Below are 72089 nucleotides of genomic sequence, written 5' to 3' on the forward strand. Positions count from 1 at the left end.
GTGGGGATGGTGATGGAGATGATCATGGTGGTGACAAAGCTTCGACATTAATGGATATCTAACATGTGGCGGCAGGGGATTTGCCCTCTCCCAAAGTAGGAGAAGACTTTCGCCCCGCCTTACTAAATCTCGAGAAAATTATGGCGTGTTTTTCACAATACAGATCTCTCCATAAAAAGACAGAGCTGAGGCAACGCACGAGGGCCAGATGGGCCCCCATGGCGCAGCACGTGTATCAAGCCGCGCCATGGGGCTAATCCCGGACCTCATGAGGCTTCCCCGTTGACTTCTTGTGCCCATTATCTTCTCTCTGATGATAAACTTATGTGGTATTTTTTCTTGATTTATTTGGATCCCTAAAGGTTCTTGAAGCATAAAAATACAAAATAGGAGGTTTTTTTAATGCTAAAAATTGTATATCAAAAGGAAGGATTTTGTAAGAAAGTATCACAAATCATCTAAATAAATTGAAATAATGTAATACCAATGCAAATAAAATATAAACTATCACTATACATGGAAATGTGATGATATAAATTGTATGTATCAAGCGTCCTTCAACGTTATCAAGCTAAACTTTAAGGGAAGATATCGAAAATAAATGTCAAAAGTAGCCAGAAATCACATGTAAAAAAATAATGAAGAAATCATACGTTTCTATAATGAGGATAACATCGGAGACCATCAGGCTATAGCGTCCCTCGACGTTATCAAGAGAAAATTTGACTGAAGGGATCAAAAATAAAATGCAAGTATCCCTCAATGACGGATAAAAAGTAATCAAAGAAAGCAAACATTTCTCATACATAGATGCTTACATGAGGGAGCCATCAGTCTGCAGCATCCAGCATCCATCAATGTTAACAATGTAAAATTTAACAGAAGGGATCGGAAATAAAAGTCAAGTTACGGCATACATGGGTAAAAATAATCAGAGATGCCACACATTTCTTGTACAAGATAGATGGCATGGAGATCCATCACACTGTAGAAGCGCGCCTCAACGTTAACAAAGTAAAATTTAAAGGAAGTGATGAAAAAAGCCCATTAACCCACAATCACGAGTCAAAAGTAATTCGAGATAACAAACGTTTCTTGTACATGGTACATATCAGCCTGCCATGTTAACAAGGTAAAGTATAACTTCCGATTTAAAACAAAAGGAAAATAACTTGCGATCATTGGTAAAAAAGAATCAAATATAGCAAACATTTCTCGTACGCAGAGGTTGACATCATGGACCCATTGGCTAGAACCATAAACGACTAGATCGAGCAACATCCAGAAATGAAAACAGAAGGCACGACTGAAAAATTTCCTCCGGATACACTGTCATCACGGTCAAACAAGATTCTAAACACGGACGCCTCAAAGATATGACATCCACCACACCCTGGCCACGAAACCAACCCAAAATGTGGCAGAGGGGTCAGCATGTACTATCGTCCTCGGGCAAGTACATGGCAAATGACTTTTCCTCTAGTGGTGTTGCGGCAAACGGCTTGTTTCCCCCCACTAGGATAACTTAGGGATTAATGTCGAACAGAAGGAGATAATGGTCTCTCGTGTATCCCACTCAAGTAACTACATGAGACATGCATAAATTGGCTTGTTGTCGCCCACTCCACCATTGTAGTTCATACGCACAATAGTGTAAACTAGAGTGAAAGAATAACAAAAAAGAATGTAGTAAACATTTTTTGATTTTTTGAATAATTAGTACGTAATTTACATGTAAAGCGAAGGTTGTTTCTTATGTGGATCAAGTGTTCGAGTTTATGGGTTCACTTGATCTCTCTTGCAACGGTTGTAGCGTATCCCATTCTTGCTTAGCCAAAATCACCCTAGCCGCCTCCAAAACTTCCCCTCACTAGCAGGAGTCGCATCCTCTCCAAATATCTTCTATACATGTGCTATTTTCAAGTTGAACCATATTCAAAAACTTTTGAATTGTGATACCAAGTACTATAGTTCTCATGTTCCCAAAACTACAAGCGAGATATCATCACAATTCCAATAAGAACTCATATTGAAATAGACACAAACCCTTCTCCTCTTCAATCTGCCCCAGACATCTCGCACTCATCAATTGTCCATTAGCCCAAATGGTATCTTTAGAACTCTAATCCAACATGGGGTGCCGATGAAATCGAATTCCTCAAGGGTCTATGTCCGATGGAAATTCACGAGAACCAGTTGAACATCCATAGTCCCTTTTCCAAGGCTTGGAAATTGTAATCACATAACCACCATTTAAAACGAAGTAGGCCAAAAGGGGACTGGCGATCCGGAAGATTACTGCTGATAGCAACAACTCCGTGTGTACCAACTCGTTGGGACTCCAAGTGCAGAGTGTTGTAGAAAGCGTCTTTTCCCCACAAAGGTGAATCGAGGGTTTATATCGAACTCTCAGGGAATTGGAAAAATGTTATTTCTTCTTGTCCTCTTCTAGCAACCTGCGAATAAAAGTTTTTATCTTGTGTCCTCAACTCCACCATGTGGTTGTCAAGCATAGGTTTCATACTAATAATATGAAATATAAATGTAAATAAAGTAAAGTAAAGTAACTAAACTAGGCAAGCAAGTAAAGTTGTTTTTGGGTTGTGTGTGTTTGCAAGTGAAGATTTTTTTTTGCATTTTCGAAATAATTAATAATAGAAAATATAAAGTGTGATACTTGTGCTTGGAAAGGTGTTTCTTATGGTTTAAAAATGGACCAGGGTTCATGGTTCACTTGTCTACTCTCTTTTTAAGGTGTAGTGGACACTAAGAATTCATCAATGACATAATATTGGTGGGACTTCAACATGTGTTTGATAAGAATTCATATGGGCATTACGTCCTACCATAGAGATGATGCAACACATCTCTCTTATACTCGAGAAAGGGAAAACTTTAAGCAATCTTGAATTAAAAATCAACATAGTATAGCCTTAAGAAATTTGACATAATGTTTGAATATCAAATATACTACCTTGATAAGATTATCACACTCGTCGCATGATAATTATAACACATGTATTCACTTTATCCCTAGTGAGGCAACAAAAGGAAGGTAAATACCAAAGTAGATCTTGAATTCGTTGTCATTATTCTATCACTAACATGCTACTCCATGTAATACACACTTCTCCACACGAGATGTTCTTGCCTACAAGTTGGATCAGAACACATACTTAAGAACGGGGTACATGGTATGAATCTATCAATACATATTACACATAATATGTTCCAATCTCATATATGAATATCATAGAATAAAGATCCATCACACATGAATAACATATATAACCATAATCATGTTGGGTAGCTCATATGGTACTACATCTATGAACAAAAAGAGAGAAATATATCAAGATACTGCCACAAACCCATAGTACATAGGTTGACTACTCCTTATTCATCATGGTGATGATGGTGGAGATGTTGAAGAAGGTGGAGATCCCTCTGGTGGCGGCTCCAGCGGAGTTTTCCCCTCCAATCTTCGTTGGTTCTGCTCTGTTTTTGTGTTTCGGTATTTATGCCGCGCCCTCCTCAAGGAAGCCTCGGGAAGTCCTCTACATACGGGGTTTTACATCAGAATAAGTAAGTGGGTGAAAGAATCAACCGAATCGGAGGGTCTAGGGGGGAAAGGGACCAAGTGATGGCGCGCCACCTGGGGCCTTTTGGACCTCCTAGCCCATATGGTGAGATCCAAGCACTCCATATACTTCTCTTGATGGAATACTAACATCCCTAGAATTCTAGCTCCATTTGACTTCGTTTAGGTCCTTGAAAGAAAAAAAAACACAAAACAAGGTTTTCATGTCCTGCATGGTTATAACCAAAACTAGACCATGATAGCATGCGTTGCTACGCCCGTCCATTTTAGTGAGATTTGTCTAACAATATAACAACATGAAACATGAATGTTAAGATGTTGCGTGTTATTTAGTGCCTTTTAGGGTTATCAAGATCTCAATCTTTCAATCTCGAGTATATATAGAGAGAACTGAAGTGTCAATATGAAGATGCAATCCCGTTGAAATAAATTTGTTGTTGGTGTGTCAATACGCCCATAACAAAGATGAAAAGTATAAAGAAGAGTACTCACGAAAACATTATCTCCTTTTATCACTTAGCATATAAATTCACCTAAAAATGGTTCTACAATTTAGTATTGTTAACTTATTTCTTCAAACGGATCTTGATTATGTCTAACACATAGTCTGGGGGATGGAGCATTGAAACCCAAGTTAGAACTTTTCACTTCAACAAATGATGGTTTTTTAGAATGGAAACACAAGATGTATTTAAACCTTCTTGCATGCTATTGGTCAATGCATAAATACATGGTCTATTTGTATTATCGAAGCAAATAATTCAATTCCTAAAAAATCCATGTTAGCATGCACAATTTTTAAGTCTGATCACAATCATTGGTCTTAAGGGGTGTGAAGACTTAGGAAGAAGGGTAGGGAGGCTAACAATTGACGCTCACGACCTCAATCCACTTACAGTATGTGTTCTTCGTCATTTTTACAACATGAGCTCATAGACATTGGTTTTGCATGTGTCCTGACTCTGTGTGTGATGCCACCAATGTGCTCCTCTTCAGAAGCTGCCCCTGCTTTGTTGCTCTGGTGGATAGTCCATTTTGTCAATATCACAGCGAAAAAATGTCCATTCAATACCTCAAGATACAACTTGTGCAACACAAATCATTATAGTTACTTTCTAGAGATTTCCTTACAAACAAAAAGAGTATAAGAGCTGATCAAGGCGACAATTGAGTTGTCTACTACTATGAACAAGTCAACAATCTTCTCAATAGGACACACTCTAGTGCTCTCTGTTGCATTGACAATGACAAACTGGATTATTTTGTCACCAACAAAACAAAACAAAACATTAAAAAATATGCACGTCTGATAAAAGTCATTGATGTACCATAAGTGAGAAGAGCAGAAATGTAGAAATATTTTTTCACTGACGAAGGAATTCAAAGATACATGGATCTTCGGAACTGTCCACCAAGCATTGTTAATATAGCAGGTAGACAATTCAACTCAAAAAACCTAATTATGCATGTATAGATAAATTCTTAGACCCAAGATCCATAATTTCTTCTGTTAATACACCTACAAACTATGAGTGTATTAAAGTATCATCTGCAACCAACATGTATTATAATGTCCCTACGAATACTTGCATGGAAGTGTGTCGTGTTCTTGTATGTTACACAATTATTAGGTACATCAAATAATTGTAATATCACCATCCATAACATTTAACTTATCAAAGTAAGATCCAACTATCTATATTTACATTGGCATGGCATCTGATCAAACATTCTTATATTTCCTAATCACTTCACCACACCTTGCAAAAAAAAATCCAGCTTTTTCCCGTAATAAAAGGCTGTCACATGGTGTAATGGTGAAGATAACTTATTTGTTCCTAAAAATAGAGAATTTTTTGCTCAAATGCAAAACTTATTAATACATTCAACAATTATTACGGAAGATATATGGATCATATATGTGTGTTGTTTGTTCAAAAAAGGATATTATGTGATCCATAGGCTTCTCTCTCGGTCGATAGCTCCTGTCTCTGTCTCTGACTCTCTTTGTCACCTTGTAAGGCAAGAATACTTATAGATCCAGGTTGATAAAGATTATTTATTGTTGTGCAAGGTAGGAATACTTATAAGGAGATGTAATTCATAGATTGTATCTAAAAAAAATAGAGAAGATAAATAAGACTGAAGTTTAACATGGACTCCTTTGAATTTGAGGCCAATTGATCATTCCCTTCAATATGTTTCCAACATACTTGGTAAGTCACATTACTGCATCAATATATATTTAACAAACAAAGCAAAACTTACTAACCACTTCTCATATACCATTTAACTATAAAAATTAATAACCAAAGCATTATGTTGTCTACACATTATGAGTAGTGTAGTGACTTGTGTTTCCTAGTTCGTACCTGGAAAATTAGCCACAAAATCTGGTGCAAAAAATTACCTATGGTGATGCATAATTCAGCAAGGAAATGAAGGGGCAACATAGTTGGCAATTTTGGATCATCCTTGAAACCTGTATCTAGTCATTCAGGATGCCCAGGATGAGGAGACGAGGCATCCGACGAAGTCCTTGGGTGATGAGATGGCAAAGAGAAGGAGTGACAGGGCTAGAAGCTTTGTAGCATGTATCTGGTGGCCGAGGACACATAGGATCACAAGCATGACAATGGACGTAGCATTGGGGTGTGTATTCGAAGCACTCAGGGGAAGATGGGAGCACGTGGTTGTGGGTTGTCGGCGGTGCATATAGGGTTTTGCAGGAAGCTCAACAAAAAAGACAGTGCAAGTATCCATCATAAAAGAAAAACAATGTGTTCCGGCCCAAGCCTACCGTTGACGGGCCTTGCTCCGCTCGTCAGAAGTTAGCCACCCTTTAGTATATGAATTTGGATCACAATATAACAGTTCGTGTATGCATTTTATATGCATGACTAGCCCACATAGCATCGGAGTGGGACTGGATTTGTAACGAGATGGAACGAGGAAAGAAGAGACAAAAAGAAATCATTCCACATAAATAGCATAGAACACGAAGAAGGTGAGTATAGTGGACCGAAGTGGGAGCGAGAGACAAACCGACTCAGAATATGGACGAAATAAGAATATCTGGGCGAGTAACAACCATATAGACGAGACTCATGGCAAGATGTCGATAACGAGTCGGATCGGAGAGAGGATCACCATTAGAGGTATGAAGAGAAATATTGAGATCCATAGGAGTCTTAATAGTATGCTCATCGATAAGAGCAGCATGATCAAGAAGGTTCGAATATAACATTCGGGGATATAAAGAAACCATGAGAGGTGGACGAACCTCAATCCCAAGAAAATAGCGAAGTGGACTAAGATCCGACATAAGGAACCGATCATTGAGACGTGCCTTGACAAAGGCAATATACTCGGGATTGTCACCGAGTGATGATCATGTCATCAACATACAGAAGAAGAAGAGTGCGATCACAAGGAGAACAGTGAACAAAACGTGCTAGATCATGTGCAGTGGGCTAAACCAGCCGTTGTGACAAAATAAGTAAAGTGCTCAAACCATGCGCCAGGTGCTTTATTAAGAGAGAGCGACGAAGACGATATACCAGGCCATCTGTGACAGGATACCTAGGTGGTGGTTGCATATAAACCTCCTCACGCAACTCACCATTAAGAAAGGCATTCTTAACATCAAGCTGAGAGATAGACCGATGACGAGCAGAAGCCATGGTAAGAAGAGTCCGAACAATGATCATGTGGGCGACTGTTTGACACGAGAAATAATAAAAAAGTGGACTAAATATTATCTCTCTACGTGTCAGGGGAAAATGAATATGCGGGCATGCCATGCCAGTGTACATAAGTAAACAAATAAAACATAGGGAAACATGTATTTTTATTAATCTCTCAATGGAGAAACGAAATTATAAGATCCCTTTACATATGCGCTCTGTGGCCTGCTAGCGCGGCCGATATGACTTGGGCGATTGTGTGTTCTGTTCACGGGGCCTCGGAAGGCTCCCGATTAATTACGTCCGTGAGTCAATGCCGCAGACCACCTCCGATTAAGCTGCTGCAATGGTCGTTGATACGTCCATTTTGCATCACTATTTTATATCATAAATTACTGTTATTCATTGATATATTTCATATTTAGAGATGATACTTATGTTATTTCACCTATTTTGCATGTTTCATGATTATTGGAGAATTATTCACCGGAGTCGGATTCTGTCTGGAAAAAGCACCGTCAGGACACCATATTTCGGAAGATCAACAATTGACGGAAATTATATGAAAAATCCTATTTTTCCAGAAGACGAAGAGAGCCAGAAGGAGGAGCCGAGGAGGGCCGCCATGGGCCCCCCTCATAGGCCGGCGCGGGCCCTGCCCTGGCCGCGCCGCCATGTGGGGAGGGCGCCCACAGCCCCCTCTTGCCTCCTCTCCTTCGCGTACATCTTCGTCCCGAAAACCTAAGGAACGGGGAGTTACGGAGAATGAGACGAGCCGCCTCGCGGGGCGGAGAGACACCAGAGAGAAAAGAGCTCCCCGGCGGGCAGGAATCCGCCGGGGAAATTCCCTCCCGGAGGGGGAAATTGACGCCATCGCCACCGTCATCCAGCTGGACATCATTGGGATCATCATCATCATCTTCTTCACCATCTACACCGCCATCTCCACCACTGCATCTCGTCACCTCTGTAACATCTAGGGTCGAATCTTGATTGTTTGATAGGGGAAACTTTCCCGGTGTCGATTACTACTTGTTATTGATGCTATTGAGTGAAACCATTGAACCAAGGTTTATGTTCAGATTGTTATTCATCATCATATCACCTCTGATTATGTTCCATATGATGTCTCGTGAGTAGTTCGTTTAGTTCTTGAGGACATGGGTGAAGTCTAAATGTTAGTAGTGAACTATGTTGAGTAATACTTAATGGTTTGATATTTAAGTTGTGGTGTTATTCTTCTAGTGGTGTCATGTGAACGTCGACTACATGATACTTCACCTTTATGGGCCTAGGGGAGTGCATCTTGTATTCGTTTGCTAATTGTGGGGTTGCCGGAGTGACGAGCAACCTAAACCCCGTTAGTATATCGGTGCGGGAGGGATAGCGAGGATCTTAGAGTTTAAGAGCTCGTGGTTAGATTTATCTTAATTACTTTCTTGTATTTGCGGATGCTTGCAAGGGGTATAATCACAAGTATGTATTAGTCCTAGGAAGGGCGGTGCATTAGCATAGGTTCACCCACACAACACTTATTAGAACAATGAAGATTAATCAACTATATGAAGCGAAAGCACTAGACTAAAATCCCCGTGTGTCCTCAAGAACGTTTGGTCATTATAAGTAAACAAACCGGCTTGTCCTTTGTGCTAAAAAGGATTGGGCCACTGATACGTCTCCAACGTATCTATAATTTCTTATGTTCCATGCTACTTTATTGATGATATCTACATGTTTTATGCATACTTTATGTCATATTTATGCGTTTTCCGGAACTAACCTATTGACGAGATGCCGAAGTGCCGGTTCCTGTTTTCTGCTGTTTTTGGTTTCAGAAATCCTAGTAAGGAAATATTCTCGGAATCGGACGAAATCAACGCCCAAGATCTTATATTTACACGAAGCTTCCAGAACACCCGAGAGGAGCCAGAGGGGGGCCACAGGGGCCCCACACACCATGGCGGCGCGGCCGAGAGGGGGGCGCCGGGCTAGTGTGTGGGCCCCCCCGTAACCCTTCCGACTCCGCCTCTTCGCCTATTTAAAGGTCCCTGACCTAAAACCTCGAGAGGAATAAGCCACGGTACGAGAAAAGTTCCAGAGCCGCCGCCATCGCGAAGCCAAGATCTGGGGGACAGGAGTCTCTGTTCCGGCACGCCGCCGGGACGGGGAAGTGCCCCGGAAGGATCCTCCATCGACACCACCGCCATCTTCATCACCGCTGTTGTCTCCCATGAGGAGGGAGTAGTTCTCCATCGAGGCTCGGGGCTGTACCGGTAGCTATGTGGTTCATCTCTCTCCTATGTACTTCAATACAATAATCTCATGAGCTGCCTTACATGATTGAGATTCATATGATGATACTTGTAATCTAGATGTCATTATGCTAGTCAAGTGGGTTTTACTTATATGATCTCCGGAGACTCCTTGTCCCACGTGTGTAAAGGTGACAGAGTGTGTGCACCGTGTGGGTCTCTTAGGCTATATTTCACGGAATACTTATTCACTGTTATGAATGGCATAGTGAAGTGCTTATTTATATCCCTTTATGATTGCAATGTGTTTTGTATCACTATTTATCTATGTGCTACTCATGTGATGTTATTAAAGTAGTCTATTCCTCCCGCATGGTGTAATGGTGACGAGTGTGTGCATTGTGTAGTTCTTGTCGTAGATTATGATCATAATCTCTTGTAGGTTATGGAGTTGATTATCGCTATGATAGTATTGATGTGATTTATGCCTCCTTCATAGTGTGATGGTGACAAGTGTGCATGCTATGTTAGTACTTGGTCTATTTTGCAAAGATCTATTATACTCTAAGGTTACTTAAACATGAATATCGAATGTTGTGGCGCTTGTTAACTCCGGCATTGAGGGTTCGTGTAATCCTACACAATTAGTGGTGTTCATCATCCAACAAGAGTATATGTAGCACAAAGGAAAGAGAACTTATTTATTATGTGATCAATGTTGAGAGTGTCCACTAGTGAAAGTATGATCCCTAGGCCTTGTTTCCATCACAAAGAATTGCTTTCCACGCCAGGCAAGCTATTTTCACGGCGCCGCTTGTTCTATTGTTTTACTGCATCTTTACTTTACTGCAATATTACCACCATCTATACCACCTGTGTTTTACTATCTCTTCGCCGAACTAGTGCACCTATATATCTGACAAGTGTATTAGGTGTGTTGGGGACACAAGAGACTTCTTGTATCTTAATTGCAGGGTTGCTTGAGAGGGATATCTTTGACCTCTTCCTCCCTGAGTTCGATAAACCTTGGGTGATCCACTTAAGGGAAAACTTGCTGCTGTTCTACAAACCTCTGCTCTTGGAGGCCCAACACTGTCTACAAGAATAGAAGCACCCGTAGACATCAGCCACTCGCTGCAATTATTTCTCTCGCATTTTACTTACTCGTACTTTATTTATCTGCTATATCAAAACCCCCTGAATACTTGTCTGTGAGCATTTACAGTGAATCCTTCATCGAAACTGCTTGTCAACACCTTCTGCTCCTTGTTGGGTTCGACACTCTTATTTATCGAAAGTACTATGATACACCCCCTATACTTGTGGGTCATCAAGACTATTTTCTGGCGCCGTTGCCGGGGAGTGAAGCGCTATTGGTAAGTGGAATTGGTAAGGAAACTTTTACTGTACGTGCTGATTTTGTTTCTGCCTGCTGCTATAAGTCATTATGGAGAGATCCTCCCTTGAATTTCTATTTGGTAAATCTACTACTACTGCAACGGTAGTGGATGAGGCGCCAGGTGAGGAAGTAATACCATATAAAATACCTATGAAAATTATTGAACGTGTTGTGGATAACCGCTATGAAGGGGATGGAACTGTTCATCCTGGAGATCATTTACTGTTTTTACATGAATTATGCGGGTTATTCAAGTGTGCAGGTATTTCAATGGATGAAGTTAAGAAGAAATTATTTGTTATGTCGCTATCTGGTAAAGCGGCGCATTGGTATAAACTGCTGAAGGATGGGCGTTCTCTTGATTGGAAGGATATTGTGCCTCTATTTTACTCCAAATTCTATCCTCCAAGTGAAATTCACAAAGACCGAAACCGTATATATAATTTCTGGCCTCAGGATGGAGAGATTATTGCCCAAGCATGGGGGAGATTGAAGTCTTTAATGCTCAAATGCCCCATTCATGAGCTTCCTGGTAATATTATCATTGATAATTTCTATGCAAGACTTTCTTTTCAAGATAAAACCTTGCTGGATACTGCTTGCTCTAGATCATTCACACGCAATAAAGAAGAGTTTAAATGGGACCTTCTTAATCGAATCCAAGAAAATACTGAAGGATAGGAGAATGACAAAGGTAGAGTGTCAGGTATAAATTATGATTATGAATGCATTGAAACTTTTATGGATACTCGATGAATATCGTAATATAAGTGCTACATATGGTCTTGACTCTCAAGTTGTTGCAAATATTTATAAAGCCTTTGCTTCTCATTTTGAATTGCCTAGGAAGAATTTTGATAAGTATCATGAACCTTATAAAGATAAAACTGATTCACCTAAAGGTAAATGTATTGAAATTAAAACTGTTGATCATGTTCTTCCCGAAGCTTATATTGAAAAAACTTCTTTCCCTGCTAAAATGAAGGAGTATTCTGTTATAACTAGTGTAGTTAATAAAAGTGCAAAGAAACCTATAGAACCTGAAGAACAAATAAAGGTTGAACCTGTTGTTGCAATAGTTAAAGATCTTGTGACTGAAAATGTGGAAGATGGTCATATTATTTTCTGTGAAGATGCTTCTAATATTGTTTCGCATCCTAATAAGTATAGGAAAGCCAGTGTTCCTGTGCTCTCTGTTCGAATTGGTGATCATTGCTATTATGGTTTATGCGACATTGGTGCAAGTATTAGTGCCATTCCTTATGAGCTCTACACGGAAATCATGCATGAAATTGGTTCTTGTGAACTTGAAGATATTGATGTGGTTATTCGGCTAGCTAATAGAGAATCTATCTCTCCCATTGGTATTGTTCGAGATGTGGAAGTTCTATGTGGTAAGATTAAATATCCTGCTGACTTTTTGGTACTTGGTTCTGCTTGCTAGTAAGTCTTGTCCTATTATTTTTGGTAGACCTTTTCTAAATACTTGTGGAGCTATTATAGATTGCAAGAAAGAGAAAATTATTACTAAATTTGCTGGTGAATCTTATGAGTTTAACTTCTCTAAATTTGCCAAAACTCCTTATAAAGCTGATTTGCCTAATGATGATTTTAGAGTTGAACAGTGTGCATATATTGCTCTTGCCCCTAATAATCCTTTGCGAGCAACATTTGGAGAATAGTGAGAGTGAAGTTTTTAGGGAAGAAAGGGATGAGCTTGATGAAATTTTCCTTCGACAACCTATTCTTAAACATGACTTACCTGTTGAAGACCTAGGTGTAACACCACCACCAAAGGAAGATCCTGTATTTGATTTGAAACCATTACCTGATAATCTGATAAGAAAACATATCCTGTTATTATTAGTGCTAAGCTTTCAGATATCGAGGAAGAAAGGTTATTGGAAATATATAAGAAACACCGAGGAGCTATTGGCTACACTCTTGATGACTTGAAGGGGATTTCTCCCGCTATTTGCCAACATGCCATCAATATAGAAGATGGTGCAAAACCTATTGTTGAACATCAGCGTCGTCTAATTCCCATGATGAAGGATATGGTAAGAAATGAGGTATTAAAACTTCTTGAAGCAGGTATTATATATCCTATTGCTGATAGTAGATGGGTTAGTCCTGTGCATTGTGTTCCTAAGAAGGGAGGAATAACTGTTGTGCCTAATGATAATGATGAGCTTATTCCTCAAAGAGTAGTTGTAGGGTATAGAATGTGCATTGATTTTCGAAAAGTTAATAAAGTTACTAAGAAAGATCATTACCCTTTACCTTTTATTGATCAAATGTTAGAAAGGTTGTCTAAAAATACTCATTTATGCTTTATTGATGGTTATTCCGGGTTTTCACAAATTGTCGTTAAGAGCTAAAGATCAAGAGAAAACCACTTTCACTTGTCCCTATGGAACTTATGCTTATAGGCGTATGCATTTTGGTTTATGGAATGCTCCAGCTACTTTCCAAAGATGCATGTCTGCTATTTTTCATGGCTTTTGTGAAAACATTGTTGAGGTATTCATGGATGATTTTTCCGTCTATGGGAATTCTTTCGATAATTGCTTGCAAAACCTTGATAAAGTTTTGCAGAGATGTGAAGAAACTAACCTTGTTCTTAATTGGGAGAAATGCCACTTTATGGTTAATGAAGGAATTGTATTGGGACATAAAATTTCCGAGAGAGGTATTGAAGTTGATAGAGCTAAAGTTGAAGCAATTGAGAAGATGCCCTATCCTAGGGATGTTAAAGGTATTCGTAGTATTCTTGGTCATGCTGGTTTTTATAGGAGATTTATTAAAGATTTCTCTAAAATTTCAAAGCCTCTTACTAATCTTCTTCAAAAAGATGTACCTTTCGTTTTTGATGATCATTGTAAGGAAGAATTTGAAACTCTAAAGAAAGCCTTAACAACTGCTCCTGTAGTTGAACCTCCTGATTGGAATTTGACTTTTGAAATTATGTGTGATGCTAGTGATTTTGCTGTAGGTGCTGTCCTTGGATAGCGAGTAGATAAAAAATTAAATGTTATTCATTATGCTAGTAAAACTCTAGACGCTGCTCAAAAAAATTATGCTACAACTGAGAAAGAATTATTAGCCGTAGTTTTTGCATGTGACAAGTTTAGATCCTATATTGTTGATTCAAAGGTTACAGTTCATACTGATCATGCGGCGATTAGGTACCTTATGGAAAAGAAAGATGCTAAGCCAAGGCTTATTAGGTGGGTACTTCTTTTGCAAGAATTTGATTTACATATTGTAGATAGGAAAGGTGCTGATAATCTTGTTGCTGATAATTTATCTAGATTGGAAAATATTGCTTATGATCCTGTTCCTGTTAATGATAGTTTTCCAAATGAACAATTGGCTGTAATAAAGGTGAGCTCGCGAGATAGTCCTTGGTATGTTGATTATGCTAACTTTATTGTTTCGAAGTACTTGCCTCCAACCTTTTCAGCTCAGCAAAGGAAGAAATTCTTTTACGATTTGAGGCATTATTTTTGGGATGACCCACACTTATATAAAGAAGGAGTGGATGGTATTATGCGAAGATGTGTCTCAGAATATGAATAACAAGAGATATTGAGTAAGTGTCATGGTAGTGTTTATGGAGGACATCACGCCGGAGATAGAACCGCGCAAACGGTTCTACAATCAGGTTTTTATTGGCCAACGCTTTTAAAAGATGCAAGGAAGTTTATCTTATCTTGTGATGAATGTCAAAGGGTTGGTAATATCTCTAGACGCAATGAAATGCCTATGAATTATACTCTTGTTATTGAACCATTTGATTGTTGGGGATTTGACTTCATGGGTCCTTTCCCTTCTTCAGAAGGTAACACTCATATACTTGTCGCTGTTGATTATGTTACTAAATGGGTAGAAGCTATACCTACAAAAAGTGCCGATGGTGAGACCTCTTTAAAAATGCTTTTAGATGTTATTTTTCCTAGATTTGGAGTACCTAGATATATTATGACTGATGGAGGTTCTCACTTTATTCATGGTGGTTTTAGAAAAACTCTTGCCAAATATGGTATTAATAGAATTGCTTCAGCTTATCATCCTCAAACTAGCTAGTGGGCAAGTAGAATTATCAAATAGAGAAATTAAATCTATCTTGGGAAAAACTGTTAATAAATCTAGAAAGAATTGGGCTAGTAAGTTAAAGGAAGCACTGTGGGCTTATAGAACTGCTTATAAAAATCCTATGGGAATGTCTCCTTATAAAATGGTTTATGGAAAAGCTTGTCATTTACCTTTAGAACTAGAGCACAAAGCTTATTGGGCTGTAAGAGAACTTAATAAGGATTTTAAACTTGCCGGTAAGAAGAGGTTGCTACAATTGAGTTCTTTAGATGAATGGAGAAGCGAAGCTTATGAAAATGCTAAACTTTTTAAGGAGAAGGTTAAGAAGTGGCATGATAGAAGAATTATTAAAAGAGAATTTAATGTTGGAGATAAAGTCCTATTGTATCGGCCTCGTATCAGATTTTTTGGAGGGAAATTACTCTCAAAATGGGAAGGACCATATGTCATTGAGGAGGTGTATCGTTTAGGGGCAATTAAAATTAGCTCTTTGCAAGGTAATACCACACAAGTAGTGAATGGACAAAGACTCAAGCATTATATTTCTGGAGATTCTTATAATGAAGATATTGATGTTATTCAAGTGATGACTCCGGAAGCTTTCATCAAAGACCAAATTGACAGTTCTGCAGAGTTCGACTTTGAATAGGTAACAGTTTTAGTAATAAAAAGTCCGCGTTTAACTTTCCGAATAATATTTCTGTTGTTTATGGAAAATATGAAAAATTATGAGATCAAAACGGAGTGGAGGCGACGCACGAGGGCCTGTCACCATAGGCCGGTGATACGTCTCCAACGTATCGATAATTTCTTATGTTCCATGCTACATTATTGATGATATCTACATGTTTTACACACATTATATGTCGTATTTACGCATTTTCTGGAACTAACCTATTAACAAGATGCCGAAGAGCCGATTCTGTCGTTTTCTGCTGTTTTTGGTTTCAGAAATCCTAGTAAGGAAATATTCTCGGAATTGGACGAAATCAACGCCCGGGTTCCTATTTTGTCCGGAAGCATCCAGAACACCGAGAGTCGCCGAGGAGGGGCTACGTGGGGCCCACACATGGTGGCGGCGCGGCCCGAGGCCACGGCCGCGCCGCCCTAGTGTCCGGCCCCACCGGACCCCCTGCGACCTTGCCCTTTCGCCTACTTAAAGCCTCCGTCGCGAAACCCCCAGTACCGAGAGCCACGATACGGAAAACCTTCCAGAGACGCCGCCGCCGCGAATCCCATCTCGGGGGATTCAGGAGATCGCCTCCGGCACCCTTCCGGAGAGGGGATTCATCTCCCGGAGGACTCTTCATCGCCATGATCGCCTCCGGAGTGATAAGTGAGTAGTTCATCCCTGGACTATGGGTCCATAGCAGTAGCTAGATGGTCGTCTTCTCCTCATGTGCTTCATTGTCGGATCTTGTGAGCTGCCTAGCTAACATGATCAAGATCATCTATCTGTAATTCTATATGTTGTGTTTGTCGGGATCCGATGGATAGAGAATACTATGTTATGGTGATTATCAATCTATTACTTATGTGTTGTTTATGATCTTACATGCTCTCCGTTACTAGTAGGGGCTCTGGCCAAGTTTTTACTCTTAACTCCAAGAGGGAGTATTTATGCTCGATAGTGGGTTCATGCCTTCATTGACACCTGGGACAGTGACAGAAAGTTCTAAGGTTGTGATGTGCCTAAGGATGTAGTTGTCGATTACATTATGCACCATACTTAATGCAATTGTCTGTTGCTTTGCAACTTAATACTGAATGGGGTTCGGATGATAACCTGAAGGTGGACTTTTTAGGCATAGATGCAGTTGGATGGCGGTCTATGTACTTTGTCGTAATGCCCGATTAAATCTCACTATATTTACCATATCATGTATATGCATTGTTATGCCCTTTTCTATTTGTCAATTGCCCGATTGTAATTTGTTCACCCAACATGCTTTAATCTTATGGGAGAGACACCTCTAGTGAACTGTGGACCCCGGTCCTATTCTTTACATCGCATACAATCTACTGCAATACTTGTTTTACTGTTTACTTCGCAAACAATCATCTTCCACACAATACGGTTAATCCTTTGTTACAGCAAGCCGGTGAGATTGACAACCTCACTGTTTCGTTGGGGAAAAGTACTTTGGTTGTGTTGTGCAAGTTCCACGTTGGCGCCGGAATCCCTGGTGTTGCGCCGCACTACATTTCGCCACCATCAACCTTCAACGTGCTTCTTGGCTCCTCCTGGTTCGATTAAACCTTGGTTTCTTTCTGAGGGAAAACTTGCTACGGTGCGCATCATACCTTCCTCTTGGGGTTCCCAACGAACGTGTGAGTTACACGCCATCAAGCTCTTTTTCTGGCGCCGTTGCCGGGGAGATCAAGACGCGCTGCAAGGGGAGTCTCCACTTCTCAATCTCTTTACTTTGTTTTTGTCTTGCTTTATTTTATTTACTACTTTGTTTGCTGCACCTAAACAAAACACAAAAAAATTAGTTGCTAGTTTTACTTTATTTATTGTCTTGCTCTCTATATCAAAAACACAAAAAAATTAGTTACTTGCATTTACTTTACTTAATTCATCATGTTTCCTTTTAATTTTACCACAAAAGACATACCAGTAGGACGTGGGTCTATAGTTGGGAGAAATAATATAGAAGAATTTTTCAATCATGTTAGTATTACTTGAAGATTTTGAAGATAGACATTTGGTAGAACTTGCACCTACCTATGAAATTGCTGCTGCTGCTTTAGTTCGCATGTTAGAAACTAAATTTGTTAATCTCAATCCTATAATCCAACACATGTTTCTTACACTTGGTGATATGGAAGAAGGGGAAAAGAAAGATTTTGTTTTAGAAACTCTTCTTAGAGAATTTGGTGGTCTAGCAAGAGAGGCTAGAAAGGTCTTTGCTAGATTTAATATGCTAGGTTCTCATACTAATTTTGTTGGTCTCCTTGAAAAAATGGATATGGATAGAATAAGGTACACTAATAATATTGATGATGGTGGGGAGATCAAAGCACCAATACCATGTAAACTCCTAGCTATGAACGATGCACTAGAAAATAACTATGCTTGGCTTGTTCCTGAAAATTTGTTCGATGAGAATAGCAAGCCCAAGACTAATGAAAAGGGAGACGCTGAAACTTATGTATCCAATATACTATGCTTGGTTGAGAAAACTCCAAACCCCGCTGAAGATGTTTCATCTCTTGATGTTACTTGATTTGCACTTTCTGCGCCTAGCTGAAAGGCGTTAAAGAAAAGCGCTTATGGGAGACAACCCATGTTTTTACTACAGCAATTTTTGTTTTATTTGAGTCTTGGAAGTTGTTTACTACTGTAGCAACCTCTCCTTATCATGTTTTTGTGCCAAGTAAAGTTTCTATGTTAAAGTTGATGTTATATTTGGGATCGCTGCGCAGAAACAGCATTGCTGTCTGTCACGAATTCTGGCCCAAGTCTCTGTAGAAAATTTAAAAACATCTGCCAATTTATGAGCGTGATCCTCAGATATGTACGCAACTTTCATTAGTTTTGAGTTTTTCCATTTGAGCAAGTCTGGTGCCATTTTAAAATTCGTCTTTACGAACTGTTCTGTTTTTGACAGATTCTACCTTTTATTTCGCATTGCCATATTTGCTATATTGAATGAATTTCTTTGATCCACTAATGTCCAGTAGCTTTGTGCAATGTCCGAAGTGTAAAGAATGATTGTGTCACCTCTGAATATGTGAATTATTAATTGTGCACTAACCCTCTAATGAGTTTGCTTGAAGTTTGGTGTGAAGGAAGTTTTCAAGGGTCAAGAGAGGAGTATGATATACTATGATCAAGAGGAGTGAAAGCTCTAAGCTTGGGGATGCCCCCGTGGTTCACCCCTGCATATTTTAAGAAGACTCAAGCGTCTAAGCTTGGGGATGCCCAATGCATCCCCTTCTTCATCGACAACATCATCAGGTTCCTCCCCTGAAACTATATTTTTATTTAGTCACATCTTGTTTTCTTTGCTTGGAGCGTCGGTTTGTTTTTGTTTTTGTTTTTGTTTGAATAAAATGGATCCTAGCATTCACTTTGTGGGAGAGAGACACGCTCCGCTGTTGCATATGGACAAATATGTCCTTAGGCTTTACTCATAATGTTCATGGCGAAGTTTCTTCTTCGTTAAATTGTTATATGGTTGGAATTGGAAAATGCTACATGTAGTAATTCTAAAATGTTTTGGATAATGTGATACTTTGCAATTGTTGTGCTCATGTTTAAGCTCTTGCATCATATACTTTGCACCCATTAATGAAGAAATACATAGAGCATGCTAAAATCTGGTTTGCATATTTGGTCTCTCTAAGGTCTAGATAATTCTAGTATTGAGTTTTCAACAACAAGGAAGACAGTGTAGAGTCTTATAATGTTTACAATATGTCTTTTATGTGAGTTTTTCTGCACCGGTTCATCCTTGAGTTTGCTTCAAATAACCTTGCTAGCCTAAACCTTGTATTGAGAGGGAATACTTCTCATGCATCCAAAATCCTTGAGCCAACCACTATGCCATTTGTGTCCACCATACCTACCTACTACATGGTATTTCTCCGCCATTCCAAAGTAAATTGCTTGAGTGCTACCTTTAAAATTCCATCATTCACCTTTGCAATATATAGCTCATGGGACAAAATAGCCTTAAAAACTATTGTAGTATTGAATATGTACTTATGCACTTTATCTCTTATTAAGTTGCTTGTTGTGCGATAACCATGCTTCTGGGGACTCCATCAACTTTATCTTTGTTGAATATCATGTGAGATGCTATGCATGTTCGTCTTGTCTGAAGTAGTGGATTTCATGATCAAATGGTTTGAGTATGCATATGTTAGAGAAGAACATTGGGCCGCTAACTAAAGCCATGAATCATGGTGGAAGTTTCAGTTTGGACATATATCCTCAATCTCATATGAGAATAATACTTGTTGTTACATGCTTATGCATAAAAGAGGAGTCCATTATCTGTTGTCCATGTTGTCCCGGTATGGATGTCTAAGTTGAGAATAATCAAAAGCGAGAAATCCAAAATGCGAGCTTTCTCCTTAGACCTTTGTACAGGGCGGCATGGAGGTACCCCTTTGTGACACTTGGTTGAAACATATGTTATGCGATGAGAATCCGTGTTTTCCGAGATAGTAGGACAAGGTGCGGGCACTATTGGTACTCTATGCATGAGACATGCAACTTGTAAGATATAATTTACATAACTCATATGCTTTATTACTACCGTTGACAAAATTGTTTCATGTTTTCAAAATAAAAGCTCTAGCACAAATATAGCAATCGATGCTTTCCTCTTTGAAGGACCTATCTTTTACTTTTATTGTTGAGTCAGTTTACCTATCTCTCTCCACCTTAAGAAGCAAACACTTGTGTGAACTGTGCATTGATTCCTACATACTTGCATATTGCACTTGTTATATTACTCTATGTTGACACTATCCATGAGATATACATGTTATAAGTTGAAAGCAACCGCTGAAACTTAATCTTACTTTGTGTTGCTTCAATACCTTTACTTTGATTTATTGCTTTATGAGTTAACTCTTATGCAAGACTTATTGATGCTTGTCTTGAAGTACTATTCATGAAAAGTCTTCGCTTTATGATTCAGTTGTTTACTCATGTCATTACCATTGTTTTGATCGCTGCATTCATTACATATGTTTACAAATAGTATGATCAAAATTATGATGGCATGTCACTTCAGAAATTATCTTTGTTATCGTTTTACCTGCTCGCGACGAGCAGAACTAAGCTTGGGGATGCTGATACGTCTCCAACGTATCAATAATTTCTTATGTTCCATGCTACATTATTGATGATATCTACATGTTTTACACACATTATATGTCGTATTTACGCATTTTCTGGAACTAACCTATTTACAAGATGACGAAGAGCCGCTTCGTTGTTTTCTGCTGTTTTTGGTTTCGAAATCCTAGTAAGGAAATATTCTCGGAATTGGACGAAATCAACGCCCGGGTTCCTATTTTGCCCGGAAGCATCCAGAACACCCGAGAGTCGCCGGAGAGGGGCTACGTGGGGCCCACACATGGTGGCGGCGCGGCCCGAGGCCCCGGCCGCGCCGCCCTAGTGTCCGGCCCCACCGGACCCTCCTCGACCTTGCCCTTTCGCCTACTTAAAGCCTCCGTCGCGAAACCCCCGAGTACCGAGAGCCACGATACGGAAAACCTTCCGCAGACGCGCCGCCGCGAATCCCATCTCGGGGGATTCGGGAGATCGCCTCCGGCACCTCGCCGGAGAGGGGATTCATCTCCCGGAGGAATCTTCATCGCCATGATCGCCTCCGGAGTGATGAGTGAGTAGTTCACCCTCGGACTATGGGTCCATAACGGTAGCTAGATGGTCGTCTTCTCCTCATGTGCTTCATTGTCGGATCTTGTGAGCTGCCTAACATGATCAAGATCATCTATCTGTAATTCTATATGTTGTGTTTGTCGGGATCCGATGGATAGAGAATACTATGTTATGGTGATTATCAATCTATTACTTATGTGTTGTTTATGATCTTGCATGCTCTACGTTACTAGTAGGGGCTCTGGCCAAGTTTTTACTCTTAACTCCAAGAGGGAGTATTTATGCTCGATAGTGGGTTCATGCCTTCATTGACACCTCGGACAGTGACAGAAAGTTCTAAGGTTGTGATGTGCTGTTGCCACTAGGGATTAAACATTGATTCTATGTCTAAGGATGTAGTTGTCGATTACATTACGCACCATACTTAATGCAATTGTCTGTTGCTTTGCAACTTAATACTGAATGGGGTTCGGATGATAACCTGAAGGTGGACTTTTTAGGCATAGATGCGGTTGGATGGCGGTCTATGTACTTTGTCGTAATGCCCAATTAAATCTCACTATATTTATCATATCATGTATATGCATTGTTATGCCCTTTTCTATTTGTCAATTGCCCGACTGTAATTTGTTCACCCAACATGCTTTAATCTTATGGGAGAGACACCTCTAGTGAACTGTGGACCCCGGTCCTATTCTTTACATCGCATACAATCTATCGCAATACTTGTTTTACTGTTTACTTCGCAAACAATCATCTTCCACACAATACGGTTAATCCTTTGTTACAACAAGCCGGTGAGATTGACAACCTCACTGTTTCGTTGGGGCAAAGTACTTTGGTTGGGTTGTGCAGGTTCCATGTTGGCGCCGGAATCCCTGGTGTTGCGCCGCACTACATTTCGCCACCATCAACCTTCAACGTGCTTCTTGGCTCCTCCTGGTTCGATTAAACCTTGGTTTCTTTCTGAGGGAAAACTTGCTACTGTGCGCATCATACCTTCCTCTTGGGGTTCCCAACGAACGTGTGAGTTACACGCCATCAGCCGGCGCGGGCCCCACCCTGGCCGCGCCGCCCTATGGGGACAGCCCCTCGGCGTCCCGTTTCCACTCGTTTTCGGCCTGGAACCTTCCTTTTGTCGTAAAAATATTTGCTATATAATCCCCCGGACCCCTGGAGGTCCGCATATCGTTTTCTCGTCGTGTTTTGTTTCGAGCTGTTTTCTGCCAGGATCTGTTTTTGATCTAGAAGCACCATGGTCTCCAACAACAAAGACAAGGGGCCTTGGGAGGAAGAGATGGATGAAGGTGTCAATAAGGAAGTGAAGAAGATAGCATCAGCAAAAAGAGAGCGGGAAGCTATGGAGAGTAAGCCAATCTTGGTGGGATCGGTTAACACTGGACGTTCTTTTTCTCATAACTTGCAGGGACTTCTTCCGCCTGCTCTGAGCCTCAACTCTTTCCCTTGTGTGGAGGAAGCAATACGGGTTACCGATGAGTTTTGTGATCAATACCGTGCTCTAAGAAGGGAAGGGGAGATACTTCAGGAGGAGAACAAGCGACTTCGCAGAATCGTCGGAATATTACTCGATTCCCATCACAAGGCCGCCACCGCCACATTTGGATAACAACGAATCTCTTCGAGTTTTAGTGCAGAACTGCCAAACTGAGAAGTTGAAGCTGAAGGAGATCTTTAAGAAGCGCGGGAACGGGCCATCACCGCCGAAGGAGTAATTCATCATCGTTATTGGCATCCCCTTGGTTTGTTCCAAGCTTGGGGGAGTGCCGCAGTATCACATCATCACTATCTTTATCTTTTACTATCAAGTAGTGTCATATCATGAGTAGGGAAGTTATCATATAGAATAGTTTGCAGTGTGGAAGTATCTCTCTCTTAGTTGGTTATCTATGTATCCGTTGGTGTGAGTTATCGTTATGGAATATTAATGAGAAGTCTTATCATTTACTTTTTGCACACCTTATTTTAGTTTGAAATTTCTGTTATATGATCACTCTTGACATCAGTATTGATATCACTTTGGGAGCATCAAGTAAATCTATTTGGTTTTGGCAAACTTAGCATTGGTCAACAGTAACAATACTTTGATGTTTAAATAGAAAAGGGAAATACATGTAGATATATTGCTTTATTATCTTTCTACTAATGAGTTTAGTATTCTGAAGTTAAATTGCTTGTGCTTATGAGAAAGATGCATGATTGTTTCTATCACATGTATATTTCTTTGTTTCCCTCAACCTTTATGCTTGCTACCCAACCTTGCTAGCCAAAGACCTGTATTGAGAGGGAATGCTTCTCATACATCCATAACCTTAGACCAAACCCATGCCATTTGTGTCTGCCATAACTACCTACTATGTGGTATTTTACGCCACTCCAAGTAAATACTTCATGTGCTACCTTTAAATAATTCAAACTTTATTACTCCTTATTTGTGTCAATGTTTTATAGCTCATGAGGAAGTATGTGGTGTTTTATCTTTCAATCTTGTTGGGCGGACTTTCACCGATGGACTAGCGGCACATCCGCTTATCCAATAATTTTGCAAAAGAGTCGGCAACGGGGTTCCCGACCCCAATTAATAACTTTCATTAATAATTCTCTTCACATGTTTTGCCCTGATTTATCAGTAAGCAACTTAATTTTGCAATAGACACTCCTCCATGGTATGAGAAATGTTGGAAGGCACCCGAGGATTCGGTTAGCCATGGCTTGTGAAAGCAAAGGTTGGGGGGAGTTCCATCCATAATAAAACTAAAATACATGTGTAAACAAAAGAGAAGGGGGATGATCTACCTTGCTGGTAGAGATGACGTCCTCCATGGGAGCCGCTCTTGGAAGGTCTGTTTGGCAAGGGGGTTAGAGTGCCCACTACCATTCGTTGACAACAACAAACACCACTCAAAATATTACTTTTATGCTCCTTATATGATTTCAAAACTTGAAAAGCTCTAGCACATGATTTAATCCCTGCTTCCCTCTGCGAAGGGCCTATCTTTTACTTTTATGTTGAGTCAGTAAACCTATTTCCCTTTATCTTAGGCAAGCAATCGAGTTGTTGTGAACCAACCATTTATGCTATGATTTAGTTAGTCATGCCTTTTATGCTTTCTTGTTTAGTACAAATTTTATCTGAATGAATATAACTTTGAAAGCTATCAATGATTATGAGGAGATTGTTATGATTAAGGATGAAAGCCCTGCCATATAAATTCTGATATGAAAGCTTTGTTTAGAAAATAAGAACAATCCGTTAATAGTTCTCTGACCAAGAACAAAGTTTGCCATAACCGTTTATGATTTCCTATGCACCTCTATTTGTGATTTCTCTTTACTTATTTCAAGTTGAGTTATATGAGGAGGATGTTTACTAGAATATCTTGTGTGAATCAATATGATGCTTCTTGTCCGTATTTTATTTATCGAATCTTCACTCCATAAACATGTGGTGTTGTTTATTGAGCTCAGTTTCGCTTGGGGACAAGCGAGGTCTAAGCTTGGGGGGAGTTGATATGTCCATTTTGCATCACTATTTTATATCATAAATTGCTGTTATTCATTGATATATTTCATATTTAGAGATGATACTTATGTTATTTCACATATTTTGCATGTTTCATGATTATTGGAGAATTATTCACCGGAGTCAGGATTCTGCTGGAAAAAGCACCGTCAGGACACCATATTTCGGAAGATCAACAATTGACGGAAATTATATGAAAAATCCTATTTTTCCAGAAGACGAAGAGAGCCAGAAGGAGGAGCCGAGGAGGGCCGCCATGGGCCCCCTCATAGGCCGGCGCGGGCCCTGCCCTGGCCGCGCCGCCATGTGGGGAGGGGGCCCACAGCCCCCTCTGGCCTCCTCTCCTTCGCGTACATCTTCGTCCAGAAAACCTAAGGCACGTGGAGTTACGGAGAATAGACAGAGCCGCCTCTGCGGGGCGGAGAGACGCCAGAGAGAAAAGAGCTCTCCGGCGGGCAGGAATCCGCCGGGGAAATTCCCTCCCGGAGGGGGAAATCGACGCCATCGCCATCGTCATCGAGCTGGACATCATTGGGATCATCATCTTCTTCTTCTTCACCATCTACACCGCCATCTCCACCGCTGCATCTCGTCACCGCTGTAACATCTAGGGTTGAATCTTGATTGTTTGATAGGGGAAACTTTCCCGGTGTCGATTACTACTTGTTATTGATGCTATTGAGTGAAACCATTGAACCAAAGTTTATGTTCAGATTGTTATTCATCATCGTATCACCTCTGATTATGTTCCATATGATGTCTCGTGAGTAGTCCGTTTAGTTCTTGAGGACATGGGTGAAGTCTAAATGTTAGTAGTGAACTATGTTGAGTAATATTTAATGGTTTGATATTTAAGTTGTGGTGTTATTCTTCTAGTGGTGTCATGTGAATGTCGACTACATGATACTTCACCTTTATGGGCCTAGGGGAGTGCATCTTGTATTCGTTTGCTAATTGTGGGGTTCCCGGAGTGACAGCAACCTAAACCCCCGTTAGTATATCGGTGCAGGAGGGATAGCAGGATCTCAGAGTTTAAGGCTGTGGTTAGATTTATCTTAATTACTTTCTTGTATTTGCGGATGCTTGCAAGGGGTATAATCACAAGTATGTATTAGTCCTAGGAAGGGCGGTGCATTAGCATAGGTTCACCCACACAACACTTATCAAAACAATGAAGATTAATCAACTATATGAAGCGAAAGCACTAGATTAAAATCCCCGTGTGTCCTCAAGAACGTTTGGTCATTATAAGTAAACAAACCGGCTTGTCCTTTGTGCTAAAAAGGATTGGGCCACTCGCTGCAATTATTTCTCTCGCATTTTACTTACTCGTACTTTATTTATTTGCTATATCAAAACCCCCTGAATACTTGTCTGTGAGCATTTACAGTGAATCCTTCATCGAAACTGCTTGTCAACACCTTCTGCTCCTCGTTGGGTTCGACACTCTTATTTATCGAAAGTACTACGATACACCCCCTATGCTTGTGGGTCATCAGTCGTCGTCTTCAAGTCTCGTCTTCTCCATGCACTTGGCGTACACGATGACGATGTGATGGTGAAGTGGAAAGCGGGACGGTACGTCCGTCGCCCCGGCGATGCTTAACCATACTCTCCGGCTTGTCGATGTCCGATGCTGAAGATGTATGGCCTCTTCAGCTCAGACAGATGGGTGGCCATCGCCTCATCGGTGCCAGGCCTAGTGGTGTCCGCCTCGTAGATGTCGGACTTGATGTCTTGCCTTTGCCTCGTCGGTGCCCGACAAGAAATGGTTCGCTTCATCGGATAAAAGACATGTCGGTGGAGTGGCTTCGCCTCATCGGTGCTAGGCCGATATTGGGGAAGAGGGTTTATTTAGTTGTCGAAGTAGACTTGAATGTCGTCGCGTGGCAGCATGACGATGGTATATGAACTAGGTGATGTAGATCTTGCGATGTCGGCGGAGGTGTGCATGGCCCCATGGAGGCTTGATATGTCGTGGTCATGTGATTCGACTAGAAGAAGGGCGGCGTGCCAATGTAGTTGGCGCCCTTGCCGCCTTGTCGGTGAGTCGATGAAGAAGATCTCGTGTCGATGTAGTTGGTACCCGTGTCGTGGAGGGGTTGATGAAGATGTGCCGACGTGATGATGTGGTCTACGACAAAAGCTCCGTTGAAGGCGGTCGCGGAGCGTTGATGTGGAGCTTGCAGCAGGCGTGATGGAGCCGGCTCCTCGACGTCCATGACGAGATGACCTCCGGACATTGGCGTGGTGACTTCGTCTGATCATGTCCGCTTGCATGGATCCATTCATACCTGATACGAGAACACACATACATGTAACAAAATGATGGTTAATTAGTCTAAACATTGATGGTGTGATTAGAGGGCCATGGCGCATATGCATTGGCTCCTTCTGTACATGTGTACGTGGGCATTTCTATCCAAATTGCATGCCCCGATTCTCTTCATCTAGAAGTTGGCGGGATTTCCCGTCGAGCCACCGATGAGCATGGACGCGTGGGTTTTGGACAGACATTGAGATGGCATGGTTGCAGGAAGGGACGATCGTTGATCCCTCAACTGGAGTCCTCTTCACGCGTGCCTGGGGGCAGCATGTACGTATGCATGCGGGCGCGTTGTTGATCTTTTAGATTGAAGGCATGTCAATTTGTTCAAAGCATGTACATACAGCTGCAAGATGCAGCCATAGTAGAGTTAGACAATAGAAGAGTGCCGCCGTCCATGCTCGGCAAGTCGTGACTCGTGAGGGATTGATTCGAGAGCGGCGAATCTACCGGCGCCTGTAGGTGTAGTAGTCACATCTACCATTAAACGATTGCTTTTTGATTCGTGCCGCTATTCCCGGACCCTGACCCATTGTTTGGCTTACCGTTTCGAAACCCGGAGGAGGAATCGTAGAATACGGCTGGGGTCGAACTGACGCAGGTCAGATACAGCCACTAACCGGGCCCATCCCGAACCCACCGGCTTTCTCTTCCCCGAGAGCCTGGACATCAGATCTACCATGTGTTCTTGAGTTCCTTGCTCACCCCTCCTCGAATCTCCTGTAGGCTTCAGATCGTCGCGGCTGCCTTCTCCGTCCATCTGCCGGAGAGCCGCACTGTCGCGTCCATACTCGTACATAAGTTCGTCCATCTCCCACCATTATCAGGTAGGCAGCAGTTCTTCTCTCTGACCTAATCCCTGCTTTGCTTATTCCTCTTTGGCCGCCTCAATCGATCTACCAAACATCTACAGTCAATCGAAACATAGATTCTAAAGCTAAAGGTATCGGTTCTAATTGTATTTTTTGGGGATTCACTGCCCAATCTGATTCGGCACCGCGTTTAAAATGGTAATTTATAAGCTTCAGCTTCGTATATCAATTAGCTTATTTGTTTCCCATACAGTAGATAAGGAAATTTACTACCCAGGAGGATTGTATGGAGACAGACTTGTGCCCCAGCCTGGATATTTCGTTGGTTTGCTGAACAGTGTACATAATACTTGGATTCCAGAGATTCCAGTGTATAAGCATGTTAATTGGTGCGGCCATATTCGGCGTACACTGATGTATGAAGCAGAGAGAGTGCAGGACCTCATCAAAAGAGGGGTTAAAGTCATCCAACCTGGTGGCTGAAGCTTATACGCCAAGGTTTTCTATCGTTTTAAATTGAAATCATTACATTTATAAAATCCCTGACCTGCACATTGGATTGCTAACATATCTTTTCTAAAAAACATTTTTTCCTATGTTTAGGTACATTATCTTGATAATCTCCACCTAGAGGGATTGCCGTTAAGTGATCGAATGTTCCCAAGAGCATTCCTGTTCACTGAAGATGTTATGGCTCTTCATTGGGTAAAGTCACCAATTGATGGATCAAGAGAGTTTCGGCAATCTATGGTATGTGATACCTGACAGATTTAATAGGAGTTAGCTTGCGCTTTCCAACTAATGCTAACCATTTTTGTTCCATCCTTAGATGAAAAGGGAGTAGATCTGTGTTATTCTAGACGCACCTTGCCTTCTGGATACAGACCACGGATAGCACAACCGAATCATCCTCCGCAAAAAGAAAAGGATATCAAACAATTCAGTGTGAAGGTTGGTTTCACGCTCACGCGCAACTGATAACGATGTGTATATATATGTTCTAAATATCTATGGTTCATTCATTTTCAGAGCAAGGACGCAGAAAAATTACCACGGGCATGCGTATATTGGAGGCATCAAATCGGAGGAACAATTTGAGAACCCTAAATAAAGGTAGTACGTCCCTGAAAACTACTTACACCACATGGCTAATACTTCATCATACTATTTCCTCTTTGCTTCATGTTATTATGTACATTGCAGATCCAGAAAAAATAAAACCAAGGCTTAGCCCTCTATGTAGTAGTACAGACCAAGGTACAGAATGCAAATTCGCCTTCTTTATTAACCACTGTTACACTTCAATTTTCTTCATCCGTACATTTAGTTTTTTAAGTACAAAATTCTTGTTGGCACTATAATTATTGTAATGACACAAATTCTTCAAATGCTTATCATTGTTACAGTACTAAAAATATTATATCAAAACTATCGTCCATGTTTACACGCAATATTACTATATCTCATATTTCTTCAAAACAAATGAACAATTCATTTCAGAATATATAGTGTTATCAAATTGAACATATAAAGATTTTTGACCAAGAAGTCATATGAACTTTCTTAATTTCTCATTTGCACTAACCTAATTAGGGGCCAGTGTTCGTTCCGAATCCGGGAGGCTAATCGCTGCTCCTCCAATTTCAAATGATGCATCTCCAACAGCCATATCTCCATTTGAAATACCTTTCGTCCACCGTGATGCATCTGTTTTCCAGTGGCACAACTTTTACGAATTGTTGAAAAATGGGAAGGTTGTCCGGCTAGAATGGTAATTTTACTGGCACAACCTACTGTTTTTGTTTCCAGTTGGAGCTGCTACCTTGATGGCAGTTGGAGCTGCTACTTCTGGGATTTTCTCAACAAAGAAATAATTGTGCTAGATCCACAGATGCAGCTGTGCAAGGGAAAGGACATACACAAACGTCATGGGGGTGTAGTTAAACTGTTGCATAAAGCTCTATTTTTAGTCATCAACCGGTTATTTCCAGAATGGGATATTTCTTCTGAGAAGTGGAAAAGGGTATATAGGAATGATGTCAGTCCTCGTTGCCAATGGTACATACATTCAAGAAAACTAATGGGCTGGATCTTACTGAGAGTATATAGTCATCAACCTTACTTAACACATTGTTTTCTTATTCCTAAAATGCATTTCTTGTAGGGGAGAGTCTGGACTCTATTCTGTGCATTATGCTTACACATTTAATGGGCTGGATCTTACTGAGAGTTTAGATATGGTAAGATTGAAATTTACTGTCGTCTTTGGTTCAAACATTGGATATCCTCTAATATAGTCATTGACAGTTTATGATCGCTCAATTAATTGCAGGGATATCACAACAACCGTAGGGCAAAGTTGATATGGATGCTTCTTGCAATGTGGGGGAATTCTGGAATTGTTCCACCAGAATTTGGCCAGCTCATGTACCCTTCAGCATGACATAGTAAAATGGTACTGGTCGTTTCTTTTTGATGTGCGAGTGCCAGCGATGTCGTTCATCCTGCTACCAATATGGACATCTGTAACAGTTTGTATTGAATTTCAAAATGTAATATTTTCCTACCAAGATATATCTGCTGATGTGGAATCAATCCAAAACTATTGTTCCGTAGCGACCAATATACCATGGAATTTTTTGGACCATGGTTTCCAGAAGTTGCACATTTCAATCAGATTGCATTGCTATTGCTCATGTATTTCAGACCTTTTGAACCAAAGTAAGATCTATGTTAAAGTAAGATCTAGAAGAATGAATTGGTTTCACAAGTTTACTATGGAATCATTCAACCGTTTGACAAGTTGAACAATGAATTCTCTAACTGTTCAAGAAGTTCACCATTGTTGTTGCAATTAATTGTTTCACCGCACTTACAAATGGATGAAACGTGTTTCAATAATGCATTCATAAGGAAATGTCTTTCATGAAACATATTTCACAAGTTTAGTACATTCTAGTAATGCTTAGTAAATTGTAATAATGCATGTCCTCTGGAAATATGTTTCACAACTTTAAATATCAATTTCTTCCGATATGTGTTTCTATTATATCAATTCCTACAAAAGTTTCTCATCTGCTTCAAATCCATGGTTCATGTTTCAATAGTGCATGAAGAAATAGATTTTCCTGTCAAAATATTACCATGACGATTACAGTGTTTCATTTACTTCGACTTGTTTCACAATACTTTGAAATGGATCAGTCTCCATAAAATGAATATGATTTTTTTTATTGTGGTTCACTAATGGATGACCATTTAAATAATTCAACAAATAAGATGTTGTTTCATAAATATATGAACGATGTACGAGCTTCTCGATTTATCTTCACAAGTACAAATCACCGTCCAAGTAAAACACTTGTTAGAAATGAATGTATGGTGTTTCGATAATGCATGGGTTATTTCGAATGTGTTTCACAATATAAACATTTAGTGCTTCAATAATTTCACAAATTGAACACTACAAGCACCGTGTTTCACAATTTGAAATACGTATCCTACAACCATTTTTGTTCACCTTTCGTGTTTCATTGAAGATTAAAATGAATGGTAACAAGTTGAACATTACAACACCGTGTTTCACAATGTATTGTTCATGTTTCAATATAGAAATGTCTATTTGAAATTGTTTTTAGAAATTTAACATGTAATCTTTTTAAAGTTTGTTTGAATGTTGCCAAGAATGTTTCAACTTTGTTTCATTTTGAAGGGCAGTGGTTCAATAATGCATGGTGAAGTTGGACGGTGTTTCAGAAATGAACCATCGGGTCCTACTAGTGTTCCAGTGAGGATCGATGTTTCACATTAACTTCGTAAATGTATTGCATGGGTTTCATTAGTGCATGGTTTAATTGATTGTGTTTCACAAGTTAAACATGTTTCGCAAGATGACAATTCATGCTTCCATTGTATCAATTCGGCAAGCATGTTACACATTTGTTTCCAACTGAAGGGCAATGTTTCACTCATGCATGCAACAATAGGATGGTGTTTCACCAAAGAACCATCGGGTCCTATAATTTCAGGATTGTATCGTTTGTGTTTCAATAGTACATTGGCTATTTGAAAAATTGTTTCGCAAATTAAAGATGTGATCGGTTTTAGGTTTCACAAGATGACCATTCTTCCATGAATGGTATTGTTTCAATAATGCATGCATGTTTCACATTTGTTTAAGTTTGAAGGGCATTTTTTTGAATAATGCATGCATAAAAAGGGCGGTGTCTTAGTTGAACTTGTCGGTTTCACAATAATTTGAAAAATGTATTGTTCATGTTTCAATATAGAATGGTCTATTTAAAATTGTTTCGTAAATTTAACATGTAATCTTTTTAAGGTTTGTTTCAATGATGCCAAGAATGTTTCACCTTTGTTTCATTTTGAAGGCAAGTGGTTCAATAATGCATGGAGAAGTGGGACGTTGTTTCAAAAATGAACCATCGTGCCAACAGGTGTTCCAGTTAGGATCGATGTTTCACATTAATTACATAAATGTGTTTCATTTTGAATGAAAGTGGTTCAATATTGCACGAACAAGTAGGACGGTGTTTCAGAAATAAAGCATCGGGTCCTACAAGTGTTCCAGTTAGGATTGATGTTTCATATTAATTTCATAAAATGTAGCGCTTAAGTTTCATTACTGCATGGTTTATTTGAGTGTGTTTTATTAGTTAAACATGTTTTGCAAAAGGACAATTCATGCTTCCATTGTATCAATTAGCGTAGAATGTTTCACGTTTGTTTCACATATTTAACATGTAATCTTTCTAAGGTTTGTTTCAATTTGCCTAGAATGTTTCACCTCTGTTTCATTTTAAAGGGAAGTGGTTCAATAATGCATGGAGAAGTAGGACGGTGTTTCGAAATGAACCATCGGATCCTAGCACCGTTCACTAGAAGTAAAAGAGACATGTCAATAGTGCATTGGCTATTTGAAATTGTTTCACAAATTGAACATGTAATCTGTTTAAAATTTCAGAATATGACCATTCATCATTGAAGGGCATTGTTCCAATAATACATGCATATTTCACATTTGTTGAACTTTGAACGACATTGTTTGAATAATGCATGCATCAAAAGGGCAGTGTTGAACTTGGCGGTTTCACAATAATTTGCATAATGTATAGTTCATGTTTCAATATAGAATGGTCAATTTGAAATTGTTTCACAAATTTAACATGTAATCTTTTTAAGGTTTGTTTCAATTTGCCTAGAATGTTTCACCTTTGTTCCATTTTGAATGAAAGTGGTTCAATAATGCATGGAAAAGTACGACGGTGTTTCAGGAATGAACCATCGGGTCCTTCCATTGTTCCAGTTAGGATCGATGTTTCACATTAACTTCGTAAATGTATTGCTTGGGTTTCATTAGTGCATGGTTTAATTGATTGTGTTTCACAAGTTGGACATGTTTCGCAAGATGACAATTCATGCTTCCATTGTATCAATTCGGCAAGCATGTTACACATTTGTTTCCAACTGAAGGGCAATGTTTCAGTCATGCATGCAACAATAGGATGGTGTTTCACCAATGAACCATCGGGTCCTATAATTTCAGGATTGTATCGTTTGTGTTTCAATAGTAGATTGGCTATTTGAAAAATTCTTTCGCAAATTAAAGATGTAATCGGTTTTAGGTTTCACAAGATGACCATTGATCCTTGAATGGTATTGTTTCAATAATGCATGCATGTTTCACATTTGTTTGATTTTTAAGGGCATTTTTTGAATAATGCATGCATAAAAAGGGCGGTGTCTTATTTGAACTTGGTGGTTTCACAATAATTTGTAAAATGTATTGTTCATGTATCAATATAGATTGGTCTATTTGAAATTGTTTCAGAAATTTCACATGTAATCTTTTAAAGGTTTGTTTCAATGTTGCCAAGAATGTTTCACCTTTGTTCCATTTTGAAGGGAAGTGGTTCAATAATGCATGGAGAAGTGGGACGGTGTTTCAGAAATGGACCATCAGGCTCAACAAGTGTTCCAGTTTGATCGATATTTCACATTAATTTCATAAATGTAATGCTCAAGTTTCATTAGTGCATGGTTTAATTGAGTGTTTTTCACAAGTTAAACATGTTTTGCAAGATGACAATTCATGCTTCCATTGTATCAATTTGCCTAGAATGTTTCACCTTTGTTTCACATATTTAAATTGTAATCTTTTTAAGGTTTGTTTCAATGTTGCGAAGAATGTTTCACCTTTGTTTCATTTATAAGGGAAGTGGTTCCAAAATGCATGGAGAAGTAGGACGGTGTTTCATAAATGAAGCATCGGGTCCTACAAGTGTTCCAGTTAGGATCAATGTTTTACATTAATTTCATAAAATGTAATGCTTAAGTTTCATTACTGCATGGTTTAATTGAGTGTGTTCCACAAGTTAAACATGTAATCTTTTTAAGGTTTGTTTCAATGTTGCCAAGAATGTTCCACCTTTGTTTCATTTCGAAGGGAAGTGGTTCAATAATGCATGGAGAAGTGGGACGGTGTTTCGTAAATGAACCATCGGGCTCAACAAGTGTTCCAGTTTAGGACCGATGTTTCACATTAGTTTCATAAATGTAATGCTCAAGTTTCATTAGTGCATAGTTTAGTTGAGTGTTTTTCACAAGTTAAACATGTTTTGCAAGATGACAATTCATGCTTCCATTGTATCAATTTGCCTAGAATGTTTCACCTTTGTTTCACATATTTAAATTGTAATCTTTTTAAGGTTTGTTTCAATGTTGCGAAGAATGTTTCACCTTTGTTTCATTCATAAGGGAAGTGGATCAATAATGCATGGAGAAGTAGGACGGTGTTTCAGAAATGAAGCATCGGGTCCTACAAGTGTTCCAGTTAGGATCGATGTTTCACATTAATTTCATAAAATGTAATGCTTAAGTTTTATTAGTGCATGGTTTAATTGAGTGTTATTTACAAGTTAAACATGTTTCGCAAAATGACAATTCATGCTTCCATTGTATCAATTAGAGTAGAATGTTTCACCTTTGTTTCACATATTTAACATGTAAACTTTCTAAGGTTTGTTTCAATTTGCCTAGAATGTTTCACCTCTGTTTCATTTTAAAGGGAAGTGGTTCAATAATGCATGGACAAGTAGGACGGTGTTTCGAATTGAACCATCGGATCCTAGCACTCGTTCACTAGAAGTAAAAGAGACATGTCAATAGTGCATTGGCTATTTGAAATTGTTTCACAAATTGAACATGTAATCTGTTTAAGATTTCAAAATATGACCATTCATCAAGGAAGGGCATTGTTCCAATAATACATGCATATTTCACATTTGTTTAACTTTGAACGACATTGTTTGAATAATGCATGCATCAAAAGGGTAGTGTTGAACTTGGCGGTTTCACAATAATTTGAAAAATGTATAGTTCATGTTTCAATATAGAATGGTCAATTTGAAATTGTTTCACAAATTTAACATGTAATCTTTTTAAGGTTTGTTTCAATTTGCCTAGAATGTTTCACCTTTGTTTTATTTTGAATGAAAGTGGTTCAATAATGCATGGACAAGTACGACGGTGTTTCAGTGAATGAACCATCGGGTCCTTCCATTGTTCCTGTTAGGATCGATGTTTCACATTAACTTCGTAAATGTATTGCTTGGGTTTCATTAGTGCATGGTTTAATTGATTGTGTTTCACAAGTTGGACATGTTTCGCAAGATGAAAATTCATGCTTCCATTGTATGAATTCGGCAAGCATGTTTCACATTTGTTTCAAATTGAAGGACAATGTTTCAGTCATGCATGCATAAATTGGATGGTGTTTCACCAATGAACCATCGGGTCCTCTAATTTCAGGATTGTATAGTTTGTGTTTCAATAGTAGATTGGCTATTTGAAAAATTGTTTCACAAATTAAAGATGTAATCGGTTTTAGGTTTCACAAGATGACCATTCATCCTTGAATGGTATTGTTTCAATAATGCATGCATGTTTCACATTTTTTTAATTTTGAAGGGCATTTTATGAATAATGCATGCACAAAAAGGGCGGTGTCTTATTTGAACTTGGCGGTTTCACAATAATTTGTAAAATGTATTGTTCATGTATCAATATAGAATGGTGTATTTGAGATTGTTTCGTAAATTTAACATGTAATCTTTTTAAGGTTTGTTTCAATGTTGCCAAGAATTTTTCACCTTTGTTTCATTTTGAAGGCAAGTGGTTCAGTAATGCATGGAGAAGTGGGACGTTGTTTCAAAATCAACCATCGGGCTCAACAGGTGTTCCAGTTAGGATCGATGTTTCACATTAATTACATAAATGTGTTTCATTTTGAATGAAAGTGGTTCAATATTGCACGAACAAGTATGACGGTGTTTCAGAAATGAAGCATCGGGTCCTACAAGTGTTCCAGTTTAGGATCGATGTTTCACATTAATTTCATCAAATGTAATGCTTAAGTTTCATTACCGCATGGTTTAATTGAGTGTGTTTTACAAGATAAAAATGTTTCGCAAAAGGACAATTCATGCTTCCATTGTATCAATTAGCGTAGAATGTTTCACGTTTGTTTCACATATTTAACATGTAATCTTTCTAAGGTTTGTTTCAATTTGCCTAGAATGTTTCACCTTTGTTTCATTTTGAAGGGAAGTTGTTCAATAATGCATGGACAAGTAGGATGGTGTTTCAGAATTGAACCATCAGATCCTTGAAGTGTTCACTAGAAGTAAAAGAGACATGTGAATAGTGCATTGGCTATTTGAACTTGGCGGTTTCAGAATAATTTCAAAAATGTATTGTTCATGTTTGAATATAGAATGGTCCATACGAAATTGTTTCACAAATATAACATGTAATCTTTTTAAGGTTTGTTTCAATGTTGCTAAGAATGTTTCACCTTTGTTTCATTTTGAAGGGAAGTGGTTCAATAATGCATGGACAAGTAGAACGGTGTTTCAGAAATGAACCATCGGGTACTTCCATTGTTCCAGTTAGGATCAATGTTTCACATTAATTTCATAAATTTATTGCTTAGGTTTGATTAGTGCATGGTTTAATTGAGTGTGTTTCACAAGTTGAACATGTTTCGCAAGATGACAATTCATGCTTCCATTGTATCAATTCGGCAAGCATGTTACACATTTGTTTCCAACTGAAGGGCAATGTTTCAGTCATGCATGCAACAATTGGATGGTGTTTCACCAATGAACCATCGGGTCCTATAATTTCAGGATTGTATCGTTTGTGTTTCAATAGTACATTGGCTATCTGAAAAATTGTTCCGCAAATTAAAGATGTGATCGGTTTTAGGTTTCACAAGATGACCATTGATCCTTGAATGGTATTGTTTCAATAATGCATCCATGTTTCACATTTGTTTAATTTTGAAGGGCATTTTTGAATACTGCATGCATAAAAAGGCGGTGTCTTAGTTGAACTTGGCGGTTTCACAATAATTTGTAAAATGTATTTTTCATGTATCAATATAGATTGTTCTATTTGAAATTGTTTCAGAAATTTAACATGTAATCTTTTAAAGGTTTGTTTCAATGTTGCCAAGAATGTTTCACTCCGTGTTCCATTTTGAAGGGAAGTGGTTCAATAATGCATGGAGAAGTGGGACGGTGTTTCGTAAATGAACCATCGGGCTCGAACAAGTGTTCCAGCTTAGGATCGATGTTTCACATTAATTTCATAAATGTAATGCTCAAGTTTCATTAGTGCATGGTTTAATTGAGTGTTTTTCACAAGTTAAACATTTTTTGCAAGATGACAATTCATGCTTCCATTGTATCAATTTGCCTAGAATGTTTCACCTTTGTTTCACATATTTAAATTGTAATCTATTTAAGGTTTGTTTCAATGTTGCGAAGAATGTTTCACCTTTGTTTCATTTATAAGGGAAGTGGTTCAAAAACGCATGGAGAAGTAGGACGGTGTTTCGAAATGAAGCATCGGGTCCTACAAGTGTTCCGAGTTAGGATCAATGTTTCACATTAATTTCATAAAGTGTAACGCTTAAGTTTCATTACCGCATGGTTTTATAGAGTTTTCCACAAGTTAAACATGTAATCTTTTTAAGGTTTGTTTCAATGTTGCCAAGGATGTTTCACCTTTGTTTCATTTTGAAGGGAAGTGGTTCAATAATTCATGGAGAAGTGGGACGGTGTTTCAGAAATGAACCATCGGGCTCAACAAGTGTTCTAGTTAGGATCGATGTTTCACATTAATTTCATAAATGTAATGCTCAAGTTTCATTAGTGCATAGTTTAATTGAGTGTTGTTCACAAGTTAAACATGTTTCGCAAGATGACAATTCATGCTTCCATTGTATCAATTTGCCTAGAATGTTTCACCTTTGTTTCACATATTTAAATTGTAATCTTTTTAAGGTTTGTTTCAATGTTGCGAAGAATGTTTCACCTTTGTTTCATTTATAAGGGAAGTGGTTCAATAATCCATGGAGAACTAGGACGGTGTTTCGTAAATGAAGCATCGGGTCCTACAAGTGTTCCAGATAGGATCGATGTTTCACATTAATTTAATAAAATGTAATGCTTAAGTTTTATTAGTGCATGGTTTAATTGAGTGTGTCTTACAAGTTAAACATGTTTCGAAAAATGACAATTCATGCTTCCATTGTATCAATTAGCGTAGAATGTTTCACCTTTGTTTCACATATTTAACATGTAAACTTTGTAAGGTTTGTTTCAATTTGCCTAGAATGTTTCACCTCGCTTTCATTTTAAAGGGAAGTGGTTCAATAATGCATGCATCAAAAGGGCAGTGTTGAACTTGGCGGTTTCACAATAATTTGAAAAATGTATAGTTCATGTTTCAATATAGAATGGTCAATTTGAAATTGTTTCACAAATTTAACATGTAATCTTTTTAAGGTTTGTTTCAATTTGCCTAGAATGTTTCACCTTTGTTTCATTTTGAATGAAAGTGGTTCAATAATGCATGGACAAGTACGACGGTAGTTTCAGGAATGAACCATCGGGTCCTTCCATTGTTCCAGTTTAGGATCGATGTTTCACATTAACTTCGTAAATGTATTGCTTGGGTTTCATTAGTGCATGGTTTAATTGATTGTGTTTCACAAGTTGGACATGTTTCGCAAGTTGGCTACTTGAGATTGTTTCACAAATTAAACATGTAATCAGTTTAATGTTTCACAAGATTACAATTCATGTTGATCCATCCATGAATGCACGTGATATGTGATTGTGTTTCAAAATTTCGAAAAGTTGTCCATCCATCCTTATAGTTAGTCACTTCTTTGGTAATGTTCGAAAACAGCTCAGCAACTTTTCCATTTTCGTAATTAAGTTGTTGTTTGAGAAAAATTTGAACGATGGAAATATATCCTTCAATTGTATCAATTCAATAGGCATGTTCCAAATATGTTTCAATTTGAGCAAATGTGTTTCAATATTGCAGTCACAACGTAGGATGGTGTTTCAGAAGATGAGGATTGAAGTTCGAAATGGTTCAATGTTGATTAAATAATGAATGGATTTGTACTATTGTGTTTCTATATTACAGTGATGACCATTCAAGTAATTTAAAAGATGCATGACTTGATTAAGATGGTGTTTAATGTTCCATTCATGTTTTGTTGAAGTGAGCAATGTTACAGATCTGATACGATCAAGTATCCAATGTTCCACAAACTTGTCATGTAGGTCCAATAATGGTTAAAACAAGTTAATTTGCCTATGTTTTTTTCAAGGGTGTACGATGTACCCTTCGTAATTTGTGTCGCTCGGAAAGAAGAATAATGGACAAATCAACTAAAATTCTAATTCATTTAGTAAATTGGGAAAAGATAAAAGCTGGAGTATCCTCCATATTTGGGCGAATTGTCGGTAAGAAATGAATAGCAAGGGTGCTTAAATATAACTGAGACTTGAGACATTTTGGTTTTATAAGATGAACATGCAGTACAAGGCAGCATGCCTGAGAGTCGTGTTTTACAGATGTCTGAAGCTTTGAGCGAGCGCATGCCCGGAAGGCCTTGGCCAAAAGGAGGAGGAAGTTAAAAAACATGTACAAAGCCAATGTGCATAAACCAGTGATCAGAAACCAGGAAAGGCTGTGCGTCGCCGCTCTGTACTGCATTGGTTTGCATATGTGCTCCATCACTTCAGTTCTTCAGAATACAGGAGAAGATAACAAAATATAATGACTTTTCGGACTGCAGTTTTTGTTGCCGCTGATTTTGCGTTTTCGTGAATTGGGAGTCGAAGTTGACACGGCATCCGTCCCTTTTGCTGCTCCTACCATTAACCTGGGGGATGTCCGCCGTGTGGTGTTAGACATTTGAACATCTTTTTCCATGCTGGGACCTGTGGGCAATATATTTAGAAGGGATTAACAAACATTTATAACTCCATTGATTAGGTAGAAAGCAGTTAATAAGACGCAGCGAACTAAATACAAGGGAACGTTCGCAAAGTCTAAAACTAATGTTTGATATACATCCGCCGGTTCATGTGATCAGTGAATTGTAACCGAGATAGGCAGGGAAATGGTTATATTTTAGGGTTCATTTGGATATGGTGAAAATATCAGTAGTACTATCATATGGTGGAAACATTCTTGATGCAACCAATTTGTCAAAAAGATGCTGTTATTGAACTTCCTTAGTTGTTATGCATAACACAAGTGAGTTGAGTCAGTACACATAGTCCGCATGGTAATAACAAAAACAATATGAAATTATATTCCCTGGTTGTGTAATCTATATCGATCATTTGGTACCCTTGAATATGTTGGAAATGTAATTAAATATTTTGCCTTCCCTAGAATTTAGGTGGAACACATCAAGCAGAACAATTGACACACGCCAAGGTGAAGCACATTTACCAGAAACATTGAACCAAATTGTTTAATTTATCCTTGTATATACATAAAACAGCCAGTGATGTTGGACACGTACTTCAATCTTTTGGTTTCCTTTGATGAAAATTGCATTAGTTTCGTAAACATTACCAAGATATTTGCCGAAGTAGTTCTGTTTATTTCAAATCTATTTAGAAGAGATTTCCATTAGTTTCCATATACAAAAAAGGCTTCACATAAATTTATCGGGATTTCTAGTATGTTTATTTTTGGAATCTGCTCTTTGGTATACTATAATTAGTGAGTGTATGAGAGCTAATGTTTTGAAGAAGATGATTCTCCAACTGGTTGTGAAGAAGTCCTAAAATATATGGTTACAAAATGAGGTGTTGTGCCAAATATGTGTTGGGTTATGTTAGTGTAGAGGACTAAGTTTAGCCACCTACACAAGAGCTAATTGTAAGATGTGGCGAACTATGCGGTTCCTAGTGAAACAAGCATGCAACTTGAAGTAAACATGACGAAAACATATGAAACCCATGTGAAACTGTACTGGAAACATGAGAAGAATGTGAAACCTTGGCAGTGATACATAAACCGGAATTATGGTATCCATGAGAATTTTTAATCCTATGATCAGATGCCGGTTCCATATATAAATAAACCAGGCAGTGATACATAAACGAGCGAGTGATGTTGGAGATGAGCTTAAATCTTCTGGTTTCTATATTTTATCATTCTATATACATAAACCAGCCAGTGATGTTGCAGATGAACTTAAATCTTCTGGTTTCTATCAAAAGTGATGGAAGTGTAAAAAGGTCAACAATTACAGAACAACAGCTAGGTATGCTGAATGAAGAAAACAAATAATGTGTAACTTTGAACCTATCATGAATTTATGATTGCACATACGAGAGTGAATATAAATTAAAGGAACTTAAATCTTCTGGTTTCTATCTGGCAGCGCCCAGGAGGAGTATGCACATGTGAAGCAGAGGAGTACAAAATTCGAACAATTGCGGCTATCCAAAATCGAGAAAATGCGGCTATCCAAATTCGTGCAAATTGTCCCAAGTAGTCCGAAATCCTAGTGCAAATCGTCCTAAATCAGAGTACCTACTGCGATTCATCCCAAATCGAACTAACATAGGCAAACCCTAGTTCGAATCGTCCAAAATCAGAGTACATAGGCACAGTCTTACCTTGTCACCGCGACGGGAGAGTGCGGCTCTCCGGCAAATGGTGCGTCGGCGACACGGCGGAGCAGCGGCGGACCACCAGGGAGCGCGGAGGGGAGAGCCGGAAGTCCGCCTACCGGAGGTGGAAGCGAAAGCGGCGGGGCGGCGTCAGACTATCGCGCCGGCGCCGGTCGACTATCGGAGCTGGAAGAGAGAGCGGCGGCACTGGGAGTATTAAGACAAGAGAGAGAGAGAGAAGCAATCGCCAGATGCTGGAAGAAATTGCGGCGGCGGCGACCAAAGTCATTACCCGGCCGTATCTAACCAGGAGCGTGGAGTCGAATAATACGATATGCTGCCACAGCCAGGGAATACGGGAAGGACGGGGAATGCCACAGGCGGGCCGGGAACGGAAGCACGGATCTAAAAGCAAGCGGACGGTTCGGACGACTACTACACCTACCGGCGCCTGTAAAAACGATTTTTCGCATGCGGGCAATCCAAGAACATGTCGAGTTGTTCCACAGAGACGGGTCGCACCCTTCGCTCATGGGTCTCGCCAACCCAGGCTTAGTGTCGAGTCCATGCCCTGGCACATCGTTGATTCAACTATGAGCACGCGACTGTCGTGCTAGTCAGCTATTGTGCTAATCGGTGGATAAAAAATCAAAGGAGAGTAAGCTTAGAGGTAGAAGACATATATGACATTTGGGTCATTGCAGTCAGTCAGAGTAGCGATTTCTTTTTTTACATAGTTCAATTTAGAGAGGGACTAGTTAGTTTAGGATTCATTTCATCCAACCTCTAGGAGTTCATGTTTTAAGAGCAATAACAGGGCACCAAAAAGAGGTGATGTAAAAACTAGACATCACCAAAGAGTGGGTTTTACATCACATGGGCATTTTTAAAATTTTCAGACCATGTAAAATATGACACTAAAACTGGAATATATGTATGAAGTTAGCGTAAAATTAGCTTTGTTTTGCTCTCGAGAGCGAGCAGGGACACACGATGGTCCGTGTTCGACGCGAGGCTTCGCGACGAACCAAACAGTGGCAACATTGCGACTTGTTTGTCATCCGAAGGGCTCCGACGATGAGCTTCTGCCACAACGCATGACAACTCTCATCGGGACAGCGGCTCAGAGCAAGAGGGAGGGGAAACAGGGTCGACGAGGTGGAGGTCCTCAATCGACCGTCGCTCTGCGCCACAAATTCTAATCGCCAACGAGACAGACTTGGCCATCGGGAGAAGTGGAGAAGTGTTGGAAGGGATGACGTAACTAGGTGACGTCGATCTGGTTGCATACGACTCGAATTTTTGGTCGATGCCGGCCGGGGGTGGGTGACTGTCGAGCGGCGGAAAAGAAAATGGAGCTTCTCCTTGGCAGCTTATCTAGGCGTGACCTAACTTTATTTTACATTACCTCCCAAAATATAACATCTACTTTTCAAAACATGCAACACCCGATAGGTTAATAGCCTGTTGAAGACATGTTTTTTTGCCAAGCTTGCCCAACGTGACATCACATGTATTTTTTTTTCAGTTTTGCTACAACTGAGATGAGATTTTTTTTAAGTCTATGTCACTTAAAAAAATAGTTTGTATTGCACTTTTCTGTTAAAAAAAATATATCAGAAATATGCAACTGAACCGAATTACATTTTTGTTGCATTTTTCTTTTACACTTAGACTTTAGGCACACTTTTTTTTTTTTGCCCAACAGGCCTGGCGCTGCACAGTTCTGGCCCTAAACCAACCCCTGAACCCTCCCAATTTCCCAACTCCTCTTCCGCTCCCACCCGCCGGCCTCGCCGCATCTCCGCCCCGAAACCCGGCAACCTATGCCACAGCCCGACGCTCCCGAAGCCGCAGATCCGCCGCCCCCCACCCCAATGGACCAGGACGGGGACCAAGCGGCGGCGGCGGCCGCCTCCGCGGAGCCCATGGAGGACGGAGCAGCAGGGGGAGACGCCGATGCCGCCGCGGAGGACGAAGCGGCGGGAGGAGACGCCGCGGAGCCCATGGAGGACGACGCGCCCACGTCCTCCCCGACCCCGTCGGCCCCCTCCGCCACCCTGGCCGTCGACGACTCCACCGTCGCGCGGAAGCGCCGCCGCCGCAAGAAGCAGTTCCTCGACATGGTCCCCACGGAGGGCGTCCGCGTCCTCCGCGCGTCCTCCTCGTCCGCCGCGGCCGCGGCGCATCTCACCGGCATCCCGCGCCGCCGCGGGCGCCCGCCAACCAACTCCTCCCTCCGCCTGGCGCGGGAGCTCGACTCCGAGGCCCACATCGCCATCGCGGCGGGGTTCCCCGCGGACACCCTCTCCGAGGACGAGGTCGCCGCCGCCGTCCTCCCGCGCATAGGCGGCGCCGAGCAGGCCAACTACCTCGTCGTGCGCAACCACATCCTCGCGCTCTGGCGCTCTAATCCCCTCGCCCACGTCGCATCCGGCGCCGCGCTCGCATCTATCCGTGCCGAGCATGCGCCCCTCGTCGCTGCCGCGCACTCCTTCCTGTCTGACCACGCCTACATCAATTTCGGCCTCGCCCCCTCCATTGTCTCCCTCCCCCCACGCCCACCTCCCTCCCTCCCAGCCCCTTCCGTCCTCATAGTCGGCGCTGGCTTTGCTGGCCTCGCTGCTGCACGCCACCTTATGTCCCTTGGCTTCAAGGTCGCCATTGTGGAAGGACGACTCCGACCAGGCGGCCGCGTGTTCACCAAGACGATGAGCTCCTCTGCTGCAGCCCACCCTGACGTGGTTGCTGCTGCTGATCTTGGAGGCAGTGTGCTCACAGGTATCAACGGGAACCCCCTCGGTGTCATAGCACGGCAGCTAGGGTTCCCGCTTCACAAGGTGCGGGACAAGTGCCCGCTGTATCTTCCCGATGGCCGCCCTGCCGATTCTGACATGGATGCTCGTGTTGAAGCTACATTCAACCAGCTTCTGGACAAGGTGTGCCAGCTGCGGCAGGTTGTCGCAGATAGTGTTCCGCACGGTGTGGATATGTCACTTGGCATGGCACTTGAGGCATTCCGGGCGGCGCACGGTGTCGCCGCTGAGCCACAGGAACGGATGCTTCTTGATTGGCATCTGGCGAACCTGGAGTATGCTAATGCTGCTCCTCTTGCTGATCTCTCCATGGCCTTCTGGGACCAAGATGATCCATACGAAATGGGCGGTGACCACTGCTTCATTCCTGGTGGGAATTCCCAGTTTATCCGAGCACTTGCTGACGGCGTCCCGATATTCTATGGACAGAATGTGCGAAGGATACAGTATGGGTGTGATGGTGTGATGGTCTACACTGATAAGCAGACATTCCGTGGTGATATGGCGCTCTGCACTGTTCCGCTCGGCGTACTTAAGAAAGGGGACATTGATTTTGTGCCTGAGCTGCCTACTCAGAAGCGCGAGGCCATTCAGAGATTGGGCTTCGGGCTTCTTAATAAGGTTGTGATGTTATTCCCTTATGACTTCTGGGATGGCAGGGTTGATACATTTGGGCATTTGACGGAGGACTCTGGTCAGCGTGGTGAATTCTTCCTGTTCTATAGCTATTCTTCAGTCTCAGGAGGGCCACTGCTGGTTGCACTTGTTGCTGGGGAATCTGCTATCAATTTTGAGAAGAAGTCACCAATGGAAAATGTTGAGAAGGTTTTGGACACACTTAGAAAAATCTTTTCACCCAAGGGGATCGAGGTGCCAAACCCATTGCAGGCAATATGCACTCGATGGGGCACTGACAGGTTTACATATGGATCATATTCCTATGTGGCTATTGGGTCTTCTGGTGACGATTATGATATATTGGCTGAGAACGTTGGTGATAGAATCTTCTTCGCTGGGGAGGCAACAAATAGGCGATACCCTGCGACCATGCATGGAGCTCTGCTTAGTGGGTACAGAGAGGCTGCCAATATTGTAAGAGCTGCTAGGAAGAGAGCAAAAAGGGTTCACTCATCTGAGGAAATACATGTTAATAATGAAGTCAAAGTTAATGAAGTCAATGATATAGTTAAAGATGACAACATTGATCTGGATGATCTCTTCCATATCCCTGATGTTGCTTTCGGTGGCTTCTCAGTTCTCCATGACCCATCTACATCTGAGCCTGATTCAACTTCATTACTTCGTGTTGGAATTGGTGCCAGAAAGTTGGGCTCTGGCTCACTTTTCCTCTACGGCTTAATAATGCGAAAGAATGTAGCTGAACTAGCTGCAATGGAAGATGATGAGCAGCGATTGAGTACACTGTACCGAGATTTTGGGACAAAACTCGTGGGATTGGATGGCTTGGGTGATGCTGGGGAAAGCCTTATATCGCGGATAAAAGCTGCTTCTAGGAAGTAGCATCCGGTCAAGTTGTTGGAAGGTTGATTCATCTGCAATAGTTTTGCTCTTAGCATTGAGTTTTCAGGCCTGGCATAGCCTACTGACCTTTCAAGTAATTCGTTCATTTCATTGATTGCTATATATCTCTCAATTCACATCAAGGTGTAAGCTGTGCCATGTAGTACTGGTTAAATCATGGATTGTTATTGGAGATCATATCACCATGGGAACTAATGGAAGATTCTTACTGGTGTACTTTCCATTCAGACATGATACACCTCTCTGACACTTCTGTGATGACACTGTTATTTTTCCACATAGTAGTTTTTGTTGTGATCTAGTACTGGTTAGCATGTGATTTAAATTCGAGCCTTAAGATTTCTCTACATGAGTTATTCTACATATAATAACTAGGATGTTTGAATAAAAAAGGATGGTATGTTTTCCTAATGACATTTTACCACTATTTGCATGATACATAGTTATGATTCTAGCTAGTAATGTTTCTCCAAGTTATCATTTGCTTTCACTTTCCTTTTCATTCATGTTTCAGTCCTAGTGATTACATGTGCGTTGTTATTTATTTTGGAAGATGGTTTCATATGAACTGCAGAGCATATTTTTCGAGGAATGGAAAATGGCCCAGATTTTTGTACTCCCTCTGTTCCGAATTACTCTAGACGCATTTTATTGTATAGATACATGCAAATCTAGATAAATCCGTGACATCTAATTTGGGGCGGAGGGAGTAGTAAACATAAAAGCATGCTCATGTTGATCATTCCTTTCGTTCACCAAGCTGCAGGTAAAGGCTCTTCTAAGTGACAGCTCAAGAATTGTTTGATCAAATTATCAGTGTGGTATCTGTTCTTTCACTTAAGGACCTATCACTTTGACAATTTTTGCAGTAAATGATTTATGATGGAAATGCTATAACTTATCCAAGAAGCAGGTAACAAATATATAACCTTTTGAAGCATGATTTTAGTGGAATGCAGTAACCGTGCTGTGTTGGTTATCCAATGGGACTCTATATATTACATGTGGCTAACATTAGAAATAACTCTGTTATTACTTTGTGGTCTGCGCTCAGAGTTATGTTATGATAAATTATTCCAATTCACCCCTACGTTGGTAGTTTAGACTTCATTTTCTTGACTGTAGTTCTGACTTCAAGGTTTTGACTTGTTTGAATAACATCCTGATTTGAAGGATTGTCACTTTGTCAGCATAGACAGCGTTTGGAACACACATTTTCTAGTTTTTCTTTTATTTCATAATCAGTCTCAGTCATTACATGTGCGCTGTTGCTTATTATCGAAGGATTTATATAATCTGCAAATTATTTCAGTGTTGAACTTTTGATTATTCCTTTTCTTCAGCAAGCTGTAGATAACGTCTCTTCTAATTGACAGCTGAAGAAACGTTTGATAAAAAAAATAGTGTGATGTTCATTACTTCACCTAAGGACCTATTGATTTTGACAATTTCTACAGTAAAACAATATGACGGAAATGCTATAACTTCTCCAAGAAGCAGGTAACAAATGTTTTACCTTTTGAAACGTGATTATGCTAAAATGCAGTAACCCTGTCGTGTTGGGTATCCAACTGATAACTATTTTATGTTCTTTTTGTCAAATAAATATTACATAACTTAAGTATGCTTAATTCTTTAAGACAAAGCTTTCTGATTGTCTTACTATGATTTTCTTATCATATTTTACCTAGTCAGATCCGAGACACAGGATCTGTATCTTGTGTACTACAAGAGATGGCTCTGTTTTTACTTTGAGGTCTGCGCACAGCGTTTTGTTATGATAAATTACGCCAGTTCAGGGTCTTTGCAATGGTACTTTAGACTTCATTTTCTTGACTGTAGTTCTGACTCCCAAGGTTTTGACTTGTTTGAATAAATTCTGTGATTTGAAGGGTAATAAATTGTCACTTTGTCAGCATAGATAGTCTGCAAAACACACCACATTATCCAGTTGTCTTTGTTGGAGTCTTACAAGCTCACAGTATCACGATTAAATTTGCAGCAAACTTAAAATAGAAAGCCAAATTTACACCTGGTTGTTTATTTTTGTAGCTGGCCATTTAAAGCACATGCACATTCTTGTGCTAGGATGTCCGAAACTCAGCAGCATTCTTTTCTGTGCAGTGCATTTTTCTGTTTGATTCATAAATATGCTGCATTGGTTGGTGCTGTGAAAAGTACATGCCCCTGTTAGGATGTGTGATACTCAGAAGAGTTTTGTCATGTGATACAGCATTGCAGTATCGTATGTGTGTTTGTACTCCTTGATTCATATTATTTGCTAATATGGATGCATCAGGCTAAATTTGTCAGATCATCCATAACGATAGTGCTTTTTTTTGAGTTGAGCAAAACATAATCTGGTTTATTTTGTTGAAACTTCAGTTCTGTTGTAGTTCTTAGTATATCCTGAAGAGTGGTTGTCTGTAGCATTTGCAGAGATATGCATCGCGGTAGCACCTGATAAATTTGAGGTTAGTTGGAAATGTGGGATGAACACATGCTTTGGGTCGACTATAGCCATGCATGCTGCTTTAATTATTCACCACTTTCTGGCAATGAACCTAGGCTTATGTGAGTAAAAAGGTGGCATTGGGGTCTTTTCTTTCGACCAGCCGCTCGATTTGATGCTTCTGTCTAGGGGTACATATTTGTCCGCAAACACGGTCGCTTTTCTGTTCTCTATTTGCTTTGTTGCCGCGTCGTGTTCTCCCACGTACTCATCTTCTACACTTCTTTTCCATTAAGAGTTGTGTTTCTTTTTGGAGGTACATTAAGAGTTAAGTTGGGGGCGCAAGACCATCAGATCATAGGTCATGGCTCCCCTAATGTTCTGCAGATTTTACGGCAGATTTTTTTAACTTGTTTAGGTTCCAGACCTGCATTGAAATTGGTTATTGAGCAGAAATTTAGCGACTCGTTTGACCGCCCATACTTAATGGTTGATGCCTTGAAGACAGCACTGAGCCAATTTCCTTGCTGACCTGTATATCATAAGCTCATCAGGGTCTCTTTGATTCATATGATAGAAGAAATGTATGACTGCAGTGTCATGCACTCTCTAACTCTACAGCTTGTTTGGTTCAAAGGAAAGCAGAGAAATAAGATAGGAATACCCGCAGGAGAAATAAAATCCAGTGCAAATAATTCCTTAGAAAAAAATACACGATATTTTATCCTACCACTCAAACAACTACCATAGTGGCATAGTTCGTAAGGATTTGAATCATTCAAGATTCCTATGCAGATCCTTCGAACCAAAGAGGCCCTTGGCATTTTTTGATTGAGCTGATGTTGAAACTGAACTGCCTCACTGTCTCCTCAGCCTGTCCATAACACATAGTAAGACTACTGCTCGGTAAATCAGAAAATAAAGATGACTGTTCGTCGTTGCTAATAATTCTGATCGTTGCTCACTTGCTTTACTCTGATTTCATCAACTACTACCTTATTACCGACAAGCGACCAAATTAACCAAAGGTGTTCAGTTTTTAGCGATCTGTAAGTGGAGAAAACCTCCCGTGTATAGATGTCAGCAGCGCTAGATTTCATCTCGGCAGCTGCCCAGTGTAATCATGTACTGTATCAAAAGCGTTGGTGCGACAGTGACGCCCGTGTCGCTATTCTTTTCGGGCCATGCGTCAATATGGCTCCCCGGCTCACTGGAGGCCTTTGTATTTTTGAAGTTTGAAAAAATTGTAAAAAATGTGTATATATGGGCAATGAGGTATACTTCAAGTGTGCAAATTCTCAATCCGAAATACGCTGTATTGTACTCTACATAAAAAAGAGAAAATTATAGATCTAGATGTGTGAACAGTGCACCTTCAAACCTTGTCAGATGTTGTCTTTTTTGTGTAGCCCATAATGCATCGTTTTTCAGATTGAGATATTGCATGCTTGAGATATACATGATTACCTATACATACATTTTTTTTTAGATTTTTTAAAAACTTCAAAATATTATTTTCAAAATTTAAAATAAAGGGCTCTAGTGAATTCGTGCCCCAAATGCATATTTCGTCGATCCTCTCCCTGCTCTTCAGACCGCTGGCTCCTGCACCCCCTGCCTGCCGCTCTCTAGTCGCGTCTGCTACAGTTCTACTGCGTCAGTATGCTACAGTTCTACTGCGTCAGTAGATTTGACAATGCCCTGGCTGTAGGAGCAGTGCTACTGCTTTCCTCCTTTAAAGCCAGGAGCGTGTAGGAGCAGCCTCAGCTCATTTTTCCTCTCACGCTGGCTGCTCTCTCTCTCTCTCTCTCTCTGTCTGGCAGGAAGAACAAAGCAACAACTAGTTATTTGGAGCCCTGTTTTCATCCTTTAGGAGTTCGATTCAGGACACGAAGCAGTAGAAGAAATTGTAGATCAAGGTGAGATCTTTCAGATGATTGTTTTTTTTTCTTATTACGGGCATGTTGTATTCGTTTGTTTCAGTAAGTCTTAAGTATGTGTACTGCGCTGATTTAAGGAAAAGAATATCGTCTTGGAGTGGCATTTTGGAGCAGTTGGAGCCGGTATTCTCAGGAGAAGTAACTGAAAAAGTTGTAGATCAAGGTAAAACCTACGAGATGCACGGATTTGTTTTGCCTTTTTATGGTGCAGTGTAGATGTATCTTTAACTCGTAATTAGGCATGTAATGTCGCATGAGCTTTTAAGTACTCTCTCCGGAGAGGCTTTGTAGGACTTCGATAGATCCATAGTTATAGGCACTGCTATGTTATGTGCCCACAGGGTAGCATTCATGTTCGTTACTAATTACATTAATCACACTGGACAGAGTAAGCCTATTCGGGGAGCTTTGTACGGAAGAACAAAATGATGTAAATTATTAACTGGAGATAATTATTCTATTACTTCTTTTGTGAGTACTTTTTATTCATTTAAAATCGTGAAAAAAATCTCATCCTTACTCCACCGGTCCACCCACATGTGAGCTTCTTTTGTGGGAGAAGAGCACTCCCTTATAAACTCTACAATGACCAAACTATTTGTATTCTTGGATGATCAGAACTGTGATTCGAAATAAGTAAAGAAAGAGCAATGAGAAAGAACGGTCTTTGTGGTCTAGTGCATTTACTGTCCATTTAGAATGTAAACTGTCCTTGTTTCTTGCTTGTGAATACACATGGAAGATCTGTCTTCAAAAGTTTTGGTGTATATTTAAGTTGGCCATGATAGCACCATGCACTACCTTGAGCTCTACTAATTGTGTATTAAGTATATATTTGTTCTTTGCCAACACTTGTGCAACATCATAGTGGAAGTTCTTACATAAATCTGTTGTACAAAAGAATATAAACATGAACCAGTACGGAAGCTTTAGAACACTAAGCTGTCTCCATGTTGCTTCTGCATGAGCAGGACCACAATTCAGTAGGAGCTCGCCTTTGCATTTAAGAGGACCAAAGCAGCTCCCAAGAGGCCAAGATGAAGAGGAAAAAACCTCCCGATAGAAAGCCATGTAAGTTGTTACTTGTTAGACCTTTGTGGGAAAATTTATACATCTAAGGATGAGACAATAGCATAATTACAATTCCTCTCTTATATCTTCAATATTTGCATAATTACAGGGTTGACCTTATTTGGAATGAATGATATAGGAAAGATGGTAAGAAACTACTTCTCTGGTCTTTTTATAGATTAAGTTTGTGATGTTTAACTGTATTCATTCATATCATTAGAGCCAACTAGGAAAGTCTGCATCCGCGCCCGTCGTGCTCATCTTCTAGAATGCATAGTTAGTGCTTAGGGCAGGTACAGTAGTCCACCTTCAGCTGTCTGTAAGAGGTGCCATGTTAGATGTTTTATGATGTGGAGGCGTGAGAGCGAGGAAAGAGATGGAGCCTGTCTGCAATTCGGCAGACGGTCGAGAGCCGAAATAATCGGTAGCTACAGACAGCTTCTCCTCCGTTGTATGCTAGGTCGTCGGTAAGCTGCATCTTCTCGCTAGGAAAAAGTCCCCATTCTTCGGCTGCAACTGCAACTGACGGTTTCTCTTATAGACACTTGAAAAAGACAGCCCGCTGTATCGAGCGTCTCCGCTGCTGTCTGTAGATGACATGGATGTACGGTACAGCCGATAGCTGTCTAAACCATTGTACATGCCCTTACTACTTTAAGGTGCGTCTTTTTGCAGCTTGATGAGTGCTCGCTTTGAATCAATGAGTGTAAGTGAGAAACTTAGGATGTGTCAAAATTAGGTGTGCATGTGATTTAGGGCGTGTTCGGCAACTCCCTGGCTCCGAGCTTCTCTAAAATCTGCAATGGAGCAGCGCCGAACACAAAAACTCCACGGAGCTAGTTCCAAGAAGCTGCACAGAAACGATGTACAAAACTCAGAGCAGCTATTCTGGGAATTCCCGGATCAGCAAACGACGGAAGCGGCGCCAAATTACAAAGATATGCCACCGCCAAGTCAAGAATAACGCTTCGCTCGTCTCTATTCCCTCGTCTCCAGCATATCCCAAAACCAAAACAATTCCCAAATCGAAACACATCGCGATGCAGCCCCCTGTGACCTAGCCGCCGCCACCACGCCAACACGACACCACCGCCGCCGGAGTCCTTCCCGCCGGTGAGAAAGTATTCGCCACTTCGCCCTGTTCTCCCGACGCCGCCGACCCCGCTCTGCATCCATTCCCGGCCGCCTCCGCAAGATCCGCATCTCCGCCCGCACGCCACCTTCTTCTCCGCCCGCACGCCAAGGTTCGGCCACCGGCGACCCGCCTCCGTCCTCGTCAATCCTGCACCGCGGCGACCATCATCGACATCCCCCTCGACCTTCCCCTCAAGCACGGCCAGATCCACCCATCCCGACCTTCTCCTCCACCCTGCCGTCAAGCAGCAGCAGCGGCCGGTATCCCCCTGTCCAGGAGCTCAAGGTGAGATGAATCCGTGTAACTGCTAGCTGCAAGTCTGCATTTTGGTACTGATTTTACTAAAACGTGTGCATCTTGGTATTGTTGTAACTCAAACCGTGAGCAGTTTTGTATTGTATAAAATTTCTATATGTTTACAGTAGAAGTGACACAAAATTTTGTAGACTAGTATCAAGATGGCTGCCGAATGGACCGATGACAACACTAGAATACTTGTTGAGTTGTTTGTCAAACAAGTGAGGAAGGGTAATAGGCCAAACACTCACTTGACACCCAAAGCATATGAAGAGGTTGCTAATGAATTCGAACGCTAATCTGGACTGGAGTACAAGCAGCCCCAACTTAAAAATAAATGGGACAAACTGAAAAATGACTTCAACATATTCAAGAAGCTCAGACTGAGGGAGACTGGTGGTGGGTGGGATAGTGAGAAAAACACTGTCAAACAAGATGTTGAGTGGTGGAAGAAAACAAAAAATGTGAGTTACCATTCCAACCCCAATTATGTTTTGCTTCTTGTAAGTAATTAACTTTAAAAACTGAAAGTCTTATTTATGTTGGTGTATTACAGGACATTCCAGGTAGTGGCAAGTTCAGGAAGCAAGGGCTTCGTAATGAAGAGGGCTTGAAGGTGTTGTTTGAAGACATCACTAGTGATGGTACTCGATCATTGGAATCCTTCTTCGGGCCAACCACCTCCTAATAGTGCAGCAATACAAGATGCCTTCAATATTGATGACATACAAGATCTTGATAATGAAAACACCGAAGAGCAGCCATGTCCAGATGATCCAGGAGCTAGTACTTCGACAATCAAAAGGCTAGGAAAGTTCGTCCATGATGGGAACAAGAAACCCAAGACTGCAGTTGTGATGCAAGAGCAGATTACAAGGATCGGCGACATTGCCGAGAGATCCCAATCCTCTTTTGAGTCTTTTATAAAGAATGATGATGTTGGTTCTGTCAAGTCTGTCATGGATGCGGTTTTAGAATGTGGTGCACAAGAAGGTAGCGATGAGCACTACATTGCCACCGAGTTGATGGCCAAGAGAGACATAAGGGAAATTTTTATGCACATGACTGCTGGGTCTCGCAAGGGTTGGCTCCGTAGGAAGTATGACCACAAGTATCCGCAGTAGATGGTGCTCCATAATAGTGTGATGGTTATTTATGTATCGAGATTATTTGTGTTGTGATGTTGAACCATAATATCTGGCTTGTAACAACTATTTGGATCTATCTATGAATTTATCTCTATGAGTTGCTATCTATCTATGAGTTGACATCTATCTATGAGGTGCTACCTATCTATGAATTACTAACTATTTTGGCATTGGTTCATTGTGTATGCAGATGGCTGACAGTGATAGTGATGTTGACAATGACTATCAAAGAAAGAGAAGGTTGGTTTGCCATCATGCAAAACAAATGTGTATCCTTTCATCAAATGCAGCCAACATAGTTCAGAAATATAGTACAAATTGGTTGTTGAAGGCTGAGCCTAGGACTTCTATTTTGAGTGGATTTGGATGGTTGCAAGAGACTGTTGACACACCCGGAGAAACATACAGAATGCTAAGAATGAGTGCAAGGGTATTCTTCGACCTTCATGACTTGTTGGTCGAACGGTATGGCCTCACACATTCCCCCTTTGTTAGCAGTTATGAACCTCTAGCTATGTTCTTGTGGACATTGGGTGGTCGTGAATCAAATAGGAGAACACAAAACCGTTTCAAACATGCAGCCGATACTATCCACCGCAAATTTCATGAGGTTCTACATTGTGTGATCCGTATGTCATCTCACTATATCAAACCAAAAGACCCAAATTTTCGCGTCGTGCATCCTAGGATTAAAAATGATAGAAGGGCATACCCACATCTTAAAAATTGCATTGGTGCAATTGATGGGACTCACATTAGGGCCGTCATTGCCCCGCACAAGCAAATGAGGTACATTGGAAGAACAGTGCGGTAACTCGGAATGTGATGGCAATATGTGACTTTGACATGCATTTCACATATGCTTCAATTGGACAACCTGGTGCTATGCATGACACAAGTGTGCTATATCATGCAATTGACAAGGACAAGCTCACCTTCCCGCATCCTCCAAAGGGTGAGCATTTTTCCCTACTGATCCATTTGTTGTAATCATGTTAGAACTAATGCACAATGTGTTGTTTTGTTTAGGTAAGTACTACCTTGTAGATGCTGGCTATCCTAATAGATTTGGATACCTCGCACCATACAAAGGAGAAAGGTATCATGTTCCTGACTTCCATAGAGGTGTACCGCCAACTACTCCTGTCGAGAAGTTGAACAGGATCCACTCGTCCAAGCGTAATGTCATTGAGTGTGGCTTCGGAGTATTGAAGATGAAATGGCAAATTCTCCTTAAGATGCCGAAGTACTCAATTGAAACCCAAAAGATGATTGTTGCTGCATGTATGACATTGCACAACTATATTCGTGCTCATGACAGAGAAGATATCCACTTTCAGCGATTTGACAGGGATCCGGACTATGTGCCAGAAATTCCGGATCGCTATAAGCGCTATGTTGTTCCTCCTGGTGCTTCGGATTCATCAACTCCGGAGGCAAACGGGGCCGACATGGATGACTTTAGGGATGAACTAGCTACCGCAATTGCTCTAGGATGGTGATGAGTAAGGCATGTTAGATATATATGCCCCTTTTGATTTGCAAAACCCTTTGCAAATGTGATGCTTTTGCACTTGATACCATGGCTCCAAATATTGGTCTAAACATGTCTTATATCTGTGTTTCGATTACCTAAATATTTGATGTATTTTCCTGCCATCCTACTGCTACTGTTGTAGTACTAGCAGTTCCGTACAGCTGCGCGAGGAAAAAAATAAGCGGATGGATGGATTTCCTGCTAAGCATATGCGTATGTGTATGATGGGCGATGTCCTCTTGTGATCAATCGACAGGAAAAATTAGCAAAGGCAAAGCTTAGCAAACAGACGAGCAGGCTGGAAATCACCTGCCGCCGTAGCAGGCCAGCCCGGCTAAAATGGGCCGCAGCCCAGCCGAACGACCAGGAGCGCGCCGAACGTTCTGCGCTCCGACTGGGAAGCTAGCGATCGTTTGGGAAGCCGGATCCAAGGATTTTCGGGAAGCTGGTCGATTCCCGAACACGCCCTTAGCAACGGAAAGCTGGCGCTTTGTGCATGCATGTGCCTGTGTGGATTTTAGTGGCATGCGATGGATCGCGTGCAGTCCCTGCTTGTGCTTGGAGACGCAGTTCATATTTTGCTTTGATCAATCAAGCAGGCTATGTGTGCTAGTATGTAACAATGAAGTGCGCCCGTCTTTCCATGGTCTATGATAAGGGTGGTCCATGTGCATGCGGCAGTCAATGAATTGTGCAAGTCTTTTTTTTTTTTTTTTTTGAGAAACACAGTACAAACGCAGATGCTCACATATACGCGCATACACTCACCCCTATGAACGCACACACGCACACCCTACCCCTATGAGCACCTCCGGAAGACCGAGCCGGCGGATTGGATCTTGAAATTGACGAAGTCACCACGAGCGCCTCGTCGTCGACGGGAACGTCGCCTCCCACTGAATGAATATTCCGCCTTTTATGAGACACACGGATGTCAAACACAGGGTTTGAACTGCGGTGAAGTGGGGATACAACCATCCTCCTAACCACCCAACCTTAGGTTGGTTCTCTGTGCAAGTCTTTTCATTGTCTATGATTAGGGTGCTTTGTCTGCATGCAAGAGTCGGTGCTTTTCTGTCTCTTGTGTATAGGCACTTAATGTGTCACACATGCAACTCGATGCTCTAAAGTTTAGCTTCTAATCTTCTATCTTATTCTCGCTTTTTTCGTGGTTATGCAAGAAGATGGTTGGAGTTGTGGTGGAGTCCCTTTCCCCACCTCCCTTGGCAGGTGCATGGTTTAGTTTTGGGTTCAAGGTGGTCATGTAGGTTTATCCCCACTCACCCTGGTTTGGCCGTCATTTATTTGCCTTGCCTTGTTTACATTCACGATGACTCATCTGCCGTCGTGTCTTGTGATGCGGTTAGATCTATTGTTTGTTTGCAATCAATGACCCATTTCCATCAATTTCCAGGGTTTAGAGGTGCCGTACCCTACTGCCCTCTCCCTCTCTTCCTAACCATGCCAATAACAGCTACTTTGGGAAACTTTAAGCTTGGATCAAGTAGTATATTTGCTTCTTCTTTGACTTATTCATTTTTACGCAAGTCGTACTGCATGGGCATGCATGCTACCCCGGGCCTCTTAGCCCCGGATTAAATGTGATAGGTGTAACACCCCAAAAATTCAAAACAAAGAAGAAAATCAATTTCGCTTTTTCCAAAATTTTGAGCCAACAAAAACTTGGATTGATTTAAAAATTTTGTGCATAGTGTTCATGCATGAATGTTTTGATGTTGCCATGATTGTTGTTTGGAGTGTGGGAAATACCTCTGAACCCAAAACAATAACATTTGGGTCAAAGAAAAGCAAAACAAATAAAAGGAAAAATAAAAACAAAAGACTATGGGCAAATGGTCATTTTGGACTTTATTAGTCTGATGCCTACTTTGAGCCCTCTGGTTATTCTTTTCTAATCCAAGCATCATAATCTTCTTTTCTAATCCAAGCATCATAATTTTTTTGCTCAGATCACAAGTACACATGAAAGTGAGTAACTTGGTGTTGGCCAACCTTGCTGATTCACTCTCAAATGCTTATAATAAGGATCCAAAGTGGTAACCTTAAAACAGAAACAAGATCACCCCAATTTGCAAATTTGATCAAACCAACCTCACTTTGCAAACCAATGCCACCAAGGGATGTCAAATAATATTGGCGTCACACCCATGAAATATTTTGGCAAAATTCAAAATAAAGTTTCTTGCGGCCATTTTTGCAAACACCTTGCAGGCAGGTATCAAATAAGAGCCCATACTAGTTTAATCATTGGAGTCTGGCCTAACTTTGATACCCTTGCTCATCCTCAGTGTCCCCTTGAACCCTCTGGACAATGGCATGCCTCTGCACCACTGCTCCTGCGATTGTCATGACAATGGTAAGCCCATGCCATGCCACCATTGGCACCCCACCATGAGCACATGCCACCTCTCCGTCTCATCTCTGCCCACCATGTCTAGCACAGCCCCCTCACTCCCCTGAACACGATGGTACCCGCCCCTGGCCAAGTGGAGCTCGGCACCGCCCAGACCAGGACGCGTCCGCGTCACCCAGGCATGCCATGACCGGCATGGTCGCGACGACCGTGTGCGCACGGACGCCACGGTGCCCCGTCGCCTCAGCCCTCGCCTTGCCATCAGCGCCCGCCCGGAGCATCGCCATGACACCAGGAGCCTGCCAGACATCGTCTTCAGCTCCCCCGTGCCCTGTCGCCGTCGCGCTCGTCGACGACATCCGTCATAGTACCGCCGGACGCGTCGAGCTCACCACTGTGTTTGACCACCGTTCACTGCACCATGAGCACCGTGACGATCGCCATGACGCCGTGAACAACACCCCGTCCTCGCCCATGCCCCTAACCGCCCATAGCACCACCTCACCATCCGCCACCGTGACCTCCTGTAGCTCCTCGCCGAGCCTATATAAAGAGACCTTCCCCGTGCTAACCCTCCACACCATCCGCCTCCATGATACGTCCAAAACGTATCTACTTTCCCGAACACTTTTGCTATTGTTTGGCCTCTAATTTGTGTATTTTGGATGCAACTAACACGGACTAACGCTGTTTTCAGCAGAACTGCTCTGGTGTCTCGTTTTTGTGCAGAAATCCAACTTTCGGGAAAAACCTCGGAATTTATACAGAAGGCCCTATTTTCCCAGGAAACTAACGGAGCCAGAAGGGCAATTGAAGTGGAGGCCCGAGGGCCCCACACTACATGGCGGCGCGGCCCAGGGGGGGCCCGCGCGGCCATGTAGTGTGGCCCCCTCGGCCGGCCTCCGACGCCCTCCTTCGGACTACTTATTCACCTCGACCTAAAAACACCAGGAGAGAAGTCGAAGTCGCCAGAAACCCTCCAGAACGCCGCCACATCGCGAAACTCCGTCGCGGGAGCCAGAAGTCTCCGTTCTGGCACTCCGCCGGGACGGGGAATTGGAGGAGATCATCACCGCCATCACCGCCAACGCCTCTCCATCAACCAGCAATGTTTCCCCCATCCATGTGTGAGTAATTCCCCCGCTGTAGGCCGAAGGGGATGGTAGGGATTGGATGAGATTGGTCATGTAATAGCATAAGATTGTTAGGGCATAGTGCCTAGTGTCCGTAGATGGTACTTTTATGATATTGTTGCAACTTGTTATGCTTAATGCTTGTCACTAGGGCCCGAGTGCCATGATCTCAGATCTGAACATGTTATTGATTCATGAAGATATTCGTTGTTTATGATCTTACCCGCAAGTTGTATACACATGTTGCCGTCCGGAACCAATGGCCCCGAAGTGACAGAAATCGGGACAACCGGAGGGAATGGTAGCGATGTGAGGATCACATGTGTTCACGGAATGTTAATGCTTTGCTCCGGTACTCTATTAAAAGGAGTACCTTAATATCCGATAGTTTCCCTTGAGGCCCGCTCGCCACCGTGCTGGTAGGACAAAAGATGTTGTGCAAGTTTCTCATTGCGAGCACGTACGACTATAATTGGAACACATGCCTATTGATTGATTAGTACTTGGATACCGTTTTATTATTATCCGCAAATGCCCTGCTATGATTGTTACATGAGTTTCTCTCATCCATGCAACGCCCGTCATCCGTCCCCGTGCCTACAGTATTTTAATCCTGCTGTTTACTAAAATCACTACTGCTGTCTTTGTTACTCTGCTACTGTTATTTCACTACTGCTACTGCTATAAAACCGTTACTACTGATAAACTCTTGCGAGCAAGTCTCGTTTCCGAGTGCAGCTGAATTGACAACTCCGCTGTTAAGGCTTTCAAGTATTCTTTGTCTCCCCTTGTGTCGAATCAATAAATTGGGTAATACTTCCCTCGAAGACCGTTGCGATCCCCTATACTTGTGGGTCATCAAGACTATTTTCTGGCGCCGTTGCCGGGGAGCATAGCTTTATTTGGAAGTTCACTTGGATTGATATTGTTCGCCGCAAATTCTCCATCATGGGTAAACCTCGCGATACTAAGATCGCCATATTACCATCCACTACAAGAAAAGGTACAATTTCGAGTACCTCCGCCGCACTTGATTCACCATCCGTGATTGATAAACTTGTTTCACCGCCACATGCTTCGCATGCGGGTACATCTCGCTGAATCTGAACACTCTCATAATACTGATAATATTTCTCGCGTGCTTGATGATAGTGGTTCATTGGGAACTTTTCTAGATGCTTCCATTGCTAGGTCTAGACAAATTGAAAATGCCGAAACTCCTGATGTTACTACACCCGTTAATTCACCCGAACTTGAATACTCTAGTGATGATCTTGATGAAGATTATGTGGAACTTGATGATGATTTTATTGAAAAATGCAATGCTACTACCGATGCAAGAAAAATTAAAAAGTTGCTTGCGAGAACATACCGTTAGATATAAACTGTCTCCCGATCCTAAATTTGCCACATCTCCTATAAACATTAGGGATAAAGATTATGATTTTTCTCTTGATCTATCTCATATAGCTATTGTTGAGAAAACACCTTTCGTGGTACCGAAAAAGAAAGTGCTCGTTGAACACATGATCGAGTTATCTACCTTGAGTAGCTTGTTTTCTGATGATGTTAAGAAGCGTACTTACTTTGTTGCTAAAATATTTCCATTCTCATTGAAAGATGACGCTAAAACTTGGTATAATAATTTGCCACCTAGTTCTATTAAAAGTCCAAAAGAATTGCTTGCTTGTTTTCTTTCGGAAATATTTTCCTGCTAGTGCTCAACATGCTGCTTTGCAAAGAGTTTATAGTTTTGATCAGGGAGATGAAGAGAAATTGCCTGAGGCTTGGGCAAGATTTTGCTCTCTTATTAGAGCTTTGCCTGACCATGATTTAGAAAAGCATGAATTACTTGATATATTTTATAGTGGACTAACCATTGATTCTAGGGCATACCTGGATAGTTGTGCTGGTTGTGTTTTCGGGAAAAGAACTCCAGTACGACGCTCGAAGAATTATTGGCTAAAATAGGCCGGAATTATGATGATTGGAATACGCCCGAACCAACTCCAACGCCAATAGTGAAGAAGAGGGGTTTAATTAAATTGAATGATGAAGATATGAGGGAAGCCAAGAAGTCTCTCAAGGAGAAAGGTATTAAATCCGAAGATGTGAAAAATCTACCTCCTATAGAAGATATATGTGAGATAATTCCCCCTTCATCCATGATTGAGGTAAACTCCCTTCAACGCTTTACTAGGGAAGATATTCCGTATTCGAAACCTCCTCGCACAATGCTTAGATGAGTTTGATAATTATATTGTTAAGCAAGAAAATTTTAATATGAGAGTAGAGAATCATTTAATGGAAAATTCTCAAGCTATTAGTGAATTGCATGGTATTGTGGAGAGAACCTCCAATGATGTTAAGATGCTTGTTAAACATTTTCAAATGATTCAAACTCAAATTGATCAACTCACTAAAGTGCAAAATGACTTGTTAGGGAATAATTCTAAAGAGAAACATGCTTATGAAGTAACAACTAGAGGTGGTGTCTCTACCCAGGATCCTCTATATCCCGAAGGGCATCCCAAAAGAATTGAACAAGATTCTCAACGCATTGAACCTAGTGCTCATTCTAAGAAGAAAAAGAAAAAGAAACATAAAAATGTTATAGAATCCTCTGAACCTGTTAATGATCCTAATAGTATTTCTATTTCTGATGCTGAAACTGAAAGTGGTAATGAACATGAGAAAGATAATGATAAGAATGATACTCCTGATAAAGAAGAGGTAGAAGAAGAACCTGAAAAGCATGCTAAGAATAAAAAGTACACTAAAGAAGATTTTATTGCTGAAAAACATGGTAATGAAAGAGAACCTTGGGTGCAAAAGCAAATGCCTTTTCCTGCTAAGAAACTAAAATCAAAGGAAGAAGAACACTATAATAAATTTTGCGATTGGATGAAACCTTTATTCTTGCAAATCCCTTTGATCGATGCTATTAAATTGCCACCTTATTCAAAGTATATGAAAGATATTGTTACTAACAAAAGGAAAATCCCCAATGAGGAAATTTCCACTATGCTTGCTAATTACTCTTTCAATGGCAAAATTCCAAAGAAGTTGGGCGACCTGGTATACCTACTATTCCTTGTTCTATCAAGAATAATTATGTTAAAACTGCTCTATGTGACTTGGGAGCCGGTGTTAGTGTTATGCCTTTTTCTCTTTATAAGAGACTTTATCTAGATAAGCTGATACCTACCGATATATCTTTGCAAATGGCTGATAAATCTACTCGCTATTCCTGTTGGTATATGTGAGAATGTTCCTGTTCAAGTTACTACTAACTCGCTTGATATTAACTCGATTTTGTTGTGTTGGAAATGCCTCGAAGATGATAATATGTCTATTATTCTTGGGAGACCTTTTCTTAACACCGCAGTGGCTGTTATTGATTGCAACAAAGGAAAGGTTACTTTCAATGTTGATGATAGGGAACATACCGTTTATTTCCCTAAGAGGATTGAGAAAGCGTGTGGAGTTAATACTATTTCTAATGTGAGAACTATCAAAGTGGGAACTATTGATTGTCCTATATATGAGCCTAAAGAAGAATATCAAACTCTCGTGATTGGATCCATATCAATACAATTCAAGGTAACATGATTGATTTGAGGTTTATTTCTTCTTATGCTATGTAAAATTTATTTGGTGGCAAGACTTGATCAACCTTGTTAACAAATACTTTTTATATGCATAGAGGAGGTAAACAACATATCTTTCTTCTTCCACTTGCTCTAGTTGCTGTAGCATTTTTAATTTGCAAAGTTCTTTAGTTATTTGAAGATTTCAAAAATTTTCCTGGCCGATAATAATAAACTTAATACCCGGAAAATGTGCATTTTTCAAAGTTTTCAAAAATTCGCGAAAATTTTACCGTTGGTCCTATTTTTCGACGAGCCACTCGGGAGTACTGCGAGGATGACCCGTGGGGCACCAGAGGGCGCCACACCACCGGCCGGCGCGGCCAAGGAGGTGGCCGCGCCACCATGTGGTGTGGGCTCCCCTCCGCCCCACTTCGTCATCTCTTTCGCCCGAACAGTCTCTCTCCGAAAAACTCGTACCAAGTTCATCTCTCTCGCGTTTTTGCTCCAGAGCTCCAGATTTTTCGATCTCTTTGCTCAGCCCAGATTTCGTCTGAAATTTGGCACATTTGCTCTTCGGTATGTGACTCCTCCACCCATCCAAGTAGAATTTCATTTGGTTGAGTATATCTTGAATATTTTGCTGCTGTAGGTAACATGTTTAGTGAGCTTGCATGCTTGTTCTAAGTGATAGAAACCAGTTTTGATGCATGATTAGTACTCTAGCAAGTTTCTATGGTAGTTTCCCTCAATTATATGTTACCAAATCAAATTTTTATGTCATTTGTTGAAAATTTCAGAGAAGCTATGAAGAAGTTTAGCTTTGGAGAGTTGTTCAAGAAGGGGACAACCAGCACCGGGAGGCCTTCTAGGGCCGCCACCCGGATTAGGCAATCATACAATGAAGACATCCTCGCGCCTAGCTTCGCGCTCGAAGAGGACCACGGTCCCCCTAATGCTTCTACTTTTCCATGTTATGATTTTCTAAGGAATGCGGGGATACTCGGAGGATTTCTTGACCCTTGTCAACGAGGCGGGGTTAACCACCTATATGAATGATGAAAGGGAGCAATACCACATGCTCACCAAGATTTTTGTCGAGAGTTTCAAGCTCGACAACAAACAATATGAGCCAACGAGTTGCATCTCAGTAATCTATGGTAAGACTCGTGACTATGCCATTGAAGGATTTTTGTTGTGCCTTGGACATTGCCCCTGTAGGTACAACAAGTAGGATTGATGACAACCCCCGGGACTTGCTGGAGCTCTACCGAGGGATCACCGATGACGATCGTCGCACCATTCGACGGGGCAAGATAAGGAACATCCAACTTCCCGCCATTAAGTATTTTGCATACTACATTGCTACTAGCATTCTTGGTAGGGAAAACACTAGTAATATTTCTAGCTACCATCTTGCTTTCTTGAACATTGCACTTACCGGTGACACCACCTATCATCTTGGTGCTCTTATTGCTCGCCGCCTGACTACCAGGGGGCCTATTTTTGGAGGAACTATCGCATTGCGTGTTTTAACATATCTTAATCTTCCTCTTGATCCTAATGATGTGCCATTGGCCCCTAGGAGACTCGATATTACTGCTATGAAGAGTCATCATTTTGTTACAACTGACTCTACTTTAGATAATATGGTATATAGAATGTTGTTTTCTGACGGGGAGGAGAAAGAAATCCCTCTTCCCCAACCTGGTTTGTTAAGTATTGACGAGCAATCATGGTCGTGCACTAAGGAGGAGGTGGATGAGCATATGAAGATACAAGAGTTCCACCAGCAACATGACTCCGAGGACGTCGGGACCTCCTACGACCACACCGTCACATATCCGGGTGCTTCTTCTAGCACATACCCGGAATACGACCCATCTTCATATTACGGAGATACTACTTCATGGGATCGATGGGATTGAACTCCACTTAGGCCAAAAGCCTAAGCTTGGGGGAGGTATACCGGCATCACTCATTCTTTGCATATTATGATTGCTGGATACTTGTATATACTTGTTTAGTTTGTTTGAGTGGTTTTCTAATGAGAGGAAGATGATATTTGGGGAAGTGCTGCCTGAAAACAGATTCTGGAACGTTACCGTAAAAATTCTCAAAAATAGCCAGAGCGTCATTTTGAGCTGCAAATTTTTGTGCAGGTTCCCCAGGTTGTTATCTAACTTTCATTAGTTGAACACTTTTTGAACTGAGCAACGTAAGATTTTTGTAAAAATCGATTTCTGTACTGCTGTCAGGTTTTGGCAGATTTCTGCCATCTCGCTTTTCTCGTGTTTCTTTTAGTTTGCTATTTCTTGTTTTCACTTTGTTTCTTTCCCAAAACACAAAAAGACCAAAAATATTTCTGTTGTTTCTCTTCATCATTTGTTTATCTTGGTTTTTGCATTTGTTTCACTTTATTTGCTATTGCTAGTTTGCTATAAGAAAACCCAAAAAGATTTTGCTTTGTTTGCTTGTTTCCTCTTGTTCTTATTTGCAATTTGAAAACACCAAAAATATTTGCTGTTCTTATTTGGTTTGTAAAGTTCATCTTGAGTTCAATGGTCTTCGGTGGCTGGAGCGTGGTTTTCATTTCATATTATCCAAGCTGCACAAGTGAAAAGGCAATAATGACGATCTACGACAATCTGATTGTGGTGAGAGGCTGGTATGAACTCTATTTGTTTTCATTCTTGTACATATACTCATCCATGTGAGCATGCTTAGTTGGTTCATGTGAGGTATATGTTATTTGAGAAAGTCTAGTAGTTTATGATCTCTCATGTTTAGCTCCAATCTATTAATATGGGTAGCATGTCATGGATGTTTGCTTGCATTGTTTTATTCATAAGTAAGTATGGCATTGTGGTATCCTCCTCTGAATAATTCATTTATATCGACTTGGCACATGCTCACGCATGCATATGACTGAATAAGAGTCAATTAAGCCTCAATGATTTACATTGCTTCAGAGTTCTTGTATCACTTTTATGCCTCAGTTAATTTATTTTGCCGCAAGCATGATTATGACAGTTACCGCTCTCTTGATTTGTCGCTCCCTAGTCTTTTTGCTAGCCTTCACTTGTACTGAGCGGGAACGCTGCTCGTGCCTCCAAACACATGAAAACCAAGTTATTCCAGAGTGTCCACCATAAATACCTATGCATGGCATTTCAAACCATTCCAAGTAAATTCTCATGCGCTACCTTTAAAACCTTCAAAATGCTTCTTAATTTGTGTTGATGTTTCATAGCTCATGAGGAAGTATGTGGTGTTTAGCTTTCAACCTTGTCATTTACTTTTGACGGACTCTCATATGGAATAGTGGCACATCCGCTTATCCAATAATTTTGCAAAAAGAGCCGGCAATGGGATTCCCAATCCCGAATTAATTAAACTTAAATAGACACTCCTCCATGGTTTGTGATTGTTGGACGGCACCCGAAGGATTCGGTTAGCCATGGCTTGTGTAAGCAAAGGTTGGGGGGAGTGTCATCATCATAATAAAACTAAAATAAAAAGGCACTCCTTCATGGTATGAGATTGTTGGCAGGCACCCGAGGATTCGGTTAGCCATGGTTTGTGTAAGAAAGGTTGGAAGGAGTGCCACATAAATATGCAATAATTCATGGGAGCCGCTCTTGAAAGTCCGGTTGGCGAGGTAGTTAGTGTACCCATTACCATTCGTTGACAACAACAAACACCTCTCAAAATAATTTTATTCCTGATTTATAAAAGTGAAAAGCTCTAGCGCATGTTAATCCCCTCGCTTCCCTCTGCGAAGGGTCAATCTTTTACTTTTATGTTGTGTCTCCATTATTTCTTTGAGCACTTTCTTGAGAGCACAACTGTCATTCTTAGTATAATATGCTTGTCTCGAAATATGATTGATTGTGGTATAACTTTGATGCTTTTATCTTTGACAATCACTACTTCTAGTCCTTCTATGAACTCCAGAGGTGCCCGGGCATTTATGTTTTGCCAACCAAATACAGGCAAGCGAGATACCACTTTATCATATTCTCTTATGAACATTGCAATCCTGCTTATATACATGATTCATGATGCTTATTATTAATTGTTGGTACCTCTCCATGATTGACATAGCTGTTAGATGATCTTATTTGCATGTACCTTGTTATGAACTGCTCAAGTATTAGCCATATCATGAGAATATATACATCATATGAGCAAATGTGTTCGTGAAAGTTCTTTTATCGCTCGGTTGTTAACTGAATTGCTTGAGGACAAGCAATAAGCTAAGCTTGGGGGAGTTGATACGTCCAAAACGTATCTACTTTCCCGAACACTTTTGCTATTGTTTGGCCTCTAATTTGTGTATTTTGGATGCAACTAACACGGACTAACGCCGTTTTCGGCAGAACCGCTCTCGGTGTCTCGTTTTTGTGCGTAAATCCAACTTTCGGGAAAAACCTCGGAATTTATACGTAAGGCCCTATTTTCCCGAGAAACTAACGGAGCCGTAAGGGCAATTGAAGTGGAGGCCCGAGGGCCCCACACTACATGGCGGCGCGGCCCGGGGGGCCCGCGCGGCCATGTAGTGTGGCCCCTCGGCCGGCTTCCGACGCCCTCCTTCGGACTACTTATTCACCTCGACCTAAAAACACCGGGAGAGAAGTCGAAGTCGCCGGAAACCCTCCAGCAACGCCGCCACATCGCGAAACTCCGTCGCGGGAGCCGAAGTCTCCGTTCGGCACTCCGCCGGACGGGGAATTGGAGGAGATCATCACCGCCATCACCGCCAACGCCTCTCCATCAACCAGACAATGTTTCCCCCATCCATGTGTGAGTAATTCCCCCGCTGTAGGCCGAAGGGGATGGTAGGGATTGGATGAGATTGGTCATGTAATAGCATAAGATTGTTAGGGCATAGTGCCTAGTGTCCGTAGATGGTACTTTTATGATATTGTTGCAACTTGTTATGCTTAATGCTTGTCACTAGGGCCCGAGTGCCATGATCTCAGATCTGAACATGTTATTGATTCATGAAGATATTCGTTGTTTATGATCTTACCTGCAAGTTGTATACACATGTTGCTGTCCGGAACCAATGGCCCCGAAGTGACAGAAATCGGGACAACCGGAGGGAATGGTAGCGATGTGAGGATCACATGTGTTCACGGAATGTTAATGCTTTGCTCCGGTACTCTATTAAAAGGAGTACCTTAATATCCAGTAGTTTCCCTTGAGGCCCGGCTGCCACCGGCTGGTAGGACAAAAGATGTTGTGCAAGTTTCTCATTGCGAGCACGTACGACTATAATTGGAACACATGCCTATTGATTGATTAGTACTTGGATACCGTTTTATTATTATCTGCAAATGCCCTGCTATGATTGTTACATGAGTTTCTCTCATCCATGCAACGCCCGTCATCCGTCCCCGTGCCTACAGTATTTTAATCCTGCTGTTTACTAAAATCTCTACTGCTGTCTTTGTTACTCCGCTCATCGTTATTTCACTACTCGCTATCGCTATAAAACTCGTTACTATCGATAAACTCTTGCGAGCAAGTCCGTTTCCAGGTGCAGCTGAATTGACAACTCCGCTGTTAAGGCTTTCAAGTATTCTTTGTCTCCCCTTGTGTCGAATCAATAAATTGGGTAATACTTCCCTCGAAGACTGTTGCGATCCCCTATACTTGTGGGTCATCACTCCACTCCCTCCACTGACCCTCTCAGAGCACCGCCCCGTCCCAATTTAACCCACTGAGCCCCAATTGCTGGCCGGAGACCCGCCGGAGCTGGAGAAGGTCGAGCTGGAGTTGCAGAGCACCCCCGGAGCTGCCGCGACCACCATCTGCTTCCTCTTCTTCCTCAACGTCGATCTCCGTCACCCCTGAGCCCCGCCGGCCACCGGTGAGCCCTCCGACCCCCTAGGTCCGCCGCAGCTAGGGTTAGATCGCGTTCTAATCCAACGGCTCATAGCTGCGTACCGCTTTGGCGTTTAAACCAACCCACTGACGGGTGGGACCCGCTGTCAGGCAGCCTGCGTGTGCGTGAAGTGCCACTGGTCCGCCCGTTAGTTTTTTTCCCTGGCCTGTTTAGTTTCCTGCCTAAGCCCGTAAATTCAAATCAGTGTTTTTTCTTTTCAATCTAGACATAATGCAGATGCCCTGTTCAAAATTCCATAGAAAAATATCTGCTCATCCAAATTTAGTGATGCAAATTTATATGGATAGCTCAGGATTTTATCTAGCCAAATAAATTAGTTGCAACCTCGGAAACATTGTCGATCACCTACAGTAAAAATAATAAGGCAGTCACTTGGCCATTTTCAAACATTTATTAAAAATCAACCATAAATTATTTTGAGAGGATTTCACCTCTCAAAATTCACATTTCAGATCCTCTATCTGAATATGTAAAAGTATGACATGGTTGTTTCCTATGATCATGGGCTAGATTCAAATAATAGCTATGTAGTCATTTCTAGCTCATTTAAATTACTTAAAAATAGTAGTTAAATATTATGGGATGTAGCATCCCATTTAAATCACTTTCCCAAGTAATTTAATGTGAGATGATGACCTTAGTCTTCATGACCTCATATTTTATTATTTGAGAATATTAGATCTTAGCATTTGTTTTTCAATGAGTGGAAATTGCTTTTCCAAAAAAGAAAACAAAACCAACCATAGTATTAATAATTTTGTTGATGCTAGATGTAACATCCCAAGTTTTCAATTCAATAAAGACAAAGAAATCAATTACTCAAAATTTGGAACTAACAAAAACTTTTCTTTACATATAGTGCCATGCATAGTGTTCATGCATTCTCTTATGCCATTGCCATGGTGAGTGTTGATGTGTTATTCTAATGTGCTTAAACCCTAGTACATGATCATAGAACCCCAAATAGAGAGAAATAAAATAAATGAGAAAAATGCAAATCTCACTCACATACACAAATGGCCATTTTTGCAAATCATCAACCAAGGCCACCATTGCTTGTACCAATGATTGTGAAACACCAATATATCAAATACAAACACTTTTGCATCAAAGAAACACAAACAAAGCAAAGGAAATATCAAAATCCAATCACATATGATATTGGTCAAATTGCACTTTTATATCATCATGCCCACTTTGAGCCCCTGGTTTAGAAGATTCTTAAACTAAAACCTCTCACTTCTCTCCACCTCATCCAAGACCATATCAAGATGAACATTTTTGGTGTTGACCATCATGGTTGACTCTGTCTACATTGACCAGTATAAAGGTGACAAGTGGCAACTATGAGACAAAGAGAAGATCATCCCAAATTTGAAACTTTGCAAACCAGCACCATTTCTCCAACCACCACCACCATTCTACCCCTTTATTATTTCAAATCAACTTCACCAAAAAGAATTTCAAAATTCAAACAAAGTGTTCATGCAGCCATACTGTCGAACACCTTGCAGGAATTAATTTAGATTTGACACACACTCTATTATCCACCAGATTTTTGACTAAACCTCTTTTGATCAGAGATGATCATTGATCCCCTGTGTCTCCTGCATCAATGCCAGTACTTGCTGTTGAGGATTAAAGCATGGAGAGATCAGTGATGACCCACAAGTATAGGGGATCGCAACAGTCTTCGAGGGAAGTAAAACCCAATTTATTGATTCGACACAAGGGAGCCAAAGAATATTTGTAAGCCTTAACAACGGAGTTGTCAATTCAGCTGCACCTGGAAATAGACTTGCTCGCAAGAGTTTATCAGTAGCAACAGTTTTATAGCAGTAGTGAAATGTAAGCAGCAGTGTAACAAAGACAGAAGTAGTGATTATAGTAAACAACAAGATTATAATACTATAGGCACAGGGATGGATGAACGGGCGCTGCATGGATAAGAACTCATGTAACAATCAAGGTAGGGCATTTGCAGATAGTAATAAAACAGTATCCAAGTACTAAACACTCATAGGCATGTGTTCCATATATAGTCGTACATGCTCGCAATGAGAAACTTGCATAACATCTTTTGTCCTACCAGCCGGTGGCAGCCGGGCCTCTAGGAAATCTACTGGTAATTAAGGTACTCCTTTTAATAGAGCACCGGAGCAAAGCATTAACACTCCATGAACACATGTGATCCTCATATCACCGCCTTCCCCTCCGGTTGTCCCAATTTCTGTCACTTTGGGGCCTCGGGTTCCGGACAGCAATATGTGTATACAACTTGCAGGTAAGATCGTAAAGAAATGAATATCATCATGAATTGATAACATGTTCAGATCTGAGATCATGGCACTCGGGCCCTAGTGACAAGCATTAAGCATAAAAAGTTGCAACAATATCATAAAAGTACCAATTACAGATACTAAGCACTATGCCCTAACAATCTTATGCTATTACATGACCAATCTCATCCAATCCCTACCATCCCCTTCAGCCTACAGCGGGGGAATTACTCACACATGGATGGGGGAAGCATGGCTGGTGGATGGAGAGGCGTCGGTGGTGATGATGGCGATGATCTCCTCCAATTCCCCGTCCCGGCGGAGTGCCAGAACGGAGTTTCTGGTCCCGAGACGGAGTTTCGCGATGGCGGCGGAGTTCTGGATGTCTTCTGGAAAAATGGTCGAACCCCCGTGTGTTTTTAGGTCGAAACCCTTAAGTAGTCCAGAGGGGGGCGTCGGAGGCTGGCCAAGGCGCCGCCACCATAGGCCGGTGCGGCCCAGGGGCCCACCGCGCCGCCTTGTGGGGTGGGCGCCTCGTGGCCCCCCTCCTTCTGGTCTTCTGGCTCCGTTAATCTTCCGTGAAAATAGGCCCATTGGAATTAATCCCGAGGATTTTCCCGAAAGTTGAGTTTCGCACAAAAACAAGACACCAGGGCAATTCTGCTGAAAACAGTGTTAGTCCGTGTTAGTTGTATCCAAAATACACAAATTAGAGGCAAAACAATAGCAAAAGTGTTCGGGAAAGTAGATACGTTTTGGGC

General features: G+C 41.1%; 3 protein-coding genes and 3 long non-coding RNA genes across 8 annotated transcripts; 5 read left to right on the forward strand and 1 right to left on the reverse strand.

Moving 5' to 3' along the window:
* The first annotated feature begins 27891 nt into the window (after positions 1 to 27891).
* On the forward strand, positions 27892 to 29850 carry LOC124688351. 3 transcript variants are annotated; one of them, XR_006998495.1, is made up of 7 exons: positions 27892 to 28094; positions 28336 to 28577; positions 28683 to 28829; positions 28909 to 29030; positions 29109 to 29192; positions 29283 to 29336; positions 29673 to 29850. It is a non-coding gene; the product is annotated as an uncharacterized LOC124688351 (long non-coding RNA). The 3 variants fall into 3 exon arrangements; XR_006998496.1 differs by having other exon boundaries at positions 28059 to 28094; positions 28441 to 28577; XR_006998494.1 differs by lacking the exon at positions 27892 to 28094 and adding an exon at positions 28107 to 28277 and having other exon boundaries at positions 28357 to 28577.
* Positions 29851 to 29907: 57 nt separating this feature from the next.
* On the forward strand, positions 29908 to 30738 carry LOC124688352. The gene is made up of 3 exons (XM_047222040.1): positions 29908 to 30137; positions 30244 to 30319; positions 30412 to 30738. The coding sequence occupies exons 1-3, from the start codon at positions 29971 to 29973 to the stop codon at positions 30520 to 30522; spliced, it is 354 nt and encodes a 117-aa protein (XP_047077996.1). The 5' UTR covers positions 29908 to 29970; the 3' UTR covers positions 30523 to 30738.
* A 9228-nt stretch (positions 30739 to 39966) lies between these two features.
* Positions 39967 to 42510, reverse strand: LOC124688353. Its single transcript, XR_006998497.1, has 2 exons — positions 42107 to 42510; positions 39967 to 40405 (listed from the first exon to the last, which is right to left on the reverse strand). It is a non-coding gene; the product is annotated as an uncharacterized LOC124688353 (long non-coding RNA).
* A 1467-nt stretch (positions 42511 to 43977) lies between these two features.
* Positions 43978 to 46711, forward strand: LOC124690664 (lysine-specific histone demethylase 1 homolog 1-like). The gene has a single exon (XM_047224023.1). The coding sequence runs from the start codon at positions 43978 to 43980 to the stop codon at positions 46435 to 46437; it is 2460 nt and encodes an 819-aa protein (XP_047079979.1). The 3' UTR covers positions 46438 to 46711.
* A 4009-nt stretch (positions 46712 to 50720) lies between these two features.
* Positions 50721 to 51922, forward strand: LOC124689122. Its single transcript, XR_006998716.1, has 3 exons — positions 50721 to 50829; positions 50928 to 51013; positions 51822 to 51922. It is a non-coding gene; the product is annotated as an uncharacterized LOC124689122 (long non-coding RNA).
* A 3443-nt stretch (positions 51923 to 55365) lies between these two features.
* On the forward strand, positions 55366 to 56003 carry LOC124688354. Its single transcript, XM_047222042.1, has 2 exons — positions 55366 to 55456; positions 55531 to 56003. Exons 1-2 carry the CDS (start codon positions 55387 to 55389, stop codon positions 56001 to 56003), a joined length of 543 nt encoding a protein of 180 aa, XP_047077998.1. The 5' UTR covers positions 55366 to 55386.
* Positions 56004 to 72089: the final 16086 nt, after the last annotated feature.

This window comes from Lolium rigidum, chromosome 2, assembly GCF_022539505.1.
Source record: "Lolium rigidum isolate FL_2022 chromosome 2, APGP_CSIRO_Lrig_0.1, whole genome shotgun sequence".
Classification (NCBI taxonomy): domain Eukaryota; kingdom Viridiplantae; phylum Streptophyta; class Magnoliopsida; order Poales; family Poaceae; genus Lolium; species Lolium rigidum.

Coding starts and splice junctions, on each gene's coding strand:
- LOC124688352 (XM_047222040.1), top strand. CDS start 29,971: ATGCAGCTGTGCAAGGGAAAGGACATACACAAACGTCATGGGGGTGTA. Junction 30,138..30,243: donor GTCAGTCCTCGTTGCCAATG/GTACATACATTC, acceptor CATTTCTTGTAG/GGGAGAGTCTGGACTCTATT. Junction 30,320..30,411: donor TTACTGAGAGTTTAGATATG/GTAAGATTGAAA, acceptor AATTAATTGCAG/GGATATCACAACAACCGTAG.
- LOC124690664 (XM_047224023.1), top strand. CDS start 43,978: ATGGACCAGGACGGGGACCAAGCGGCGGCGGCGGCCGCCTCCGCGGAG.
- LOC124688354 (XM_047222042.1), top strand. CDS start 55,387: ATGCATGACACAAGTGTGCTATATCATGCAATTGACAAGGACAAGCTC. Junction 55,457..55,530: donor CTTCCCGCATCCTCCAAAGG/GTGAGCATTTTT, acceptor TGTTTTGTTTAG/GTAAGTACTACCTTGTAGAT.